The sequence below is a fragment of the Polyodon spathula genome, chromosome 24, assembly GCF_017654505.1.
Source record: "Polyodon spathula isolate WHYD16114869_AA chromosome 24, ASM1765450v1, whole genome shotgun sequence".
NCBI classification, from domain to species: Eukaryota; Metazoa; Chordata; class Actinopteri; order Acipenseriformes; family Polyodontidae; genus Polyodon; species Polyodon spathula.
Window position 1 is genome coordinate 4,082,852 of NC_054557.1, and position 71,968 is coordinate 4,154,819.

Consider the following 71,968-nt stretch of genomic DNA (forward strand, 5'->3'; position numbering starts at 1 on the left):
CGGGAGCATTTGCCAGGAGAATGATTTTTTTCTAGGGATTGTAGTGTGCCACCGTCCTTCCTATAACAATGCTGGTTTCCTGTTCCCACAGTGTGCCACTCATTGCAATCAAAGCACCTGCATTGTTGCAGGAGAGAGCATGGTCTGGATACACTGCGATGTTTAGAGAAAAAAAAACATATTCCCTAATGGATTTAACTACTGCATAATGTGTGAATAAAAGAATAGCAAAACAATATGTAATATGCTGGGGGAAAAGACATGCAGCAAATATGAAATTTAGACACCAGGCACAAAATGAAGATAATAACCTAAAACACTACAAGATGATAACATAACAGTACCAGAATGAGTACCTAGATTTCCTATCCATGCGTACCTCTATGCACTACAATGTGTTTGATTTTTAGGAAAGCATTAACAATAAACAGCATTGGATTTTATTCTTACAATCCAGTTGATTTTAACCACCATAGGAGCAATAGCAATTATAGTAAAATCTGAATTTTGCTCAGTTGCATTGCTTGTCTCCAGTTGTTAATAACAATGAAGTGAAGAACATAAGTCTCTTCTTTTCATACAATGGTGGTTTTGAAAGATGTCTATTTTCAATGCATTTTGGAATGGACCCCCTTCTGCGAAAAGTCATTCAGCACTTGCAGTAACGTCCACACTGATGGCAGCTGGTGTCCACATAAGGGGTCAGCCACTGTTCCCCATGTAAGCTGGGACAGTAATGTTGGCCCACTTGTAAATGACTGGGATAAACAGAAGCACAGACCCCAAGACTGAGACCAGAAGAAACGTCCACAGAAAAACACGATCCAGCACCTGAGCCACAAACTTCCAGTCTTCAACAACCTAGAATAATACAATTCAAAGTGTCAGATATCACTGGTTTAATAGTCAGCGAATGCAATAGTACAGTATAGAAAACTGAGACAGTCAATAGAGTATAGACTTTATACTAATTTAATAAAGTATTGAGAACCGCATTGAGGTCTTAAAAGTAAACACATCCACTGCAATACATAACTGAGTATCAGCATCTCGGAGCCACAGAATGTACTACAGCATAAAATATGTTGGCTGTTACTTTAAAAAGAAAAATAACTGCTTACTTAACTCCTAGTAAAAACAAATAACACAAAAATGCTTTTTTTTAATTCATTGATGGAAACGTCTGCTCTAATTTTAATGTTTTCAAACACTTGCACAATCCAGCGAGCACTGATTGGCTTCATCACTGCCATTCTCATATCCTCTTTGACACCTGGCACATTCTGTCCTTATAACCTGTTCTGCATACCAGTCTGGTTACACAGCCAGATGGCAGGATTGCTGTAACAAGCACTGTATGCAACTTTCTAACTGATGGAAATATTATTAACCATACAATCTAAACCGTCAACAAAGCCACAATAAATTCCCCACCAAAAGGTCACGCTATACGGTATTTAATTCCCATTTCTGAAAGAAGAGTGGAAACAGCTATCCAGATAAGCTGCATACTGGGTGTTTTACGCATTGAAAAAATAGGAATTACGTGTAAAGAATACACAGAAAATATTTGCTGGACAGCTTGAGTTTGTATGTTATCAAGCTTCTTGTACTTCATTGGTGCCCAGCGTCTCAATGGTCAGTTGTTAATATATTGCAAGCGTTTGCTAGATAATGGGTCTGCATGGAAATTGCCAGAAACACATGACCAAAAAGTCAGTTTTGTTTATGTAAAAAAAAAAAAAAAAAAAAAAAAAAAGTACAGTTATTCAATCATTTGCAATGCATGCTTCTTGATCTTCAGGATTTCCTGGTGCTGTCTTAGTCCCCCTCAACCTAACCTGTCAATTTACCTATCTGTCAACCACATTTTTGGAAGGTAAAACTATATAATAAATACAAGCTTCTGTGTTTGGAGAGAGTCGGTATGCTTTATTACTATAGCAAGGTGATCAATAAGCAATGCAATATTAGATTTTCTTTATTTGCATTAGTGCCCTATTGGTACCATTTTTTAAATAATAATCTTGGAGATTTGTGTTTTGTTTGTTTTTTAAATGTTTAGAGAGTGTGTCTGTCGACTTGGAAAGGTAGAGAACAAGAGATGTGAAAGGAAGATTTAGAGAAAACAAAGAAACTGTAATAGCCTAGTACGAGTGGGAAGAGACTCTGTGAATGCAGAGCTAACTACACCAAGAGTAATAATTTCTCGGATTATAACATTAATATTATTAAGGAAGGACTAATAGAAGACTAAATAAGACTCTGTACACTACTTCAAATTAACATTACAGTTAAAATGTAAGGCTAATGCATACCCCATACATTAGCATTAAAGTATGTAGTGTGTTATTGGAAGTACTCATGTCTTCAAGGTAATGTTCCATTTTACTCACCCAAAATACAGTTTACGAACATCTATCTATTCATAAAGAGTTAACAGCTATCGTAAGGGTAAAACAGGAGAACATCATAGGATTCTGACCACAGCCACTTATTTAGCGACCATTGCTACTCATAAGGAACAACTAACATGTGTTGTTAAGCCCCAAGGACATTAGTTCATGAAGGAATATTTTAAACTGATTGAGAAGAAGATTAACAAATAGCTCAGTAGTTTTAAGTTTTCATCAGTTCTAAATGTCAACTTGCTCATCATGAACCTGAACGACAGCAAAATGCGAGGTATGATTGAACATTGTGAGCAGTCAGGTCTAAAATAACCACAGCCTAATTTCAATTATACTTTTTTATATGTTTATAGCATTGTATGGTAGAATGATATGTTAAGGTGGTGTGATGAGGTGGCAGCCGGTCATCCACCATAGATTAATCTACCCTTTGTAGAATATTGATAGCCAATCAGAGTTCTCCCTCAAACCACGCAGTTGCATAATAGAGGTCATCCCTTGAATGAGCCAAAGAGCTAATAACCTACCGAGAGATTTCGTGTCAACAGGGTTATTTAAGAATCCAGAATAAGAATTCAGCACACGATGAAAAATGTATTGTGTACCATCTCATGCCATGATTAAGAAATGTCCTGCACATTTAAAATGTAAACTGTACCTTTATATTTGCAGTTTATGAGATTAATGCATAATTATAAATACAGAATGTCCACAATTCTAATTGTTGCGCAATGCATTGTGGGGAGAGATGATAACAGAATGTTATTTTGTTCATCGACTGTTTAAATTACAAATTTTGCTTCAAAATCAGACCATGTCTCACAGCCTAGCAGTTCATTGTACATTTACAGGTTATGATGAAACAGATGAAAGCAGTTTTGTTTTTTTCTTATGACACCTACTGTTAAACTGGAATTTCTCAATCCCCCCCCCCATCCATTGGGTAAGGAACAGGGTTGAAGACCAAGGTAAGATTAGACAGATCAATATACAGATTTCACATTCCTTGTGGATAAATAGTAATGGACTATTCTTGGTATCCAATGATGCCAAAGCCATGCAATAAATTGAAGATATACTTTTGTGACTACTGTTGTAATACAATGAAATGACAATGTCAATCTATAGGAGTGACTGCATTTTGACCTATCCCTCATCAATATTAACATGGAGTAAATAAGAATGTCCCTCAATTTCAATGTTGTAATGATGTATGTATTCATTTACTGAACAAGTATCTTCTATGGTGTCACCTACCTCGCGGACCTCGTTCTCCTTCATCACGTGCAGGGTGATGTAGCGGATAGAGTCCAGTGCCGCCTGCAGGTTGTTCCTAGAAGATGTTACATCAGCTCCCTTACTCTGGCCATTAGGGGGGACATATCGGTCAATATGCCTGCGCATGCACAGGAGCTTGGGCAGCTTGTGTAAGAAAATACGTCGGACCCATGGAGCCATACCATGGTGAGTGGAGGAAGAGCGATGATGGACATTGATGGCAAAGACAGTGATCACAATGGAGAGGGTAACGAAGATCATGGTGAAAACCAGGTACTCCCCTATCAGAGGGATCACCTTGGAGGAGGAGGGTATAATCTCCTCAATGACCAGGAGGAAGACAGTGAGGGACACCAGAACCGAGGTGCACAGGGAGATCTTCCCGCCATTGGAAGGGAGGTAGAAAACCAGGATGGTCAGGAAGGACAAGCCAATGCAGGGGATGATAAGGAACAGGGTGTAGAATAGGGGGAGCCGGCGGATGACGAATGAGTAGGTGACAAAGGGGAAGAAACAGTAGCCATCAGTCCTCACTCCCCTGCTACCAGTGGCTGTGACAATCTGCCACTCCCCATTATCGAAATAATCCTGCATGTCCACATGGAAGTCCTCCAGTGTGATGTCCACTTGCGAACCGTCATAGGTCCAGGAGCCAAATTTCATGGAGCAGTTCTGCAGGTCAAATGGAAAGAAGGTGACATCGATGGTGCACGAAGACTTGTAGTTGGCCGGGGGGATCCATGTAATCATGCCGTCGTACTTTACCACCGTCTTGGTGACTGATCCTTCAAACCTTCCATCGGCACTTTACAGAGATAAAGAAAACATACATTTTATCATTTGAGAATACAGCTGACCAAAACTATGTGTCTTGTAGTGGTTGACAGTCCCTATCAATGTAGCCTCATGAGAAAAAGATGACTTCTCCATGGTGTCACTAATTCAATAATTAAACATATGGTCTCCTACATTATCTGTCTTTGGCAGAGATGCCAACCATAGCTGCTTCTAAACTGGTGGTTCTGCTATCGAGCTATGCCAAAGGGGTATTATCTAGGTTTTTTTTATAAAAAAAAAAACAATTAAGGATACTCCATGAAGAGATATTTTTATACTGCATGTAGATTTTCTTGTTCATTTGCATTAGACTAAATATAAATTTCCACTGTTGACAGTTGGATTATGGCATTCTAAATATGCTCCCTAGAGCTTTTAGTTCTGACAGCTATATTAATTAGCAAACGGTTTAGGGGTCCTTCAGAACATACCATGCGTCTTGCATGTTGCTTAGTTTATCAGTTAATAAAATTGGAAGCAGAATCAGACTCCCCTCCCCCAAATAATTAAGATCCCAGTTGGCTTGTCAGAAATATGATGTGTCTGACAGATACTAGTGCTCATGTTTACTATGAATACATTTCTGTAAAATAAGCAAAGTGCAAGGTGTGTTGTTAATTGCATTGATTAATGAATAATAAAGCAAAACTGATTCTTGGAAGTTGTGCAAACAGTTTAAGTGTGACAGTCAGTGTTGCCATGTTCTTGCTACTCTACGCCCAAAGCTTGCATCACTTGAGCTGCCTCTGTAGTGCATTGCAAGCTTACCCCTCAACAGACTTTAGATTAATTTGCTTGCTGTTTGTCAATCCCAGACTGTATAGTGTTTTCATATGATTTTGCTTTTGATTATTTTAAAAAATATAGTTTGTTACCCTTTTTAACTAAGTTTTTGTATAGTTTTAACAATGTTTTTACTCATTTAGCAAAGGGGGGAAGGTTTGCTTCACTCAGCACATGCTACTGTTTTCTCCTTTGGTTGTCATTTCTGCTTTGGAAACTACCAACTATGCTGTCTATTGGAAAGGCAAGAAGCAAAATATGGTAGGGATTCTCTTCTAGGTTCATTATGAGATCCAATGTCACCTATTAGGACTCATTTGCTTATTTTAATAATTAGTGAAAACTAATTATGTAAACACGTTAGAGCATATGAAGCTCTTGCAATTTAACAGCTGACCATGGTGTTCCTAATTATATCTGTTAATTGAACTAGCCACTTGTGAATTGCTTCAAAGGGTACAGCTTTTTCATCCCTGGAGATATGACCTTGGATTTTATATTAGGTAGAATAAGCTTTGCAATGTACTAGCATAGCTCTGCATACAAAACCAATGCAAATTGTGATTTTTTAAATTATTATTATTATTATTATTATTATTATTATTATTATTATTATTATTATTATTATTATTATTATTATTTTCCAGAATTAAATATCTATAGAACACATATAAAACATGGTGTAAAAGAAACATTCAAAGCTCATCCCTTGTAAACAGTTGATTTTCATTTGTTGGGTAATATTCATTTAATGACATTTGATTTTCTGGAACCCTTAACAGATCCCTCCCAAATAAGGTTGTGAATATATCTTTTTTTTAATTGAAATATCTTTAGAACCATTCTTTTGCTACAGGTGTTCTTAAAAGTTGGGCAACCAAGATGCTGGAGATGTCTACAGAAAAAACGATTTGCGGTAAGAAATCCACTCTTTTTCAGGAGACTTCTCCAGCATCCGTAATGTAGACAGTGGCATACCCCCTCTGCCACTGCTGTAGAAATGAGATAACTGTAACAAGAACTATGCCACTATGATCTATATCCAACTTATATACAGTGTACATCTACAAATAGAAGTTTGTTATACAAATAGATGCCTCCATATACCCCCAGACTTTAAATGTCCTTTTAGTGCTTTTTATCACACTTCATATTTGGATAAGTGGTTGTGTAGATATATGTAGAAATCTGACAAACTGACGTGCAGTAACTTGTGCTAAAAAATGTCCTTAGCATGTTTCATAACACTTGAAAGAGTGGTTATGTAATTATATGCAGAGATGTAAGGGTGACAAAACAGACCAGTAGTTGGACAGACAATTTCCATATACCCCCTGACTGTAATACACTCTGCGGGCTGGTTTCACAGACCCCGATCAGGACATCCTAATGTTATTTTAGGTACAATATTCCAAGACTAGTGCTACTCAGGGTCTGTGAAACCAGCTTCATAGCTGTTAAAGGTCATTACCAAGTGATTCTTTAGAAATATATAAAAATGTAAGTATGACATATGTGCACAATTCTAATGGGTGACATGCCAGTGGGGGTAGTTAAAATGCCTTGGGTAGGACACACCACAGATAGGCTCTCTAGTTTGTGACAGAGTTCTGGCACTGTTAAACAGTAGGACACTTGCTGACAGTAAAGACGGAAGTCTTCTTTATCTTTATAAGTGTCATCTTCAAGTGAAAGTATGTTACTGGTAAAATAGTGGTATGTTATGGCATAAATGATATGATCTTTAAAACTACATGCTATGTAACTTCTGTGACACCTTGTCCCAATACAACCAATTATATTGAATGGCTTAGAATAACAAGAGAAGACACATTCTCAAAGCTCATATTTTTGCAGACTTCACCCATTCCAGGTTTTAATATATGCTTGATTAGCCCCAATGTATATATAACAAGCTCACTTGTGTCTCATTAAATCCATAGTAAAAAAAGGAACAAATCAAACTTCTCTGCAGTGGGAGTCTTATTTCCATCCCTGTTTTTGTCTGAAACAATTCTAAAAAGAATAAGGAACAACTTAGAATTAAATGTCTGAGTTAGGTAGAGCTGATTTGTAACTTTAATGGAAGTGTTTTGATTTTCTAAAAATATCTTACTAATGACCATTCAAGAAAATAGCTTTGAGAATCTAGCCCCGTGTTTACAGTTAATTGAACACCCAATTGTTTTGTACTGTATAGAGCACAGAGCTGTAGTCAAATCATTCAAGTTCCTTGCTCCTTTGTAAACCTCAGACTTGAAATATATTTTTCTTGGTCCAACTAATTGTACTGCACCAGAAAAAAAAAATTAAAAAGATGCGCTGACATTTGGTCTTGAACCACTAGGTGGAGCACTTGTTACTTACTTGTCATAGAGAACAATGTCTGGGATCCATATTGTGTCAGAGGGAACTCTGATAGATGTTATTCCCAGGTAGTCATCTGGATTCCATCTTAGCTTCACATCCACCCACACCTGAGCACCAGAAATAAGAAGAGAAACTCTCATTTAGGACTTAATATATCACTTCAGTTTTGTATTTCTGTTTCCATAGATGTGCTTTAAATAATGAAGGAGTAGTAACCACCCAGGGTTTTAAAAAAACTATTGTTTCTAGGAATGAAACAGTAATTACTTTTATATATATATATATATATATATATATATATATATATATATATATATATATATATATATATATATATATATATATATGTATGTATTCTCTGTGAAAAACAATAATGTGGCTAAATCCTCTCGTATCCAATTATCTCAAATTCCCCCAAAATCAATCATCCCTTTTTAAAGGGACTTAACAGAAAACAGATGCACAAATGTTTTTAAACAAGGCTTAGCAGAATAGCTGTTATTTCCTCTGTACAATACTGTGCAAGATGATGCATTTGAAGTTAATGTGTCTATAGATGGAAATAAAAAATAATCTTTCTGCCAAGCTTCATGGAAATACATGTATGTGCATGTAAACTAGCAAAATAGTTGTGATAAGAAAGTATATGAATAGTATATGATATTTTTTCTAAGGGTGGACTTAAATTAGGAGGTGACAGCTCTGTTCATGCCCAGGGGTTACTGTCTGCACCCAACACTGACAAGACCACAATAGTGAATAGCTACTGTGAACCACATGTATGTTCTACACACCAGCACTCCAGACCACCTCTCATTTTGATAAAGCATCCTATAACAGTAATTGTTTGCTTATATGTACCTCTGCTTAGTAAGTGTTCTTTTTAGGATTTGTATGCTAACATGTGTTGTACCATGTGTGCCTATACTTTACCATGCCTTCTCTATGCTTTTACTGTGTGCTATGCTTTTTATCATGGTGTACTCCAGTACACTTTTAACTTCAGCGCCCTTTAGTTTCAACAATGCTGCACATGTTACTGTAATACAATATAAGGAAAGCTTTCTATTAAATACATTTAAGGGATTTTTACCTTATATCCCAAGCGGTATATTTTCCTATTATGTGTGTTCTACAGCTACAGCCAAAAGATTTTCAGCACCCTATAGAATAAACACATTTTGCTTCATAAAGTTGAATGAAACCTGCTGAATAATGTTAACATATTGAATTACAGTACATGCCGTTTGTGGTTTTCCATATACTTAACAAATTTCAAATCTAACATGAAATACTGTACTAATAGTATGGCTTCTGGCGACATTTTGTATTTTGTAGTTTATTTGATTCCATGATGTTAAATAAAATCGGTTAATATGTTTTGCAATTTTAGGTGATATAAAGCTTTTGGCCATAGCTGTATACTTACAAACTACACCACCAATAATTGCTTCTGAAAACACCCCTCCAGTTTGACTGTGGGGATATAAGTTGTGGAAGCACATTGTATAGCACCTCTTATAATTATCAGACTCTCCAGAGAGTCAGGGGACACTGACAACCACTCTAATTCACATAGAAACACACTGAAAACTTACAGAAGAGCTGATCTAATCCCCTTCCTTAGCCACAGTCCAGCAAAGCATTATCCTCTTTGTCATGTGGGTAGTGAAGGCAGTAAAGCACGTTATACTATGAAATAGCAGAGCAGCATATAAACGGCCAGACTCACCATCACTTTAATGCATAATAAATTCTGTTGGATTTATGTAGATTCTGTTACAATGTAGATTGCAGAATCTACATTGCATGGATAGCTAAAAGATGAAGAAAAAATAAGCGGAATTAAACTGATTAATTTGCTTGGTTTCTGCTGGAATATCAACAGGAAGTCAGGGACATGGAAGCATATAGGGGGGTGTCTACATCAGAGTGGGCAGAGCTGAGATAGACAAGCGGCTGTGTGAATGTGCTGCTCTGAGAGTGCAGGTTGTGTTTTGTGTGGCCCAGGCTAACAGGGACCGGGAATAATCGCTCCAATAAACTGTGAATTTGAGTAACTGTAAATTGTGTTTGTCTCATTCCTTCATTTTCCTCCATACACTACAATGTTAATTTGGCATGTGGGCATTGTAAATCATTTTGGGAACAAAAATGCCAATATTCATTATAAGGCGAATCACTAATAACGCGGTTTCTAAATTATGGACCCCGACATCCGCATTATAATGGGGTAGCACTTTATCTGGTACTGCACCAGATTAAAGAAATCTAGTGCTTTCATATTGCCTTCCTGGGTCATTTCACCTGAAGCGTAAAGCTGTCCCCACCCTTTCAGGGCAGTAACAGACTTCCGGGAAGGCAAGGAAGGCAAACTGAGATCTTTCTTTAACCTAGTATAGTATCAGAGGTCATATTTTGAAATGAAAACACATGTTTGCTGTAACATCTGTTTCATAAAACTGCATATTTCAAACCTATATACTGAATGAAAGTGCACGACAGGTAATATTTATGACATATATGAAAGGACTGTCATTTCACATCTCTTTTAGTGAAGGCAAATGCCTCAGAACTGGTGCTCTATGTGTATTCAGAATCAGCTGGTGCATAATAGGGCAAGATGACAGCTGCAGGGGATTGTATTAAATAATAAACACAATAACTTATCTGTTTCCTTCAAACGGTAGTGACCAATGCTCCAGATAGGCTGTGTACCAGGTGCTTTACGCATTGAAAAAATATGAATTACGCATGATATTTAAATTGAATGCGTAAGAATATGTATAGCAATGTTGCTGCAAAGCTTGAGTTTGAATTAAAATATAATGAACTGTTGCAAAAATGACATCTGTGGTGGCTATAGTACTTTTGCAAAAGGTGTGTTAATATTTCAAGCTATATCAAAATGTAATTTTTTTTAATCAAAAAGCATACATTGCCCTTGACCCCCATACTCCCTGTGCACGTTTTGCATGCTTTTAGAAAATGTTGATACTTTTGTACGGCCCCTAAAAGGTCAATTCAGTCACCTTTTTAAATCTAGGTTACTTTATTTTCAATAACCAGAGTACATTATTTGCTCAGGACTGACAACATAATGGAGATGCGGCACTGGTTTATTAGCACAGATACACTGCTTTGACTATTTGTTCACTGATGGCAACTGGTTAGCTAAACTCAGGGCAGAAGGACAGATGGTCGTCACACCCCCCCCCCCCCCCCCCCCATGTGTGAAGCGCATATTTTTTGCTTTTTGAAGTTATTCGTGAAAAGCCTGATTTGATTCTGCAGCCCTGGAGCTGATGAACTTGTGACCCCAGGCGGGTGACAGGCAGCAGTGATTGCAGTGTGGGCCGGATCATGTGGGCAGAGCAAGTGTAGGGAGAACAGGGAGAGAGAGAAAAACAGCAGTGCGACACATGGGCCATGCCAGTCTGGCGCTTTGACATACTGTAGCACACAATGTATCTACTTTGCATGTGTGGGTTCAGACTGACTCTGACATCTGTCAATCCAGATCTTTTGCTCACTGATCAAGTCAGCGTGAACCTATAGCTCCATCTAGTTCATGCTGTGCAATATATAACATGGATTAAAAAAGGACGATATTGTCGAACAAATCTCTTTGATTATTTAAAGAAGTTACAGCAAGCATGGATACAATAAGTGGGTATGACATTCAGTGGGAAAACAAGGTAGTGTGTATATATATATATATATTTTTTTGTAGCTTACATTTTTTTTTCTCCCCAGATAAGAATGTTCACTTATGTTCCCTCACTGCTGCAACTACCAACAAAAACCAAAGAGGACTGAAGGTCTGATAGAGTCCTCCGACCCCCGAGCCAATCATCCCTTTAAACCCCATTAGCTTCACAGGGATCCTATTGGACGCAATGTGTGTGTGTGTGTGTGTGTGTGTGTGTGTGTGTGTGTGTGTGTGTGTGTGTGTGTGTGTGTGTATGTGGCTACAGAACTGGTTAAAGAGCAGGAAACAGAGTTCTTGCATCATTCTAGCTGGGAATATGCTGAGGTGCCACATAAATTGTTGCTTGGGCACTTGTAGATGAAAGCCGGAGGGAATGCCCAAAATGTTTTCAGCAACTCATGACATTCAAAGTGATTTAGACCGCATACAGCACTAGGATGAATTGTGACAAATTAAAATGTAATTGTTAATAAATGTAAAGTTTTACACTGTGTGACGGGGTGCAACGGGTCGGAGCTGTGGTCGATCCTCCTGATCGCTGGTGGCGTTGCATAAAACGGGACGAAACCGGCGAAAAGACAAAAGTCGAACCATCTGGAAATTCCAGAAAGATCGCTCGCTCCGCCCGAACGCAGAAGTCCGCGGCCACCGCATTACGTACCTCAGTCAGAGTTACTATGTACGCCGATTGGGTACAGCGGCGACCGGGGCCGAGGCTAAGGGCGGGGTCGAACAGTATTTAAAGGACGGTATGATATAAGCTCGGTTGCTCAGTCTTGGGACCAGCAAAAGGGAGTCGTGTTGCTGAATTGATAGTGTGTAATAGTGTGTTGTGTTTCAGAGACGAGTGTTTTCTGGAAGAACGACCAGGACCTCGCCGCTAAAATCCTACTCAGGACTTATATCTGTTTTGTTTTTACTCTGTCATTGTGTGCGGCACTTTGTTAGTTATATATTTTTTTTTTTATTTGCACCTCCTCCTTCATCATTGTTGATATTGGTGGGGGAATTTATTTTGATTATTTTTATTTCATCACTTTTTTTTTATTGTCTTTTGAATTGGAATACGGGTCGGTGGCCATCTACGGCCAGACAAATAAAAACCCTGCTGCGGGGAAAAACTATTCAAGCCTCCTGTGTGTTTTTGCCAGTCCCATCACCATCACCATTTTGACTCAGCCCACTAACCTCCTACAACTGCAATAATAACAAATAACAGATTGGTGGTATAGAACTAAAATAGGCCCATCACAAGAAAGGGTTATAATAGTGATGCATTGCTGTCTACTACCACACAGTGTGGAGAATCAGTTCAAACCGCTACAATTTTACAATATTCTGGTGAGACCACACTTAAGATATCGTGTTCAGATCTGGTCTCCACAATACAAGAAGGACATTGTGTTTTAGAGTCATAATCCCTAAAGACTATTCCCAGGATTTAAAATAATGAGAATACTTTTGAGAATTAAGTGGAGACAGATTAAAAAAGGATAGGAAACACTGTAGGGGTAAAATTAGGAGTGTTCCGAGTAAAGAGTAAAAAAAAAAAGCATCCATTAATGAATATGTTTTTTTTTTTTTTTGAGTACAATTAATACATAAATGCAAAGCTGTTCTACTGGTAAATGGAAACTGTAGATGTCTGAGTACGTGTATGAATACAAGTAATGGCTCTTCCACTCACCCCAAGATAAAACATAGTGTTTGAAAACTTCTGGGCAAAATTATGCATAAACATAGAAAAGATGTGGACATGATATTAAGTCCTAAGCTAGTCCATGGGTTTTAAAACAGACTTTTAGTACTGTAGTCTAAATGTATAGCTCTACAGTAGATGTCCGAGGTCACGCATAGAGGAGTCATGCGGTAAATCTTCCAGGAAACACTCCTCTTGCTAATGCTATCCAGTAGAGATTCTCCTGAAACTGACTTGTTTAAAGCACAGAAGCTGTCTAAATACTCAAAAGATCTGTTCTTTTTTTTTTTTTTTTTTTTTTTTCCGCTGCATTGGTTTTGTCTACCTTCTTAATAAATTTGATACATTTATGTTTGTATCTCTGGTTATCACTTTTCATTAGGGAATTCCTGCTCATTTTTCTGGCTACAATATCCCAGAATTTGAAGTAGCCATCGATGTTGTATATTAAATATGACTTTGTGGTTTAATCAGTGCTACAATCTCCTGAGCACATTGGGAGACTAACACGTTGCCAAGGATACAGACATCAAAGCATATCTGTGACACTGACGTTGAACCAGATTGAGAATGTACAGCTATTGCCAAAGGTTTTACATCATCTATAGACTTAACACATTTTGCTTCATAGAGTCGAATGAAACTTGTAAAATAATGTTACGTTAACATATTGAATTACATATGGCTTTGTAGTTTTTCATAATACTTAATGAAAAACTGACAAAAAATGTTAAATGTGACATTTTAAAATCTAACATGAAATATTGTAGATCTATTGTGGCTTCTGGCAAACTTTTGCAATATCGTTTTGTAGTTTATTTGATTAATAATGTAAATTAAAATATCCAAATTATGTTAATATAGCTTTTTTTTAATAATGTCTCAATCCTATAATTCTAGGTGTTGCAAAACTTTTGGCTGTAGCTGTACATTTTACTGCTGGTTTCTAATTTATATATCTTCTGAGATGTCATGTATTTATGAGTTTAAGCACAGAGATTACAATTAAACCATATTTGCAGATGCTAAATATAAAGGTTTTAATGATACTTTTTACCCTGCAATTAATCCCATCAGTTCCTCTAATTCAATTCTGACCATGTATCTTCTACATGTATTATGATCTAAATAAAGCACTTGAATGACAAGCAGACAAGCGTTTCAACTCATGCCTTGATCAGTGTTCTAAATGATTTAAATGTATGTTAGACAAACTAAAGTCACTCTTTATGGCGAGTCAGTGACTGGCTCCTGACATTGTGAGGTCACTCTCTATGGAGAGTCAGTGACTGGCTCCTGACATTGTGAGGTCACCCTGGATGGCGAGTCAGTGACTGGCTCCTGACATTGTGAGGTCACTCTCTATGGCGAGTCAGTGACTGGCTCTTGACATTGTGAGGTCACCCTGGATGGCGAATCAGTGACTGGCTCCTGACATTGTGAGGCACTGTGAGTGCTCCCGCCTCACATGTTCAGGCAGGGTTAGGAGCTGTTCATTAGCAGTGTCTGAGGACCCCAACAAGTGAGTTGTCAAACTGAAGGAGGGATTCATTTCTTCATCTGTTTGCTTGAAAGAACATTTGATGTACAGTGTGTACCAAGGCCTTCTGAGTGTTTAAAAGTATGAAATCTAAATGAAACAGATAAGTCTTGTGACTGGATTTAAAAACAGGCATACTGAATTTACACAACAGTGCTTCATGATTTGATAGTTAATATGTTCAGTTAATTCACGGCTATGCCATGTCGGTACTATATCTTACTTTACTGCTATCAATATTTTATGATTTTTATGTAAACCAGACAGTAAAATAAAGGGAGGTCACTGTATTCACTAGGTGCATAGCAACTAAAAGTAATGGCACTGCCGTAACATACATAAACTGCAAACACCTCATTGTTCATGAACTGTAGCTGACACATTTGAAGACTAGAAAGATAGATTACCAGTGATAACTAAATCCTCCATTTCTAAATTCAATCACATGCTGTAAGTCCTTTATTTTACAAGGAAGGACAAATTGACAGCCAGTTCCTGGGTAACAGGGAGATTTTTTTGAAGAGGAGCAAATATTACCTGGCCACAGGACAATACTATTAAGACTTGAGAATGGCGAACTATTTATTAAGGGTGATTTGCCTTCTCCCAAGCTAAAAGGTATATTCTCAATCCTCCCCACCCATTCTCTTCAGACTTCAGACAGCTGCATGTGGCTGAAAGTAAGACAACTTTTTGTTTACTGGGTATTTTATACAAGATGTAACTTCTTGTTCAATAAAAAGTAGAGAAACACACTCACCTGTTTCATCCACACATTAGTTGTCATCAGCTGGTTTTTCTCATCCTATAAGAAGTATAAAAGACTTCAGTGGTTCATAAAACTGGAATCCAGATGGCAAATATATCTAAGGATGTTGTTTAATTATTTCTGCCACAGCATGGCTGTGCATGTTCAATCTTTATTAATCATATACTATTATGGGTCTTATTTGCTTCCCATAGTGACCAAAATGTAATTATTTTTGAAAGGAAAAAAATCATCATTTTACTAGCCAGAAACAGACTGGAGCAGTTAATTTAATATTTGTCAATGAGTTTAACATACATCATTTCAATTACTAAGTATATGTTGACCTTAATATGTATCTACTAGGTATATATATATGAATAAAGTTGGGGAAGATATATACTACTCTAACAAGTCTTAAAACCCTTCTACATTGGTAATAAATGAATAATATTAGTGATACCACTACACTTGCTCAGACTCTTAGACATTAACTACCTAGTGTGGAATACCAAGATATTTAGAATGCATGGTGAAATGCCTGTGATAAATGCCTATGCCAGTCATGCAGCATTTATTAATCTCTGCCAGTGTATATTTTGTCTGGCTAGTTAATTTGGAGTCACTGCAACCAAGCAACTTGATTCATTCTAAAACATATCTATGCTTTAAATCTTATGATATTCTAACACAGACATGCAGTATCAACAAAACTGGGGACTTTTTAATTTTTTTTTATTTTATTAAAAGCATTAATAATAAAGAAAAAATGCCCAGAATGGACATAAAAGGATATTTTACATCATCTGCATTTCCATAATAGAGTATTCATTACCTGCTCAAAAAACTTTTATGTGCATTCTCTATCATCCTCTGTTGTTGTAGATAATTATTTATCATGCCCACTGTAGAATATTCATGCAAGCACACATTCCTACTAAATGTGTATCAATGGGCCACCGTACTTGTGGTGGTAGTTCCAGTGAGCAGGTCCTGCCTGGTCTCTGATTTAGTACTATAATGGCAATCACCAGTCAAGTCTGTTTGTAATTATTATTGAACCAAAATAATAATTGAACCAAAACTTCTCGTCTCCGGACATATCATTCAACACTTATTAACTACTCCAGCAAAAATGTCAAATTTTAATCTCAATTTCTGCCTCATGTGATTAGAAAAATCAACACTAGGGGTGTGCAGCTTTAATTTCCATCCCCTCAGAAACTGTGATTTGTTACATTTTCCATTTACTTAGTCACAGTTGCAGGAGGATAAAACATTGTCCTTAGTGTGCAGTTTTTAGAAATGGCTAGTAAATGGCAAGGTAAACAAAACAAAACAGTGAATGAAACACCATAGGGTTATTATTAAGAAAATGAATATACTGAAATGTAGCAGCATCATTTTAAAGCTTGAACTCAAAAGTACTAAACTAAAATGAATCTCTGCTATATACAGTTAAAATCTTCAGAAAGGTTTGAGATTTGGTTCAAGCAAAAACATCACAATTGATTATATTTCATCATATTTGCAAATGTGAAACAGAAAGCGATTGTATAGTTGTTTGAACGCTCCATGGTCTAACCAGTTGTGACTGACAGATCCTACCCTGCTGTCAGAGGAATGGTGAAGGAAGTTAATGTGATAATTCCAAGGACACGTCATTAGTGAAATGGTCTTAATACTGTCAATAGACTGGCAGGGGGAGGAGATTCACTCACACATATTCAACCCTCTATTTCTCTAGTAGTTTGCTCCAGGTTCTGGGTTATTCAGCCAGCCTCATTCGTAGCATTCTTAGCATGAGAGTTCCTATTGTAAGTGATTGCAGTAGCAGTTGTTATGCATAGTTCACCCCCAAGTCCCCAAGTTGCTTTGGATAAATGTGTCTGCTAAATGATACAACAATAATAATAATAATAATAATAATAATAATAATAATAATAATAATAATAATAATAATAAAGGTTTACCACAATACTTTTTCAAGGTAATCTAGCTTTCTCATGCTTTTCCTTGTGTTTATAGTTTATATGTATTTACCCTGGTTTACTTTCACCATGCTTTATTACACTTTGCTCTGCTTATACTATGGTAAACTTGTATAAGAGTAACTGCAATACTCAATAAACGTTCATGGTGAATCCTCTGTATTACTGGGTTTATTTTTGAAATGGTATTTAGGCAATAAAACCTATGGATATTGAGTTGAAACACAAACATTTTAAGAAAGACTGAATAATGTGATGCAAATGTATTGCAACACTGTAGACGCTGATTTTGCCCAATGAACATATACTAGTACCAGTGTGCTATTGCATAAAGACTATAATGTAGTCTGTTAATGGTTCTGGTAAGGTTTCTTGATGATAATATTATAAAGGTTTCCCATGTTTTCATTTTTCTATGAAGTGTCCCTGTGGTTTATAATGAAGAATGCTCACCACATCTACAAGCTGGGAGATAGCCAGTCCAAACTTGACCTTCACTGTCCCATTGAGGTGCTCCACAGGCCGAACCCACTTCTGATAATCCTTGAAGAGATGCTTAAAGAGGCGGTCCTCAGTCTTGGCAAAGGAGGTGAGCTCAGTCAGGCCTGGGGAGTCACATGGTAGACCACATCAACAACAGCTTATACTTTACTGTTCTAATGTGATTTGAATTGGGGTGCTGGAGGTATTGAAAACCACATCCCAACAGCCACTTTTACAATAGAGCTCAAATAAAACAATTACAAAATGTTACTAAAGGTAACTTTGGTTTGGAATGTAGCTATTAAAGAACCCTCCCAACATGTATGCATAACGAGGTGATAATATTTGTCATAGAGGGGACAGTGTTAATTGGTGAATAGCCATGATTCATATTTAGATCCAACTACTTGTTTAAAAATCAAAACAACTATATTCTGTTTAATTGTAAAACAGGAAAAGAACTGCAGTCTTTAAAAAATAGCTCTTTCTGTGGGGCAAAGTGTACAAATCGTTAGCCTCAGTGACACTGGAATGCAGCAGGATACACTATATTGCTTATGTATGGTGTCCTCCTGTTATGGCTGCATATATTAATTTGAATCCCTAGTAGCTAAATGGGGTCAGGAGTATCACTTTGCTGTTTGTTTTTTTAAACAAAGCACTGCACTGTATGCAATAGGTCCATTAATGCAGTACCCGCTTGACCGTCATGCCAATAAAAGGCAGCACTGAACTCAATTGAATTGAATAGGATTGGCGTGTGGTTTGGTTCAGTGAGGGAGGATCAGTTCAGCCCTTCATAATGTGGCCATGCAATTCCAGTTCCTGGTGTTTGACTGATCCTCAATCACCCAGCCATGAGGAGTTTTGGATCAATCCCTGAGTAGTGACAATTCACAATAAGGGGATAACAAAGCCAACCCAGGGAAGAAACACTGTTCCGGGCCTTGGGATGGCTGATAGAGCCCGGGTGTTAGTATAGGGGCTTCCCATGCCCAATGAGATAAATCGTCTAATCTTTATTCTCACTGTTTTATTATCTATAGGGGCATTCTCACAGAAATGTCTACAAGTTCTAAAGGACTGTGGAAGAACTGGTATTGGAAGTCATTTGGGTAACAGCGAGATTTAATTACTGAGGTTGAGACTGGAATAAAGATTATGCACCAGAGCTGTGTCCTGTGGGTGCCAGAGGCCCCCTAACTTTAAATGTTATAATCTCTTCAATTTGATACAAAAAAATCAAATGTAACATTTGTTCAATTGTTTTAACAGTAAATACGCTGTTTAAATTGTGATAAAAATAGGGGATGTTTGACAAAATCCACATCTTCAACAATGTGTCTCTATGATGTATTATTTAATCATCAACAGAAAGCACAATTACAAGCTTGGTCTCAAATGTGCAGTTTTGAAAAAAATACATGTTATAGCAGAAATGTATTTTATATGTAAAACATGGTATCTGATAATACAATAGGTTAAAGAAAGAAAGATTTTCTAGCATTTTCAGGAAGTCTGCAACACTTCCTACAAAACTTTACCTCGGCAGTGTCGCTGGGGTAAAATCATGTTTCTGGCTGCAAAGCATTGCAGTCAATGTTGAAAGCAGGTGTAATGACCAAGGAAGTGCAACACTGCCTAAAAGCACGACTGGAGATTTCTTGAACCTGGTGCAGTACTAGATATTAAAACACATGTTTGATAAAACACATACTGCTTTTCTTTCACAACTGCCCGTTTGAAATGGTATGTAGCAATGGAAAAATCAGTCTTTGTGTCAGTTTAAATTGAGAATACTACCCAATGTCTCAAACCTCTACTACACAGCAGACGGCTCAATGCAGGGACAACAAATCTTAACTTGTGTAAGTTGTTTCAGTGTGTTGATTTATATATACTCCTTTGAACAAATCTTTGTACTCTCAATCCACTCAATCCACACAGAGGAGCTTCAGCAAGCTATTATTTATTTATTGCCGTATCTGTTTTTAAAAAGCATTTGATGAAACATAATTACCGTAAAAACAGTATATAAGTTGTACTGGTGTATAAGTCGCCCCCCCTTTGAGACAACAATTTCAAGAAAAAGCCTATAGGTCATACCAGTGTATAAGTCACTCCCCTCTTTTTCTTTTTTTTTTTTAGGACCCCTAAAAATATCTAAAAAAATAGACTTATACAAAGGTTTTTACAATATTTGCAAGTGACCCAGAAAATATTGATTGAGAGCTGACAGGAATTTACTGCTCTTAATATAAATTAGGTCTTTCATTTATAAGCATTGATAAAGTAAACAGTATGGACCTACTAACCCCAGTCTTTACGTCAGGATGTAGGTTGAGATGTTAGAACACGGTAAGAGAAGCCAAGTCAGAGAGACACGCGTGTGAATGATCATGACAGGGGAACAAGCTGATCACTTGTGATCACAATAACTTCAAAAAAGCAATGTGTTGCTAGTTTTTATCATTTCAGATAGTTTTGGACCAGAACTAAAACTGGTACAGTTGGTCAAGTGGATTTTTCTTTTACAAACAAATTGTGCAAGTTACAGTTCAGTGTAAAGATCCTGATAGATCTGATCCTTTTGCTTTAACCTGCCATTATTTGTGCAAAGACAGCAATTGGACAGCTTTGTCCCACCAGGGGAATATCAATGCTGATAGAAATAGGTCTGTGTGTTACTAGATAATGTACATTTGTCATTTGATTTGTCTCTAATACATTGAAACTATCGCTATCAGGTGAAGTTCCTTTTTTTTGTGGTTGAGTAGCCTTTGCATTCAATAGCTGTACAGTAGACCTTTCTGTCTAGAAACAGCCTCTGAGACTACATACCCTGAACTGTGTTTTTTTTTGTTTATTTCCATGCATATTAGTTTTGCATTATTTAGGGGGAAATGCAATGTAATAATATCCAGCTAAATTATTTTGAAAAATATCCTTTTCTTGTTTTGTTTTTTCTATGAATCGGCTTCCCCTGTGTGAAAATAATATCCAGCTAAAGCTCAATTATAACCATCGCTTTCAGAAAGGCTGCAGCGGCGTTGCGCTAGGAAAATTCCCAGTTTGAGCTCTGAATGTGAAGTTGTGAGACACAGTTTCTAGGAGGTCCAGCAGGTTTTTCTAGGAATCTATAAGAATACTTATTTGATTTATTACATTTAAAGTAGATTTAAATTCTATTTTTCCTGTTCCTAATTCATAATAGTTGCAATTGTTCTGAGGACTCTGGAGTGTCCTTGCTGAATTGTCACTTATCAAAGTTAATTTTTCTTGCTCTTCCCCATATCGGATGTGGAAACCCATGGCTACCTGAATAATCCCTCGTACACTCAGTGATGTCTCTCTAAAATCCAAAAACACCCACAGAAGTTTTTACAAAAAAAAAAAAAAAGGCAGTTAAATTAATTCCAATGGTTGCAGCTTGAACCTTACAAAACTCAAGAAATGCCATACTACCCATAACTGGAACTATTCAGCTGCACCCAAGTTAGACTTATAGCATAGATACTGAGATGTGATGGGCAGGGTTGCATTCAGTGATAAGGGAAGCACTGAAAATGGCAGAGGTAAGAACATGAATTTCAAAACCTTGGGAGCAACTGAATAGTTCCACTAAACAATGATAACACCGTGTAACAATTTTCTTTAATTTGTATTATTTTGTATTACTTTATTATAAATACATGTTAATTTGGATTCTTATGTTGTTTTTTTCTGACTTTATGTGAACGAAAAGACACACATTTGCCTGTTTTCCCATTGGAAATAGTGATATTTTGAAATATCACTGTCCTGGTCACAAAAGCAAAGTTTGTGGGGAATAATAGCCATTTTCTATACTTTTGAGGCATAAGCAATTAAGAAATAACACTTACTACCCAGGAACAAAAATTGCATTACATAGTGTAATGGGAGCAGTGAAAACCTTTTTGAAATCTTTAGCAACACAATGCAAAGTTAAACTAAACTATAATGACCAGGTATCTCTATCAAGAATGTAAATAACATACTACAGGTATATGTTTAATAAGTAGGTCATCATGACCTACAACCACAGCATGAGAAAATATCAAAATACATGCCTAGGCAAAGTTCTGGCAAGCAGTTTCCAAGCCATAGGCTTCAATAGCTCTGAAGAACATGAAGGATGGACTTTGAGAAGCTGCACTAGATAGACAGTGGTTATTATAGAGTAAGGTTTAGATCGTGTTGCAAATGCCGGTGTGGAAGACTAAACTAATCACATTAGAACAATGACTGTAAGTGGGAAAGCAATGCAAAAGAGAAGTGGCCTGTTGCTTCCAGTAGCCATTTATAACAGGCCTTCATTTCCTTCAAGGCAAGCATCATCCTTCTCTAATGGTGTACACTGAAGACAAGATGTCCATTGCATTGATAGGTCTCTTACTGTAATGGACACAATTTAAATGGAACTTGTTTAAAACTCCTTCTGAGGATCATATACATTAACGTGGTGCTGTTTAGATAGAAGGTCTTTAAACCCAGGCTGCCAATGGAATATATATTTTGACAACAGTATACAATACATTGGGAATTCAACCAATCATTGTGAAGGGTTTGTCAGAATTCCAGTACATCATATCCTGTGTTCAGATGTCCTCCAGTGCATCCAGAACAAGGTGCCAAGTTAAAAAAAAAAAAAAAAAATACAGTAGATGCTGGTTATTAGCAATCCTGTTAAAAACAACTTTCTGTTATTAACAAAATTTTCCCAGAAACCAACCCCGCCCCATAGAATGCCAATCATGGTGATTACACAAAGAGGTTGAGCAAGGTTGTCTTACAGGGATTTTTTTCATTGGTTGGGGGCGGGTCTTTGGGGTGACAGTCAATCCCATGACACTTTCCTATTCTTGTGGTTAGTCTTTACAGGATACAACCCTGCAGAAGCTCTGGCAGGAGAACATGAATAAAGAAGGAGAAGGAAATTGTATGAGGGGAGCACAGAAAAAGGGTGCCTGTGCTATTTACAGCAGCAGGCGGCAGTGGAGAGAAAGAAAAGCAGTGGACGCGACTGGAAAAGACAGCCACTGTAAGTATTGTGCTTACGTTCCCATAAAGGGCAAGTACTAGTTCTATAGACTAGCTCAGGGGGAATCTGGGCAACCCCAGGACAGTGAGTAGTGAGGAGAGTCATTTGAACTCATACCTCTAGGACTAGCGGAGGTAGCGAGACCCTGCTTATAACAGCACTTTTATTTGTAGTTTTGTTTACATTGTTTTGGTTTTTTTATCATTTGGTTTTGACATTTATGTTCAACCTCTCCGGCACTTGCACATGCTTAATGAACTGTGACAAAAAATAACAAAAAAAAAAAAACTACCATTGCTGGTAAATAAATAAAACAAATAACATCTCTTGCTCTGTGCGAATCATTGACTCACCCACACACCCCCTCTCACAGCAGGTATTAAATAATGTAAAATTCCCAACCATTGTAATACAGTAAATATAGTTGGTGGAACCAGAGGGAGATGGGAAAGACAGACAGTCCTAGTTACTAACAGTATTACACTGAAACAAAGCCCTGATTTCCGAGTATTACATTGAACAGCCTTGGCCTTTCTAATTACATATTCATCTGTGTAATGGGGAAGCACTTTTACTGGTTTTCTGTTAGCTACCTACCCATTGAACAATCACGTATTCCAGTCATGACTGAACATGGACAACATCATCTGAAAACACATGTAACATTATTTTTTTGTAGCCTGAAAATCAAATTACAATATTCCCCTGGAAAAATTGAGGTAAACACTCTAAATACATATTAACATTATTGCATTAGATTAAAATTGTCATCTGTAAAATCTTTTTAATCCATTATTAATGGAACTTGATCCATCATTATCTACCAGGATGAGTCATCCATCTGGATGCACTCATAAATCTTTATTGGAAAAAGACATCTGGTCTGTGAACAGTGGTATTACGGGCAATGACAACACAACGATTCTGGTACAATGATGGCACCATAGTCCAGACAGTAGATTACCAGCACCTTCATACTGTTGTGATACCATATGCATGTCAAAATATAAAAATGTTACCAATGTGTAATTATTGTACCAATAACTCGTATCATTGAAATTGGCCTCAAGTTTCTAATGCATTGATTTGCCACTGATGACATCCAATTAAAAAGCCAATACAATTTTAAATCCAAACCCCCCCCCCCAAAAAAACAGTTGGTTTGCGTGGGGAAGATTGAATTCATTAGTGCCCCTAAATGTGATTTCTACCTGTATGTCAATATGCTTATTGCAACAACCAACCTTTTCAAATTGTCCTCTTAATCACAGCAAACAACCTTTTCAAGTGTCTACTTTTTTAAGTACTCATAATTACATGTCTACATTACTTGTATATTTAAATATTTTTTGTCTTTGCTGCCATTGCCATAGTGAACTTAAATGAAGTGGGACCATTTACACTATTTTGTAAAAGGAAAATCAAACTGTGTTTTATATAGAGGTAATAAACAGATGTTTGCTCTAGATGTTTGTTCAATTGTACAACATTATATATGTTTTTAAACAGTCATTCAGTTGTATGTATGGTATCAACAATGTGGGATAAAGGTGTCTGCAAATAATAATCAAATAATAAAAAAATAATAATTAATCTCCTGTGGTGAAAGAGCAGTAAAGCATATGTGTTCATTATGGTGCAGGCATAACCAACCCTGCTGTTCTCAGGACCAAGTCAGAGAAGTAGATAAAAGGTAAGCAGTACTCATTGGAAATCGACATGCAAAATGCTCATATTTGGCATAGAATGTCGATAAGAACTAACATATGTAGTAGATATCTTACTCTAGATAATCAAGGTAAGCATTACATTTCTATAATATTGTATCTCAACGGCCTTGTTTATGCCTAAAAACGTCTATGATCCCACATCATAAGTGTTTGGGAATTAATGGATTCTTCAAAAGCACTTAGGAAGCCTTGAATTACTAAAGTGCATTTTTGTTTGAACTAAGTCTGTAAGAACTCTGTGATTTTAAAAGTTTATTAATAGAGTGTAGAGGTCCAAACATAAACAAACTTTCTGCATTGGATTTACGTGTTTGTTCTTTACCCCTTGCGCTCAATTCACAGCAAGTTTCTTCATAAATCCAAAAGCCGGTGCGTTGACTTCACAACGATAAACAATATCTCCCTCATATCGGATATCCACACTCAAAGAAGCAAGTTCAAATAATTATTAGTTCATATTATTTTCTTTTTCTTTTTTCTAAATATATCTGTTTCTGTACCTTTTGATAAGATTGTTTAACCCTTAGCGGTCCATTTATTCAGCGCTTGTCAGGTCCAATTTATTTTCACACATGCTGTTTATTTTACACGCGCTATTTACATTTTTTTTTTCAGAGTAAAACAGAGTTAAAAGGCATTGAATCGCAAAAGAACACTCAGTACTGTACCCCCAGCCAAGCCCCACCCCTTGTTTACTGTATACCTCTTTGTAGACATGCAAACTGATAAATCCTCTCCTGATGACTCGTTTTATCACCAAACTCTGCAATAATGCAATCCAAGTCATTATTTTATTACTACAAGATCTCAAAAGCCTCTGCAAATGTCTGTGATATTCTTTGAGTGCTGGATGCAAAAGCAGCTATCTCCTTTGTTAATATCCTTGTTATCTCTGTGGTGCATGGTTCTATCAGATACACCCTTTTTCTCGGCTTCATTCGGCTCCTATCGGTCTCACTCGGCCAAAGGGTCTAACATCAGACTGGAAAGGGAAAATTGTAATGTCAGACCTGGTCCGACATAGGACCGCAAAGGGTTAATGTTTTGAGAAGCTTAACACCACTAGCTTAATGCGTAAAGCATGTTTCTCTCTTAGGCTTGTCTATAGCTTTCATTTTACTAGAGTACTGTAAAGGCATACTTCTCGATTACAGGCACATGTTTCACATGTAGTCATGTCCAGGGTGTTTATGAAGTATGAATACCAGTTGGAGTCCAATTTATCAAGCTCTGAACCCATAACATATATAATGTTATGAGCCAGTTAAATATTGCAATTGAGAGATGTCTTGTAAAAACAAGTTCAACATTGCATTTTATTAACAGCAGTCAGTTCCAATGGTTGACTTGCGCTCGTGTGTCATGCGGATTGATTTTTCATGAGGAAATGGACCTCTACTAACATCCAGAATGTCACTGTGTACTGCAAATAGCAGTTCACTTCTGACTCGTTGTGCTACAGTTGCTCTGACCCTGCAACTGACACTGGTAAACACAGACAAAGTTCAATGGAGTTTTCAACTTCTTTTTTAAAGTATCGTTTTACTGTATGCACTCGCGTCAAAGATATTCTATAGATGTGTACAAGTGTAACAAAGTTTAAAGTTAAACACCTGATAAACAAGCTCTAGGATTACAACCATCTAATCTATCTCCAGTATTAGGTCTGGGCATAAGACCCATTAATCTTACTTCGAGCCATCATAGTATTACTCAGTTCATACCAGTAACCTGACACTCAGATTTAGATTTTGAGAGCTGGAAGTGCACGAAAATAATAGAAATAAAATTGCTGTGCTTGTTGTAGAACTCATTGCCGATACAGAAATATATTCTTTACTTGGCACATCCCAATATACAACATTTTGAAAAGGTTTGTTATTAGTTGTATATGTCATGTCCATGCACCTTGAACACTTTAGGAACTTCACATGAGCACACCCTAAATGTGCTTGTGTGAAGTATGACAACCTGCATGGTTTTTGAGGACACTGGGATAAAACAAACGACCTCACATTGTGGCACACCATGCCAAGAGAAAAAGAACACAAAATTTCTATAAGAGATCAAACCAGGAACAATATATTTACCACTTTTTGGGACCCTTTACAACAATCACATGCATTAAAAATAACATAGGCTGTTGTTTGCTTGTAAAGCTGATGATTAGATCTATGCAATACAAAGAGTGCATTTCCAGCAATATCCATATCCCTCCGCCCACTCAGTCACCGCTGCTAGTGAGCATTACTAATCATTTTAATCACAGATTTGAATCTACAGTAACCTAATCTGCACTTGTTCAGTTAAAACTCCTTTACCTTCAATTCTACAAGTTTGTAGTTTAAAGCAGGGGTTTTCAACCAGGGGTAGGTGTACCCCTAGGGGTTTCTAAGGGTCATAGGCAGGACGATTCAGAAATGGAAAAATAAAAATGAAAGTAAAAGAAAATAATGGCCATCAATAGATTTTTTAAACAATATTTTATCACTAAAACCACTGTGCATAAATATTTTATTTTTGATACGTCACTCAAAGGTCACAGTCTGACTATACAGTAGTCTTACAATTATCATCCACCTTTATGCATCCATGATTTCGATGAGTTTGTTTCCACTCTCACATTAGGCGCAGTTGCATTTTATTAACATCCAGATTACTCTGTGCATTATTTCTAGAGTCATAAAATGAATACATTTCTTACTTGCAAAAGAAAAACGAAGGAAGAAAAAACAAAAGTCTACAGATGTCTACTTGCAGTTAGGATTTCCACATGTGGGCCACAAAGATAAACTCATACCCGAGTGTGCTGTTGGTTTAGAGGAGCTCTGCGATGATCGTGTGAAACCTGTGGCTCTGGAACCACTTTTATAGTGCGGGTGCTGAAAGCCATTGAACAAAACTGTAACCTCCAGTATATGATGAAAGCCATGTATTCAATTAATATTATGTTAAAACATGTTAATAAAATGAAGCAGCATTAGCACCTGTTTATCCATTTAAGTAAAAAAAAATGATTTAACCACAGTCCCTTCTACAATGTTTACAACATGCAAACATAAAACCTGTAGAGCAAACAAATGAAAAAGTAGCATATATAATGTTATGATCCAGTTAAATACTGCAATTGAGAGATCTATTGTTTACTTGTAAAGACCATTGTAAAGAACATTGTATTTTATTTACATAGTCATTGTAGACACTGCTCCGGTGTCATGCTGATTAGTTTTTCATGAGGAAATGGACATCTACTAACATGTCCAGAATGTCACTGTGTACTGCAAATAGCAGGTCACTTCTGGCTCGTTGTGCTACAATCTCTTTCACCTTGCAGCTGACACTGGGAAACACAGACAAAATTGGTATCATTCAGTAGAGAGAAACTTGTAAAGGGGTGTCACAAAGACGGTTGTAGTGGGTGACGTCAAACCAGAACCAGGAACCAACAAATAAACAACAGAGAGGTGGAGTTTGGTGAAGCTGAGCGATTGTTTCACTCAGCATTTAATAATTGAACAGACAGAAAATAAAAGCTTGTAAAGACAAACAAAAACACAGGACACGGCACTGGCAGCCAAAACAAAGAGAAAAAACAAAATGAACTATACAGATAAAAATGGTGAGAAGTTCTTACTTTAACTATTACTAAGATTATTACCTCTGTCTCCAATCCCGTTCTCCACTCACTGAGCACACAACCCAGAGTGAGTGCTAACATGCTGTTTTATGTAGCTGTATTGAGACTCGATTGCTAATCAATCATTCAATTGGAGTCTCGGTACAACTGAACGTGAATTAATAAGTGCAATTCCCCATGCTCACATATTACTACATTTTACCTGCATGTTAAATGCTGTGCAATCCTTGTGCCTAAATACAAATATACATTTTAAAAACTTGTGTGCATACCCCTGTGACAGGGTAGCCAAAGTGAGGAGACTCATAGACGGAAAGTGCAGCAAATGAAATAAAATAATGATTACCAAACAAAACACAAGGGCACGATGGCCAAATAAAGACACAAAACAGTCTAAACAATAGCTAATAAACAACTGGCAAAAAACACAGTTAACCCACTCTCACTCACCTCTACCAAACAGGTCCTCTCATTCTCACAACACTCATGCTAATTGGACAATTTGCACCTCATCAGCTGGAGCACCTTTCACACATTCCTCACACAAACTCATTCACTTAGCTTCACACAGCAGACTCACAGCCACTCTAAACAACCACAAAAACACAAAGTCAGGCTGCACCCTGTCACTAACATCCCCCCATGTGCGCAGCACAACTTGGCCTAAATGCCCCCCCCCCCCCCCAAATACCCAAAGTTTCTTCTCAAAGTCCAGGGAGAAAAACAGAGGCTTCACTTGGCCCAACTCAGCGACATCCCCGGGCAACGGCAGGCAGGCGTCATCCCCAGACGACGGCAGCCGCGGACCCTTGGGAGGCGACGGCAGCATCGGACCCTTGGGAGACGAACTCAGGAGGGGAGCCCCTGGTCATGAAGGAGGCAGTAGGAGCTCCACTTCTCCCTTGTACCCTGTAAATGGTGGCTCCCCAGGCGCTGCAGAGCAGAAGGCTACCCCAGGCGATGCAGAGCAGCAAGCAACCCCAGGCGATCCAAATGTGGCATCCCTGAGCAGATCGGCGTGGCATCCCTGAGTGGAGCGGCCATGGCATCCTTGGGCAGGGCAAGGCAGGCATCCTTTAGCGGTGCAAGGCAGGCATCCTTGGGCGGTGCGGGAGTGGCATGAGGTTGTTGCTGGTTCCTCCGACAGCAGGGCTGGTGGCGCTGCCGGTTCCTCCGACAGCATGGGTAGGGCAGGTGGCACTGCCGGCTCTTCCGACAGCAGAACTTGTGGTTGGCCTTTCTGCAGGGCTACCTTCAGCAGCAAATAAAGGGGCTGCTGTGCAGTACCAGCTTCTTGCCCTCGTCCCCCCCAAAAAAAAATCTGGGGGTTGGGCCTCCCGCTCCTCCCCCTCCAGCTCACAGGACTGTAGCTCCTCACCTTCCGACTTTTGAGATGGCAGTGACGGCTCCTCCCCTTCCAGCTCTTGGGATGGCAGCAAAGCCTCCTCCCCTTCCGGCTTTTGTGACAACAGCGTCGGCTCCTCCCCTTCTGGCTCTTGGGAAATCCCTGCACCCTTGCTCTGAGTCTCCAGGTGGCGCTGTCCCGCTCCTGCCACCAACTGTGACAGGGCAGCCAAAGTGAGGAGACTCAGAGATGGAAAGTGCAGCAAATGAAATACTTTTAATTAAATAATGATTACCAAACAAAACAAAAAAGATGGCCAAATAAAGACACAAAACAGTCTAAACAATAGCTAATAAACAACTGGCAAAAACATAGCTAACCCACTCTCACTCACCTCTACCAAACAGGTCCTCTCATTCTCACAAACACTCCCAATCACTCCCTTTTATACAGGTGCTGCAGCTAATTGGGCAATTCGCACCTCATCAGCTGCAGCACCTTTCACACAAACTCATTCAATAAGATCCACACAGCAGACTCACATCCAATCTAAACACCACAAAAACACAGACAGGCTGCACCCTGTCACAACCCCATATTTAATCCTGTGTACCAATGACTATACACTAACATTAACACACTACATGCAACATACAACACAAAGATACACTCAGGGGCGGGGCAACATTTCTCCTGCTGCTCTGCTCCTGCCGGTGGGGGTGGGAGCAGCGTGTAGTCTCCTGGCAATGGAGGTAGGAACAGCCTGTAGTCTCCTGGCGACGGAGGTGGGAGCGGAGTGTAGTCTCCTGGCAACGGAGGTGGGAGCGCCATGTAGTCTCCAGGCGATGGAGGTGGGAGCAGCATGTAGTCTACCCTTGTTACAGGGGACTGGTGCAGCTCTCCCTCACTTGCAGGGGACAGGTCCGGTTCTCCCTCCCTTGCAGGAAGCGAAAACACCAGGCATTTTCCTCTGCTGGCGGAGGTGGAGACAGCATGCATTCTTCCTCTGCTGGTGGAGGTGGAAACAGCAGGCACTTTCCTTTGCTGGTGGAGGTGGAAACAGCAGGCATTCTTCCTCTGCTGGTGGAGGTGGAAAGAGCAGGCATTCTTCCTCTGCTGGTGGCTTGGGGGCTAGGGCCGTGGGTTTCCCCTTCTCAGGCGGTAGATGCACTGACTCCCCCTTTTGGGCTATGGAAGCACAGACTCCCACCTCTTTGGGCTCTAGACGCACAGACTCCTCCCTCTTGGGCTGTGGATGCACTGACTCCTCCCTCTTGGGCTTAGGATGTTCAGGCTCCTCCCACTCAGGCGTAGGACATTCGGCTCCACCCACTCAGGCGTAGGATGACCGGCATCCTCCTCCTCCTCATAACTTTAGAAGGGACAGGAGGCAAAATAATGCTTACCCTCACAGAGGGGGCACAACGGTGATGGCAGCCGGTTGGGTCCTGGCTTCCTAGCCCTCCAGAGGAACCACTCCTCTGTGTCTTCCCCCTATCCCATCTTTCGGGACAATGCCAGCAGCTCTACTTGGATGGAGCAGAGCATGGTAGTGTGAAAGGTTTTGCCACAGGTGAAACACCATAGCCCTGCTTGCTCCTTTCCCCCTTTGCTCTGCTGGTGTTGCTGCTGCAGCTTTCTTCTCCCACTCCTTCTCCTCACCTTCCTCTCTTGGGCTGGTTCCTCCTCCTCCTCTTGGAAGGGGCAGACAGCCACCATGTGCCCGTACACCATCCAGGCAAGGCACCAGCCTTGGTCCTCCAGACCACTGAGGAGCTCCTCCAGCTCAGTACAGCCGTCTCTCCAGCCTTCCATTTTTGGTTATATTTTTTTTTCCCGCTCTGATCTGCATCTAGGAGGTGCTGGTAATCTCACGATGACTCCACGTGTCACAAAGACGGCTGTAGTGGGTGACGTTAGACCAGAACCAGGAACCAACAAATAAACAACAGAGAGTTGGAGTTTGGTGAAGCTGAGCGATTGTTTTCGCTCAGCATTTAATAATTGAGCAGACAGCAAATAAAAGGTTGTAAAGACAAACAAAACACAGGACATGGCACTGGCAGCCAAACAAAGAGACTTTATAATTAACTATACAGACAAACACGGTGAGAAGTTCTTATTTTAACCATTACAATGATTATTATCTCCGTCTCCAAGCCCGTTCTCCACTCACCGAACACACAACCCCGAGTGAGTGAAAACATTCCCTGTGCTCATATAATACTACATTTTACCTGCACGTGAAGTGCTGTGCAATCCTCATGCCTAAATACAATATACATTTTAAACACTTGTGCACATACCCCATATTACATCCCATGTACCAATGACTACACACCAACATTACTATATTATTACGACAACTACACGCAACATACAACACAAGGGGTACTTGAGCTAAAACCTCCATACAGAAGAAGGGGTACAGTTTTTAAAAAGGTTGAAAGCCATGAGTTTTAAATCATAGAAATGTTTTGTAACAGTATGACATCTTGGTTTGAAGCCCTATTTTTTCCAAATGGTCCTGAACTCACTGAGGTATTTAATATCAAAGCATTAAATGGTCAAAGAAATTACTTTGCCCCCCATCCCAATGATAAGCATGAAATTACAGAAAAGATAGAGAAATTACAGAAAGATACACAAAATGAAAGATTGATAGATATTCAGTATTGATAGAGAGGTGAGAGAGATAAATAGATACATATACATTATAGAGAGCAGGGAGATAGAAAAAATGGAAACAGATGTTCAAATAAAGACAATGTTATATATCTATTGAAAAGTTATACATGGATTTGTAATAATCTGCCCATTTGCCTGCCTCTCTATCTATTTATCATTCTTCTCTATCTTACTCTCCTGCTCTGTATCTGGAGTGTGGATAGAGGGATGGAGAGATGAAGGGAAGTGATGTGGTATGGTTACTCACCCAGGGAGAAGCGCAAGAAGCCAGAGTAACAGAGTAGCATCAGCAGTAAAACCATCATCCTGCTTCCACTCGCCGGCCTAGCAGCTCAGAAAACAGACAAGCAAGAGAGAATCCAGTAGCTTCATTAGACAAGCTCAAACAATCGAGCTGTGGTTGAGAAAGGGAGAACAAATGCAGTGCTCTGACAACAGCGAGAAATGCCCTGCCACTCCTCTCCACACTTGCATACAGATACACCCGCCTTTTCGGGGATGCAGCTGGGAGCCCGAGGAATAGTACTACTCTTACTGCCTAAATAACCATCAGTCAGCCAGCTTCCTCAGCAACCATTCCCTGCTGCTACAGCCCTAGTGCTATAGCTTTCTCTTTCAGTCACAGTCAGCCCTTCCTCCTCCTTTGCAAGGGCTTAGTCACAAGCACAGAGCCTGTCTCGCCGAATCAAGAACAAGCTTCCATCTGCATGGTGCCTAACTCCTTTGCATGCCCTTTGGGAAAAGAAAGCTTACCTTCTCTGAGTTCCCAAACCTACAATTCATTTATAAGGCTACTGTATGTCAGAGTTTGGTAACGCTTTATATTGCATGGCATAAATTCATATTTAACAGATATGCAGTTGATATTCAATTTTAGTTCAATTATTCCTTGTTACTTTCCATTAACATTTAAATCAGATTAACTGTATTTTCAATTAAAAACATGTAAACAATGGGAAATTATTACATATTTTCAAGGGTAACTAAACGTAATATAAATGGACGTGATATGCAACTACATTTTCCATCGATATTTGGTTAACATTTAGCAAGAAACCAGCTATTGCATATTTATTAAATATGAATGTAACATTAATTTAATATGCAATTGCATAGATAGTTAAGTTAACTAAGTTAATTTAGAAAGTTGCTTTTATTAAATATCCTTCCACCTAAAGCTGAGTTAAGAAAAAATGATCCCATATACAGTAACTTTAAAAAAAAAAAATGCATTCGTTAAAAAAAAAAAAAAAAAAGCGATTTATAGATGTTGATTCAGCCCAATTTCATCATGACACAGCACAAATTAGTCTTTAACTCATGCAGACCCTTCCTCACAAGGTCTGCAATAGTATCAGGTGAGAGTGCAAATTTTTTTTAGAAATACTAAAAGAAACAGAAATTTAATCACAAAAGTCTTTTTCAAATGCCATCAAATTTTAGTTTCTTCTAGTATTTGCAATCCCTTTGATAGGGGTGTCACAACACACTATTGTCACAATACAATATGTATTGTGATACATGTGATGGTCCTGAAGGGATACGTGTGATGCATAACAAGTATTGCGACTCATCGGTACATAATGAGTTGCACCCCTAATCTCTGACCCCTAACTAGTAATATTACCATCAACAGTAGATCAAGATCAAATCAATTTCAATTGGGAGCTGGGTTGGCAGAACTCAAGCTAGCCCCCCTACTGAAATCTGAAATATAACCCCTGTCCATGACACCAGCTATTCTAACATTAGAGGAAGGCGTAAAATAGAATTAACAGGAGCAGAGGGAGTTAAGAGCCTTGAACTGGGAACAGGGTACAGTGTGAGACTGAACAATCACCCCATATAGAGGATGACAGCAAAACATTTGGAAAGCTATAGCATATTGTAGAGTTCCTGAAAGGTGCGGATAGTGGAGAAAGGGGTGTTATTTGCAACACACAATCATCATGAAATTCTGAAAAACCATGGTGCACTTTTGCAAGTTTAACTTAGCAATCAGTATCACTGCCTGAGTCCTCTATCCCACACATTTGTGCCCTTACCATGACACTGCATCAGCATATATAAGAGAATCTTAGCTGTTTTCAATAAGTAAGTTCCAGGCTATGTTAGGTGTCGTGCCTATTCTTACGGGCCGAGGTTGGGTATACCAGTACACTGTTTGTAGAAGCCACCTTAAAAAATGTCCAAGTTCTTAATCAACGCCAGCTGTGAATGTGTTATTCTTAATCTCACAAACAGGAATAGAGAGAGTGAAAGGTGGTGATTGAAATTAATTATACATACAAGAAGCTTTAAAACTACAAGAAAGGGTAGAGTTAGAAGGGACATTGGAACAACTAATTGTGTTCCAAAATCTGTCAAATTGGATAGGTCATGGTTCCAATGCATGCATGATCCTAAAATCAAATATATATTGCTTTCAATCTGCTAAACCAGTGTAAGGTAAAAAGTAGATAAAGCCTTACACTTCTGGTGGTCAGACATATTGTTACATTTTGAATCAAATAGCTGTACCAAAATTTCTTCAGTTATAAAGTATTTAGGTAATTTGGAATTCTCAAGTTCGTTTATGATTTATTTCATATTCTAAAGGAGATGGCTTACAACAAGCACCATATCTCTTAACTGTTTCTTTTATCATTCTTATTAGAATCCTGTATCAACTGACCCACAGCATAAAATTAATTAGCCATCAATAACTCTTCTTTGATTAATCCTACATTGACACAGACTAGGGTCTTCTACTTTAGAAAATAGATAGTATTGAAACATAGCTGGATGTATTTCCACAGCATACTGTAGATATCATCCCTGTTTCAGATGTTCATTCCAGAAACCAACTGTACCTGTTATAAAAGCAATAATACAATTTACTTTTCTGGTTCTTAAAACTTGTCTCTTGCATATCATAACAATACCGTCTAGAATGCTATCTCAGAAACTCTTGAACTATAAGCAGTAGAGTCTTTGCATGTGGTCATTGTGTTATACAGATCCACCTTAAAAGATTAACCAGGACAGGTATGTGCAGGTATGTTCAGACCACTGGCTGGTATTTGTTTGTGTTTAGAGCAATTGCTGGTGTCATCACGTGCCTCTGTTGTATGTCTAGGTGAAGGTGAAGTGGGTACTGTAGCTGCAGGAATGTCCATAGAATTGTTGACAGGGCATTTTCAGTAAATAAACTTACACAGTTCACTTAAGTTTGGCTTGAAACCACTTGTGTACACCCTTTTTTCTGTCTGTGTTACTAACGTTATATACACAGGAGCTGAGCTTATCTGTTATATAGAACAGGCCTCCCATCTGTTTCATAAATTATGTTTTGGAGAAGTATATTCTAGTATAATAAGTATATATCCTGTTTGTTTGACCTTTATGTTTGTTTTACATGTTGTACTGTTTTTCTGTGCCAAACCACTAGCTAACAAGTGTTAGTTGCTCACCAATCCTGGTCATACATTTGCACCCCCAGAATGCTGGTGGGAGACTGGGATCCAGATAGCATTAGTGAGGGCGGATGGAGGGCACGGTTTAGGGAAAGAGATAAATAGGAGTGCATGCCTCAGCGTGGATAGGAGAGTTGGAAAGTGAGTGAGTGGCAGTCAGACAGAGCGTAAGACAGAACCGGAGGTTACTTGAGTGAGCGTGACAAGGAGATTTTATTATTTTATTTTACTTTGGTGTGGTCCACGGCAGACAGTGGTCAGTATACCATGTTAAATAAACAACTTGTTGAATCATCCTGCCTTTGTGGAGTCTGCTTTTATTTCACATGGAACGCTACAATATTTTCTGAACATTGTTTAAATTTGCTCATTTGCTCTTTCACTTTGCCCGGACTCCTGTGTGTGATATGGAATGTGAAATTGCCGTTTTATCCCTAACATTCTTAGGTATGGTTACATTATTTTGGGACCTTTAGCGGATTGAATACAAAGAGGTAGGCCCCGTCCTGTCAATAATGTACTTGCTCAGTTAATATCTTAGTCGTATTTAGAACTATGTTATTTTTTATAAGGAAGCACTTCTATCCTTTTTGAAAAGAGATCTGTCACAGTCAAAATGTATACTTGTTACCTTAGCTTGTATTTGATTAGGGTCCAACAAACTCAATTTGTAAAACATTCCACGGACCTGTTAGTTTCTGCAGGAACTGGGGTTTGTGCGCATACTTATACAGTTATCAAAGTAATTGTGTATTTGCTTTCGCATTTCCGGCCACCAGCCTGCAGCTTTTAATCTTTGCATTGTTTTATCGGTACTTAAGTACCACCCAGGCTGGCTCTGCTTTCAGTTCTTTTTGTTATAACACGATGTTCAGATTTGGAGCATGAGATTATGTGTGAATTTAGACAGTGGGTTCTAATTTTCAAATTCACATTTATTCTCTTTTGCGGTTTCAATTGCCTGCTTAAAGTGTTCATCTTCAGGCTTCTATGTCTAGTCTGGTGGTGTCCGATGTCATACCTTCAGAAACCGCCACTCCAGGGACGGTTAAAATGGAGAGCCGATGGAATGTCCACGCGTCCCCTCCTCGAGGACCCTGTTTCATAAGGAGATCAGCAGTAGCGTTAGAGGAAGCTAACAGAGAGGATTTGGAGGGAGCTTTGACTTTCAGGACATAGTGTGGAAAGGGGAAGGTTAAAGCAAGGAGTGTAGTACAGTTGAGGTGGTCAGTATGCTTAAACAGGAGCCATCTGAAGAGGTGAAATACTGAAAGAGTCAGAAGGGAAGAGATGCAGTGAGGGAATTACACACCCATGAGGAGGAGTCAGATAAGAGGACACAGGCATGTTGGGGAGAAAGGAACATTTCTAAAGCATGCGCTACAACAGCCAGCTCAGCTTATTGTGATGATTTAACATAGCAAGAACGTGACATGGAGGTGCATTCAGAAAAAAGAGTGTGGATGTACAGGCCGAAAACCACAAAGGGATGCTATCCTTGTAGATGCAAGGCCCATCTGTGAAAACCTGTATGCACTCAGAAATGTCTATGTGAGTGCCAGGGAAAGAGAGGAAAAGGGGGGTGGATTATGAACAAGGATGTCAGCAGAACAGTCATGTAAAGGTCCATTATATTACAGACTGTGGGCTGCTGGAGACCGGGAGGATGCAGGCTTAACCGTGACTTAAAAGTTTCTGTATTAGATATCTTTAAGTTAAACCTGATTAATAAATTTTTTTTTGTTGTTTTAAATCTAAAAATACATGTGACCACCCTAATTTTTAACATTGCTTAGCAACGGTGAGAACTAAGTTTTATCTGTAGTCGCTTGATTTTCAGAAAGAGTGGGTCAAGCCAGAGAGGTATTTACAAGCTCACAACTCCACCTTCAGGAATGTTTATAAAATTGAAGCTGTTATTCTGTATAGTTAAGTTTGTTGCCAATGTTAAAAAAAAAATATATATATATATATATATATATATATATATATATATATATATATATATATATATAATATATATATATATATATTATGGATTCTGCAGTACATCAATATTTCTGTAGGGTGCAATTTGCAGCCTGATATCGTAGGGTGCAATTTGCAGCCTGATATCGGATCATTTTTGTCATACAGTGAATGATGCATTTTTGTTGCACTGTATCAACAGTTTTGTGTCTAATGCTTATTTTGCCAGACGATTACAAAACTCCTGATAAAAAAAGAACTCTGTTGCTAGTTTTGTTACTAAGAAAATGCAACTATAAAAATACAATGCATCTTGTTTTCTTGAATGTGATCCTCTAAATTGAGCATCAATAGACACATAGTTTTGTCCTTCGTGGAAATGTCTGTGCAGGTGCTCCCTCTAGTGGGTAGCAGCTTCAGATTAAATCTAAAATATGTGTCTTTCTTTTTTATTCTATTTATTTTACTATTTTAGAAAAATAACCACCTGAGAACAACATCTGTGTCTCAAAATCTTTTTTTTAACACTAAGTAACTTAACAGAAAGACTACCCTAGAATAGCCAATTATATAGTTGCAATGACTATGACATATTTATATAGCTGGGCTTTATAACAGTATGACTCATTTCTATTTGATTCAGTCTGTATTCACTTACAGTTTGCACAAGGGTGTTCATATTTATAAAAACAAAATAGACATTTTTGTATCTTGTTACCAAGCTTATTGTTTTTATGTAAAGCAAGCAAATACAAATAAGTTAAAATATTGCATAATACAGGTTACATGCTTTCTAACAAAGGATTTAACTATTTTCACATCTCAGACATACATACATAACCTAACAGACTGCATTGTAAGGTGGAGTATACAGATAATATGCTTGTCATACATTGTTAGAAATACTGTAATCTATGCTATAGAGTTATATGACTGTTATATATATTTTAAATCATACCAAAAACACCTTTATCTGAAACAGTTCAGTGCTGAAATGCAAGTTCTCCAATTATGATTCTTATAGTGCATAAGTCAAATTCTTGGACAGCATTTGGTGATGAAGTAAAACATTGGAAATAAGAATGGGAATAGCTCAAAGACACAGGTGAGTTATGGTTAGCACTCATGGCATTTTGCCCTGGAATTTAAGGATAGTCTTAGCTAACTCTTGTCCGTCTAGGTGTGAAACGTGTAGTCATTCCCCCATTTGAAAAAGTTAAAAACTGTCCTTTTCTCATCTTCTTGTGATAGCTTTCTTTGCTTGGTCAGATGTCTGAACACAATGCCTGTTCAATTCTGGCATGACCACAGTTAAAACTTGTACTTATTAGAAATGTTCATATGGTGGACACAATGCAAAATCTTAATATAGAAATGCCCCCTGCTATCCTTAATAGCTTGACATATTTAAATATTACCAACAGATGGCAGTACAGTCCTAAAATTCAGTACCAGGAAACCAAAAACACAGTAATTGACTCCCTCTGGTTTAACTTGAGGAGAGGTGTTTACTGGGAAGTATTTGGGGGATTTACATTATTTTACAGAAGACAGCTACTTAAATGTACAGAACAAAACAACTTGTACAAAAGAGAAGTTAATAGACACCACCCTCAAACAAGGAGGAGGATGCATCATACTATTAATAAAGGCAAGACATAGTTATTAAATCTGAGATTGACAAGAGTTATTAAGTGACATTTATCAACAACTGAAAAACCCAGTTCATAAAAAACATAATCATGATTCTACCACAAAAATACATGAAAGAATCAGACATGTTGTGGGTTAATTGTTGACCAAAAAATCTGATGATCGCAGACTTCATGCATAATCCCTAGATTCTGTATTCTTCAACAAAAGTGTCCCTGGTTGTGGAGTCCCACAGAAAGATGTAGCTCATATTTTACAGCCATTAGTTCCTTTCATGTGTCCGGCTTACGATTTGGCAGAGCAGTATTCCGTACCTGAAATATACTTTAACAGCGTAAGTGTGCCTTTGTTAGTACATATTATAGAGTGCACAAGGTTATCTCTATTGTGGGTATACAGTGTTCAGAGATTTAAGTTGCAGCCCATCTGAATGTAATGAGTTCCCCCAACTGGATAACTGTACACTGGTGACCAGTAATGGAATCGTTGTTTTTTTTAGCAATCTGTTTTATTTTTAATTTAGTGCTAAATTATTTTACCCACAATATTAGCCCCCTTTTAGAATGTCCAATTAAGTTCCCCCATTGCAGAAAATCCCCACAACAGCTCAGGAGAGAAGGTCAGCTGGCCCTGACTATGACTTACTTTACTCACCACATGGCCATGCTTTTACCAGGAGAGCCAGGAAACATTTTCAAGCAATACCTGCTTTTTGTAAATGGTCTTTCTGCATACTTAAGAAAATTATGGAGTTTACCAGCTATCCATATCATGTACTTGCGTATTCATAGACCAATGAGTCACATTCTTAAATAATCTCTGAATAAGTACTTACCAATTCCTATAAGAACTCAATTTACTTTGTCCTAGGTGTAAAGAGATATTACAGGAAGTCCTGCCTTTAATGTACAGGTAGACTTTGTAATAGTTTAAAAGCTGTGTCAGGCAACTACTGCGAGGTGCAAAAGCAGAAAAACAGCAAGTTTACATACCAAATACATTTAAAACAAACCTTTAATGAAAAAAAAAGGTTTACAGAAGCAGACACAGCAGTGTTGAAGTCATCAAACAAACATAAGTGTTTTAAGAAGCATTTCCCTCTAGGAGGCAAAAAGTTAAAACCCTATGGGAATATGTTCCTGTACTAAACTAGATGTATATAGGAAGAGCAATTAAAACTCAATTTCTCAAGGAAATCTTCCTGCAAATGAACAATAACATACCCTTTTCTCAGCTCTCCAGCACGGTGACTTTGCACGTTAATAATAATGACTAAAACCACCTATTCTCAGCTTTCCAGTTCAGCTACCCTGCATCGTTATAAGAAGCTTTAATACAATCAACTTCTACTCGCCTGTGCGGTCACCTAGACTTCAGCACAGCCTGAATTCCTAAGAATGGACAGAAGATATATATGATATACTTCTGTGCAAATCAGTATTTACAGAGAAAAACAAGCAAAAAAGAAGCCTCGCTGTCAGCCTAAATGTCGTCTCCCAGCAGTAAGGGTTGAAGGAAGAGGCCTGCTGTCCCCAGGATACAAACCAGGATGAAAACCCACAAGAAGATGCGGTCAATCACCATGGCAACATACTTCCAGTCATCCTGGATCTACAATGCACAAGACACAGGCAAATATGTTAGACATTGTTGCAAGTTTTTCAAATACATTTTCCACCTCTCAATAACTTGAGGACCACCATCAATGATAAACAATATCCTTCCTGATTTTCACAGACATAGTGCTCTCTATCTACCTGAATTGTAAGTTCTGTTGTGAGGTTTATCGTGTCTGTTCCTTGCAAAGAGCAACCAGACTATCCCAGGGCTTAAAACAATGAGCTATAAAGACAGGTTGAACGAACTAAATCTATTTAGCCTGGAAGAAAAAAAAAATTAGGGGGGACTTGATAGAAGTCTTTAAAATCAAGATGACATAGAGTGGTGAGGGTATGTAATGGGTGTTGATGCTGAATCACAGGGATGCTTTAAGACCCAACTTGACAAGGAGTTCAGTCAGCTACTAGGAAACAGATGAGCATAGATGGGTCTGGCCTTCTCTCATTAGAACATGTTCTTACTGTACATTAATATGTTTTTAAAACTCATGCAAAATATTGTGTACTGGATTAATGTTTATCTCACTAGTATGAACCTAACTGAAATCAATAAGAAAAAAAGTAAGACTACATCTTTTTTCTGCATGTTACTAACACCTTTTATAGAAGGTAAATCAACTCACGCCCCCCCAATCTGCTCACCTCCTTGGCCTCGTTCTGTAACCTCATGTTCTCAGCGATATACTTGACACTCTCTAAGGCCTCATGCACCTCAGGCGATAGAGCAGAGAAGGATAACAGGGCATCCAGAGACTCTGAGCTGGAGCTTGGGCTGTCTGTGCACCGGCTACTAGCCCCCACTCCATTGTCTGCAGGCAGCTTGGTGCTGCGTTGCCTCCCACAGCAGTTACAGCACCCATCTTGGCAGGGGAAGCCTTCCTTGGAGCAGCACTTGCTGTCACCCCCGCTGTTAGTGGACAAGCTGTTGAAGTTGGGTAGCTCAGAGTGAACAACGAGTCTCTTCCTCTGGAGTGTGGCTGTGTTCTGCTGTTGCTGGTTTTGGTGGTGGTGAGTCGTGGGCTGGTAGTAATGGTGGTGAAGATGTTGGCCGGTGTTTCCTGCTTCTCGCTTTGGCCTGGTCATGAACATCACCCTGGGGAGCAAGCTGAGGAAAACAGATCTCACCCAGCGTGGCATGGTGTGAGTCTTAGGAGTACGGTAGTGAACATTGAGCACAAACACAGTGATGACAATGGAGAGGGTAACAAAGATCATGGTAAAGAGAAGGTACTCTCCAATCAGAGGGATAACCAGAGAGGTGGAAGGGATGGTCTCAGTAATAACCAGGAGGAAGACAGTGAGGGAAAGGAGCACAGAAATGCACAGAGTAATCTTCTCCCCGCAGTCTGAGGGCAGGTAGAACACCAGGACAGTCAGGAAAGAGATGAGAAGGCAGGGGATGATCATGTTGATGGTATAGAAGAGAGGGAGCCGTCGGATGTAGAGGGAATAGGTAATATCTGGGTAGATCTCCTCACAACAGTTATACTTAATGTCATGCTTGTATCCCGGGGCATCAATGATCACCCATTCCCCGCTCTCCCAGAAGTCTTTGAGATTGATGGTGGACCCAATGAGGACTAGGTCAATCTTGGCCTTATCGTAAGTCCAAGAACCAAACTTCATGGTGCAGTTCTGATAGTCAAAAGGGAAGTAGGTGACATCGATCTTACAAGAGCTCTTGAAGATAGCTGGTGGGATCCAGGTGACATCCCCATTGTAGTGCAGCAAGGCTTTGGTCTTGTCATCTACTTGGAAGTCTCCTACAGCGCTGGGAGGTTAAAACCAAAAATGGTGACAGTAAGTACAGAAAAACTACAGAACTCAAATGGTATTTTAATGCCCCCTGGGACATAGTATAAGGGCAACAGCATCTCTGATGGAATAGTTTGTAAACATGAATGTGTTCATTCAAAGAGTTTACTTTTCTTTTGTTTACCTGTGTTTTTCTTATTCTGTGATGAATTGATTTAGTTTTGCAGTGTAGTAAAACTTGTGACATAATTTTCTAGTGTACCAAGAAAGTGCACTCTCTAGAAACAGTGAATGTGGTGCTACCCAGATGACAGCACATTCTGCTCAGACTAGGCAGACTTGCCCAGCTCTTGCAACTGCACTACAAACCGACTCTGCTGAACGATTCCACTTGGATAAAAAATGCAAGCACTGATTTGGTTTACGTCACTTTTGTGGAATAATTTGTTTTAAGATTTTTATTTTAAACAGGATTTTCATATAATGACCTCCCCTCACCAGTCTGATGTTAGCATCACCATTTGACAACATACAATATTTGTAAATTACAGTACTTTCATATAGAAGCAATTATATAGATTTTATCTTAAACACTGTTTGATTATTTATTTAATATACACAAACTAAATATTGATACATGTTTAAGAATGTAGGTAACCTACTAACACTTCAAATAATAAACAAGGTAGGGTATCATGAATATAACAACAGCAAACAATTAAACTATAAATGAGATTAACAAAATTGTGCTTTTAGTTAGATGTCCCTGCTTCTAATATGTATTGCATACTGTAGTTATTAGAAACAGACTATGCTTTACCACACCTTGCTGGACTTTACAATGCTCACCTATGCTATACCATGCTTTCATTGTATTTTATTACACTTATCTATGCGTATACTATGGCAGTAATGATAATGATAAGTAAGGGGCAGATGGGCATATTCAAAAACGTCAGCCAAATACAGTATGGAGCCAAACGGCTCAAACAGCTGTAAGTCAACTACCTGTATGCATAGAAGATATTTACTATTACTCACAAAATACTCAAATATGTAAACACAAGGTGGTTGTATTAGGAACTGGCTTGCAACCCAGTTTGAATAGTGGCAACCTCAGGAATATTTCAAGCAAGAAGTCAGAAAAATTAATGTATGCCAGGAAAAAAAAAAGCCCCAAACCCACCTGCACCCAAAGCAAGGGTCAAGAAAGAAAAAAACAAACTGAAATGATGAGCAAAAAATTACAATCCGTCAGCAGACAGTTCCGTAAGGAGGCCTAATCAATACAAAAACCTAACCTGACACAAAGTGAAGGTTTACTTCTTATCGTACTGTCCTCCAGAGAGAGTGTGAGTGTAAGTGCAGAAGCTAATGTGGCTTGCAATTCCTGAATGAAATGTGCAGTACATCTTTAGGCCTGCTGACCCCCACCCCCTCCCCATTGACCACCAATTCATGGAGATGTACATTGTAGAGCCTCTGTCAGGCAGGCAATGTTTGAGATGAATCAATGTGGGGTTGCCTTTACAGCAGTGCCAACTGTCCCTCTTTAGGAGCAACTGTCCTTCCTCGGGAATAATAATTCAAGGATTCAGTTGAGACAAGACCTGCAACAGTACTTGTATTTTTGAGGTTTCAAAGCACAATTTCAACTGTCAAGATACCTGTTGGTATGTCATGTCAGAAGTGCAATGGACTCACATGGCTGTAGCTTTGTAACGACTGAACCGGAATGCTCTAAAGAATACAATGGAAAATGGGAAGATTCATATTATTTGGACCCCACTGATCACGGATTGCAATAATAAAACATTGTAACTGTCTACATTGCTTTCCATTCTGGTCTGTTTGATTTTTTCTCCTGTCCATCTTTATTTGCCAATGTTTGGCTCCCCAGTGAAAAAATGAATTGAATCAGCCCTTAGATATTATAAATGGCCTTCAATATGTTTTGCTTGTTTTGCTAATACAAGTCATTTTTATTACATATTGTTTTTGCCGTAACACTAACATTTTTTCTTAATCATAAGCAAATGTCAGAAAGAAGCTTCAGATAACACACATTACACTGTAGGCTTTTAAAAAATCATTCAATAACAAATTATGACAAATCCTTTAATACGTACATTTAGACAACACTAGTTACTCCTGAACAGTTAGAAAAATGGCCACAATTGTTTGCCCCTCCCCCCTCTTTACTCGTATTTATAGTAGTTCTTGTTGTAAAACAATCAGGGAGAATGTGTGGTAATAATTGTCTTACCGCATGGCTATGAGACCAACTTACTTACCTGATCTATTAATATTACTATGCCATAATAGTAACAATTATCTAAACAGTGTTTCTGTAGGTAAAAATATCAACATACCACTGAAACAACATTTAAATCACTCAATAATCTGTTTGGTTTTTTTCATCTCTGTTACTAAGAATTACAGATTGGCATATATACTGTGGTATTTATTTAGTCAGAGAACAGTACAAAGAAAACTCCGAGGCAAGCAGTAGCAGTAACCCTATTCAAAAGCAATCTGAGAAATCACCACGCAAGTCTCACTCAGCATGTGTAATTATTTTCAATTTTTTTTTTTTGCCATTTTACAAGCGAAATAGCCCTCTCCAGGGTGTGCGGTAAGACAGTTCTTACCACACTTCCGGGGTGGTTGAAGGCACTTGTGCCTCACAACGCACCCAGGGCATGTCGTAAGAATTGTCTTAATGCACACCCTGTCATGGGTTATTTCTTACTAATCTAATACACCTACATCAGCATCTGTGCAAAATGCAATTTCTGTTTTCTGTCTTACTTACATTTACAGGGCACATAAATTATTGAGGTGTGCAGACTGAAATATCACATGGGAGGGCAGGGCAGAAACCGTGTAGCTGCTTCTTTTTTTTTTTTTTTTAAAGCACATACAGTTTTCCTTCCTAGTCTTTCTAAAAACTACAAACAGTCTGTCTTTTTGAAAATGTCCATAGAAAGCAAAATAAACATTGGCATATTACAGCATTATTGTTTTGTATCGTATTTCTCACCATGGAAAACTCCAGAACTTCATGTAAAGCAATTACACGGTAGTTATCATTTGGCACACACAAATGAACACTCATTCAGGGGTGTTTTTTTTTTTTTTTTCAAGATAGTATAACATTGGAAACACTTACTTGAAAGTAAATCAAATCATGATTCACATTTTCAAATCAATGTGTAAAATAAACACATCCACTCATGTAACTTAGTGTCACTTACACCCAACTGTTGGATTCTGCAGCCTCATGGACGTAGAATCATTTCAGGTACCAGATTAGCATGTGAATGTTTATACAGACCGCTGATCACACTCTGACAGGCTTCTCTTACTTGTTGTACAGGACAATGTCTGGCTTCCAAATCCTGTTTGACGGCACTCTGATAAATTCAACCCCTCCAAACTCATGGGGGTCCCATTTCAGTTTGTAGTCATTCCAGGTCTATGGAGAGAAGGCACAAAGTAAGGAGGATTTAGGGCACAACATGTTTTAATTGTAGACACGAAAAACAAATAAGCATTTTGAAAAATTATGCGCACACACTTGATTACACATCATTTTTAAAAAAAAAATCCAGGATGCATCTTATTCATTTTTTTGTTTGAGATTTGAGGATTAGAGAGATAAATGTTATAATTTGTTGTGTACAGAGACTAAACCACAGCCATGTATCCACCCTAGGACACATAGCTCAGACGTGAAAGGGATATTCTATTCAAGGACATCACTTAAAATGGGGTATTTTCTCCAAAAACTCAAAAAAAAAAATTCATAGGGCCTTTTATATAATGAATGGATGTCCAAAAGCAATAACGGATGAAGAGAATTTATGGAACAACTTTATTATCTATTACATTAAAGTAGTTGTATTGCTCTTAAAAATGTACTTTAGTCTTTGCATTTGTTAATGATAGGATTACTGTTGTTCACAACACAATTGATGGCTGTTATCTAAACACCTATACAATACAGTACAGTTCAACACTTGAAAGAAACCATCTCAAACTGCAAATAACAGCAACCAGCATTTTCATTTAGAAAGTAGCACTGGGGATAGAGAAGGATAGATTGTTTCACGATCTAGGACCAACGGAAGAACTACTACTGTTGATTTGCACTCCATTGTACCCGCAGTGTGTGGAAAATGCTTTGATCCTGTGCAAAGGAAAGGCATACTGTATACTATAATATATATATATATATATATATATATATATATATATATATATATATATATATATAATTAATTTCCATTTCATATAACATTTCCTTATTTAATAATCCTGGCTACCCCATTACTCTACAGTTGCAATAGAATGGTTTTCATGGGCAGACCAGGGGATAAGTCACTGTTGTCAGGAGTGGAATTGAAAAGGAGCTCAATCTCTCTGGGATTCCCCTGAGAGGCTCCATCAACGCAACAGGACAAGGAGCCAGAAACAATCAGCTTGTGTGTAAATGAAATGACCAGCCATAAATCATTAGCCCCAGTCGGACAGATTGGAAAGAGTTGACATTTTTATTCAGTGCTGACATTCCCCTCAACTGAGCTGTTTATTACTTTGACCTTATGTCATCTCCACACAGAAGCAAGGAGCTATTCTATTAAATGTGAAGGAGTGAATGGAGGGATCAGAGGGCATAAGGGCATACTGGAGGCTTATGAACATAAACCGTCAGATCACCGTGTGGCTCTCCATTACATTGGTTGCAACTGATAGTGAATTGGCAATCTGTATTCATTCTGCTGAGGATCTCTTGTGTCTGTCTGTCTATCTCACTGTGAACAAAAACTGAACTTTCTTCTTTTCCAAGTCTTTTTTTAGCTGGTTTGGTCAGCCACCACACATTATCTATTGCTTAAAAGCAGTAAGGTTTACAATGTCTAGATCTTGAAGCACAAACTGGATTAAGAGTACAGGTATAGAACCTTTTTTTTACAACAACTCCAACCCACACAGAGAGCACTGATTTAAGTAGACACCTACTTATATTCAGTCAGTTGGATTACTGCATTGATTCTGCACTTGGTTTAAATCACACCATGTTTTCTTATTAAAATATATATTTTTTTCATTCTGATTATGCGGCTCTGGAAAACAAACACCTTATCATTAGATGAATTGGCCAGTGGGTGTGTCCTGCTCATTGGTAGTAGAGAGACAGCCCTGTGGCCTCCAGCATTGCTTGGCTGTCACCCAATGGGACATTGCCAGTCATAATGTCAGTCAATGATAGTAATTTGCAAACTGTGAAGTATGCATTACGAAAATAAATATTTATACCTGTTAACACTAGCAAATTGCTGTTTCCCGCATTCTAAATACCGCCATGTTCTTGAGAGAATAATGTGATTGTGGGTGGGGGTAAGCTCTGACCGTCATCTCGTTACACACTATAACATTACATCAAAACAGTCAATAATATATGTTTTGTTTTGTTTTTTTTAATATAGAACATTGCTACTGTGCTGCATTGAAATATATATATATATATATATATATATATATATATATATATATATATATATATATATAAAAATACAAAACATCTCCTACAAATCAGGAATTACTGTATATCCTTGTAGCTCTTCTATTCTGACTACAGGCTATCGTTCCATAAAAAAAGGCAATATGCCACATTTTAGGCCTGCTTTTCAATCACATATGTGAACGTGCAAAGGCACTTGTGGCAGGCTGGCGAGTGGATAGAGGCCCAGAGACAGACTGCAGTTCAAAAAAATAACTATTTTATTATAAATAAACAAAAATAAAGTGCACAAGGGCAAAATAACAGATACTCAAACACAAATAAAGCAAAAACAAAAACTCACAAAAATAAAGTTTCCAGGCTGGGCAATGCCTTCACTGGATTTAGAAAATTCAAAAAACCCACAAAACAAACACCAACCTGCTTCCTCAGCTCCCTTCTCCCCAAATGAGAAGCAGAGGCCTCCTTTTATATCAGGTGGCTGGGCGCTGATTGATCGTTAATCAACCTAATCAACTAATCAACCCCAGCCACCTGAACATAATAAACCCAGGCAGGTAGGGGAAGTTAACCCCATCCCTGCCAATTTAAAAAGGGCAGAGCTTTGCTCTGCCACACACCTCCCCCCATGTACAACGTACACCGGCCGCAATCGGCCAACTCCCCCCTTCCCCCCACCCTCCCCACCCCCCTCCCCCCAAGAGTCCAATTATGTCCCTTGGGTGGGCTGTTATGGTGGGTGGTGGTGGGCGGGGTTGATGTCGGAGCCCCCAAGCCTTCTTTGGTTGAGGGGGCCCCGAATCTCCAAGGTAGCACGGCGACGGCGGCCCGGCTCCCTCTGGTGGCGGAGGCGGCGACGGCGGCCCGGCTCCCTCTGGTGGCGGAGGCGGCGACGGCGGCCCGGCTCCCTCTGGTGGCGGAGGCGGCGACGGCGGCCCGGCTCCCTCTGGTGGCGGAGGCGGCGACGGCGGCCCGGCTCCCTCTGGTGGCGGAGGCGGCGACGGCGGCCCGGCTCCCTCTGGTGGCGGAGGCGGCGGCCCGGCTCCCTCTGGTGGCGGAGGCGCGGCGGCCCGGCTCCCTCTGGTGGCGGAGGCGGCGGCCCGGCTCCCTCTGGTGGCGGAGGCGGCGGCCCGGCTCCCTCTGGTGGCGGAGGCGGCGGCCCGGCTCCCTCTGGTGGCGGAGGCGGCGGCCCGGCTCCCTCTGGTGGCGGAGGCGGCGACTGCGGCCCGGCTCCCTCTGGTGGCGGAGGCGGCCCCTCCCTCTCGGGCTCTGAGAGCGGCGGCGGCGGCTCCTCCTCCCTCTCTGGCTCTGAGAGCGGCGGCTCCTCCCTCTCGGGCTCTGAGAGCGGCGGCGGCTCCTCCCTCTCGGGCTCTGAGAGCGGCGGCGGCTCCTCCCTCTCGGGCTCTGAGAGCGGCGGCGGCTCCTCCCTCTCGGGCTCTGAGAGCGGCGGCGGCTCCTCCTCCCTCTCGGGCTCTGAGAGCGGCGGCGGCTCCTCCCCCTCTCTGGCTCTGGGAGCGGCGGCGGCTCCTCACCCCTCTCTGGCTCTGGGAGCGACGGCAGAGCCTCCTCCCTCTCTGGCTCTGGGAGTGACGGCAGCTCCTCACTCCTCTCTGGCTCTGGGAGTGACGGAGGCTCCTCCTCCCTCTCTGGCTCTGGGAGCGACAGCAGATCCTCCTCCCTCTCTGGCTCTGGGAGCGACAGCAGATCCTCCTCCCTCTCTCTCTCTGGGAGCGACAGCAGATCCTCCTCCCTCTCTGGCTCTGGGAGCGACGGCTGCTCCTCACCCCTCTCTGGCTCTGGGAGCGACGGCAGCTCCTCACCCCTCTCTGGCTCTGGGAGCGACGGCAGCTCCTCACCCCTCTCTGGCTCTGGGAGCGACGGCAGCTCCTCACCCCTCTCTGGCTCTGGGAGCGACGGCAGCTCCTCACCCCTCTCTGGCTCTGGGAGCGACGGCAGCTCCTCACCCCTCTCTGGCTCTGGGAGCGACGGCAGCTCCTCACCCCTCTCTGGCTCTGGGAGCGACGGCAGCTCCTCACCCCTCTCTGGCTCTGGGAGCGACGGCAGCTCCTCACCCCTCTCTGGCTCTGGGAGCGACGGCAGCTCCTCACCCCTCTCTGGCTCTGGGGACGACGGCAGCTCCTCACCCCTCTCTGGCTCTGGGGACGACGGCAGCTCCTCACCCCTCTCTGGCTCTGGGGACGACGGCAGCTCCTCACCCCTCTCTGGCTCTGGGGACGACGGCAGCTCCTCACCCCTCTCTGGCTCTGGGAGCGACGGCAGCTCCTCACCCCTCTCTGGCTCTGGGAGCGACGGCAGCTCCTCACCCCTCTCTGGCTCTGGGAGCGACGGCAGCTCCTCACCCCTCTCTGGCTCTGGGAGCGACGGCAGCTCCTCGCCCCTCTCTGGCTCTGGGAGCGACGGCAGCTCCTCGCCCCTCTCTGGCTCTGGGAGCGACGGCAGCTCCTCGCCCCTCTCTGGCTCTGGGAGCGACGGCAGCTCCTCGCCCCTCTCTGGCTCTGGGAGCGACGGCAGCTCCTCGCCCCTCTCTGGCTCCCGGGAAGGCGGCTCACCCCCCCTCTCTGGCTCTCGGGAAGGCGGCTCACCTCTCTTTATTGGAGTGACCGGTGGATCTCCCATGTCTACCGCCAGGTAATTAACCACCATGAGGGCAACCTCTGGGAAGGAGGCCGGGTGGTGTTGTTCCTCCCACTGTTCCCACCTCTCCCCATCTCGACGCCACAGCGTGTTGATAACTATGGGGAGATCGTGGACGAGGTCTGCCTCAGGGTGCATCAACCAGTCCCAGATCTCCTGGGACGGTGGTGAAGGTGGTGGTGCTGGAGGTAGTGGGGTGGCCCCTGATGCCCGGGGTGAACACTGCACCTCTTCCTGGGCCTGGTTGTAGGGGCATCCTGCCCAGTTGTGGCCGTCCTCCTCACACCGGCCACACCAGTTTGCCGGTGGCACGTCTGGGCAGGACCGCCAACGATGGTCCTCCTTCCCACACCAGGAACACCAGGGGAAGAGGCTGGCCGGGTCCTCCAGCGGTGGCTGCAGCAGCTTACATTTCTTCAGCTGCTGCTTGTCCTGCCTTTTCCACTGTCTGCTCTTCTTTCCCATTTTTTTTTTTCTCAAAAAAAAAAAATAAATACTGCTCTGAGCCTCTAGGTGGCGCTATCCCACTTCTGACACCAAATGTGGCAGGCTGGCGAGTGGATAGAGGCCCAGAGACAGACTGCAGTTCAAAAAAAATAACTATTTTATTATAAATAAACAAAAATAAAGTGCACAAGGGCAAAATAACAGATACTCAAACACAAATAAAGCAAAAACAAAACTCACAAAAATAAAGTTTCCAGGCTGGGCAATGCCTTCACTGGATTTAGAAAATTCAAAAACCCACAAAACAAACACCAACCTGCTTCCTCAGCTCCCTCCTCCCCAAATGAGAAGCAGAGGCCTCCTTTTATATCAGGTGGCTGGGCGCTGATTGATCGTTAATCAACCTAATCAACTAATCAACCCCAGCCACCTGAACATAATAAACCCAGGCAGGTAGGGGAAGTTAACCCCATCCCTGCCAATTTAAAGGGCAGAGCTTTGCTCTGCCACAGCGCCATAAACCGCAAATCTGAACTGACGTGGCCCTGGGCCAGGACAGTAGTATGAACGGGGTCAAAGAGATCTGAGGTTGATTTTGAAATTTGTGTGTAAAAGAGTACTGTCCCTATCGGAAGCTTGGGGAAATTCAATGTAACTCAAGCAGAAAAGCAGATTAAATTATGTTCATGACTGAGAAGACATGATTTGTGAGGTCCCATGTGTTCAAGGACTCTTAAAAACAAAAAAAAGACTAGAATAACACAATTTACTTACATGTCTCAGCCACAAGTTTGTTTCCATGATCTGGTTTACTTCATCCTGGAAAAAAAAACAAAACAATAAACACTTAAGAATTCACCTGATTTATCAAGTTGTATTGCATTGTTGGGGTTTTTATCTGAACAGCAGCAGATCAATTGAACACCGCACTGTAAGTTTCCCCTGTATTATGTGTTATCACCACAGGCAACATGAATTTCCTGAAATCCAGTCTTGTCATGTAAGACAGGTTGAAAAGATCACATATATAGCTTAAAATAGCAGGTAAAACCAAAAATTTTAACAGGATGGAATTAAAATATTAAATTTGAGAGAAAACAGAAGAATGTTAGAAAATATGAAGTCCATATTTCAGGATCACTACATGGAGAACAATGATCCAAGCACCCCACCACAAGGGTGGGCATTACATTCTCATTTATCACGCACTACCCCACTGTTGTGAGGAAAATCTGAATTTAAACTGTTAATGACCCAACTTCGATATGGCAGTGGAACAGTAAGTTTTTCTTTCCAGTTGTAGATTTTTGCTTGCCATTGTAACTGTGTCTGTTTGGGTGTTTTTATTATCAGACAAACTGACACCTTGGGGTATACAGAAATAACAGAAACCCAAACAGACAGAGTTACAATGGCAAGCAAAAATCTACACGTTCCACTGCCACAAGCTGCTGGGATTTACAGGGTGAATTGGAACCAAAAACGTTATTATAATGGAACCTTACGCCATATAGTAAATTATGCATCTCTGCACTTTCATTGTTAAATATCGAAGTTGTGTTATTAACAGTTTAAATTCAAATTTTCCTCAGCAACACAGTGTGACTGTACACAGGGAACGTCCGAAATAATACCAGAAAATATTTCAACAGATTGTTCAGAAACTGATAGGGAGATGGAATTTGTGGCCGAATCTGACCTTACCACTCAGCTGTGTGTAGATGATTGTGCATGTGCTGTGTCAGGAAATGCAAATGAATATCAAATACGAAGGATGAAAAAATGCAATATATATATATATTTTTTTTTAGGTCGGATCATCCTCAAACACCTCATTCCAAAAGGGAATATATTGTTTCCAAATCTCATTTGCTAATTTATTTGATAAGTGTCCATTCTGCAAACATTCCGAACCAGCTGGAGCTATATCTAAGACTTTGGGGACGTATATTGAAATAACACAGTGCTGCTATAATTATGGGTAGGTCCCTTCATTAGTTGGAAATGATAACAACTCCATCTTGGTTTTCTTTTCCCCACATCCACTTACACAGCACAGACATTTTTTCTTTTCTTTTTACTGAATGCAACATTAATCATAATAATATATCAAAATACAACATTCAAAGGAAACATGTACAATATGAAAGATGTCTACTACACAAAAAGAAAGCAGGTACAAATTCCTTCCATATGGAAAATTAGATGGACGATATCTGTCACACAGACTAGTGTGTTTCCACACTGAAGTAATATAACTAATACAATGCTTCATTGGGCATGCACGTTTCAGAGCACATGTAAGGGTGCATGCAGAAATCATGTCTTTTGGCTCAGAAGAGATGCTCAAGAACAGTGAATTTGGACATCAGCAGTGTGGCATTACGCAGATATTTGGGCACACACAGATTGTTATACAAGACCAAATACAAAGGAACAGCAAGATGGGATAGTTTATGTTTGATTTTTCAAGCAGTGCTGATGTACCCTTTAATGCTCTTAAATTGAGTCCTTGGGGTATGAAACAGAGACATTACAAAAATGTCAATTTAAAAGCATTATAATTATGGAAACAAAGCTTGAAGATGCCTATTTGGATCACTGAGTGATGCTGTGGGAGAGAAACCATCTGTTTTTAAAACCTTAAAACATCTTTTGGAGACTATCCAAGCTTCTAATAAACAATATACTTTTTAAATTGCAAATTAATATTTAAGCATTACATAGATAAGAACAAATGTATTCAGTAGCATATTACTGATAAACTAAAACCAAAAAAACAAGATTCTGAACTTATAATATAGGCTAGTTCATGTAAAAATGCAACATACAATGATGCTGTATTCAACAAATATATTGTGTCATTAAGAAAATGTATGCACTGCAAAAAACACCCAGTGCTACCTACACAGTATTATCTTTATGAAAAGGAAAAGCTGGGTTAGTCATATAATCAGGAGCACCCTGGTTGGAATCCTGGTTATTCTACGTTGCCTAGGGTCCCGCAGGGATCGCTGCCTGCCACTGCGCTACCATGGGTTGGGGAGGAAAGCTTGATTGTGCAGAGTTCACCTCATTGCCCTTCAGCAACTCCTACTGGTCAGGAGCCCATGAGTCCAGGTAGAGACTTCACAGGCTGGGCCCTCACCTCCTTGGTTCAGTAGCTTGGTAACAGGCATTGCTTTGGTGATTGTCTTGACAATGATCGTCACTCCAACTGATTGACAAGTGGGTTGTGTTGGAAAAATTATACATAAGATATATAAGAACATAATACAAATTACAAACAAGAGGAGGCTATTCAGCCAATCTTTTCTTGTCAGGTACCTAGTAGCTGATTGACGTCAGAATCTAAAAGTCAACGATCCCAATTATTCAGCACCAACAACATGGCTAGGTAACCCATTTCATACCCTCACAAATTTGTGTGAAGAAGTATCTCCTTCTTTCTGTCTTATATTAGCATACATGTTCTTGTTACTTGTAGAGTTTATATATTTTACACATACAGACAGAAAGAAAGCCATGTTTACATTTTGGTTTGAATAGGCACCATAACTAAGTTTTTGCTGATGTGATTAAACAGAATAGAAAACCCCTGATTAAGCAGGAAAGCAGGAATTATCAGAGTATATGTCAAAAAGCTTTGCAGACATATCAGAGCTTTTAATCTGAGACTTAAGTGGTGCTACTTCAATTCCAGTAACTAGCAAAATACAGTAGATTTACTGTTATGTAGCTTAATTGACCGGAACAATCAAATCCTCTTTCAATGCAGGTATCAATACAAAGAAAGCATGAAACTGGATGCTGCCATATCACTCTGATGTGATGTCCCACTTCAGAAGCTAAGAGAGTTTAAACTGTACATGAAGCCCCAGTGAATATCAGGTGCTGCAGTGTGTGGAGTGACGTTGGTATGATGCAGTGTTAGTTGGCACTGTGCTGAATTTTTACCCCAATGTGGCCATTAAAAACACGCGATTTGTAAAACTACGGCCTAGTTATTTTACCGGCCAGTAACAGTTTCAGATGTGATTTACCGTCACGGATTGTAACCGAGATTTTTTCTGATCAATTGTCAGAAGTATGCAAATGAGCTGTGCCCCCTACTTAAGATGCCAGTGGCGTACACCGTCTGCTTACTGCGTCATGTTATGGCTACTGAAAAGGTGCTGGAGGTGAGTGAGAGGTTAGGTCTGGGGCAGTATATGCTTTTTTGATAAAAAAAAGGAGCAATTTTTATATACCTTGAAATATTCACATGTTGTCTTGAAAAAGAGCTGTAACCACCAGAATTATTATTATTATTATTTTATTTTATTTTTTTGTTGTAGTTCATGATATTTTGCTTTTGGTTAAGAAAAAGGATCCTCTAATGTTAGCACACATTTCCCTTCCAGCGCACAAGAAAGTACTGAAGACACTGGAACGTCATTAAGCTCCAGTTCTTTTTCTTAGGTTTAAAACTGTTGTTTGAATGGCAAATTGCAATTAGACAGATAAAACACATCTTACTCTCCGCTGGGTCTGACATAAGTGGTAATTATGCAGTGGCATGCCATCAGGGCCTTCAAGGTATTCTCTGCTAACCAATCGGTAGTGAGCAAAGGTGTGACATAAATATGCTATCGTAAGCGGTGTCAGAATAGCTGAATTTCGCATGGTATTGCTTATTATAGAGGCCATTATTAAGAATTACATTAAGAACACCAAAGTAATATTTCAAATTGCTTTTTACACAATAAAAAAAAAAAATCATCAGACAACGGAGGCATCATAGTTGATTTAGTTTTGAATCAATTTTCTAGAACATTCTCAGAAAAATTGGAGATTGTAAAAAAAGGGAGGAATACACCACAAATATCCGAACTAACACAAGGGAAGGGATATACTCGCCACTTCCAACATTCAAATTATGGAAGGTATCCATGGCTTACCAGTAGCTGTCAATTAAAAAAGTTATACTGCTGGAACTGTCTTTTGTTCAGTACTGAAAAGGTGATATGGAACAGCACTGGCTACAGCAATCTAGGATGTCAAATAAAGTCAGCACAAAAACATGAGCGTTCCCAAAGTCAGCGTTCCCACTGTAACATTCAAAACTTTTGGACAGACCCAGATTGATGTTCAACTGGATGAGCAGAAGAGTAGGGATATAATACATCACAATGAGCAAGTAAAAAAAAAAATGGGAGGTTCTTAAATGCTTGATTGATTCTGTTGTTTAGCTTGGCAAGCAAGAACTGGCATTCAGAGGGCACAATGAAGGCACCAATCAAATAGAGGTAATTATGTGGAATTATTTTCTCTGATTTCTGACTACGACAGCATGTTAAGCAATAACTTGTCTCAGTCACAGTATTCTCAAGTACCTCTAACTAGGTTCAGAACTATTTAATCTCTTTGGTGCCTCAGGTTCTGCTAGATGCAATAAAAGCAGAAGTATAGGAAGCCAAGTATGATACAGCTCAACTGTCTTGTGTTTTCAGGTATTTGACTGACAGTGGTACCAAGGAAAAAACTCTGCTCCTCACCTTGTCTTTTCCCTTCCCATTTCTCCCACACTACTCTGCTGCTCGCCTTGTCTTTTCCCTTCCCATTTCTACCACGCTACTCTGCTGCTCGCCTTGTCTTTTCCCTTCCCATTTCTCCCACACTACTCTGCTGCTCGCCTTGTCTTTTCCCTTCCCATTTCTACCACGCTACTCTGCTGCTCGCCTTGTCTTTTCCCTTCCCATTTCTACCACGCTACTCTGCTGCTCGCCTTGTCTTTTCCCTTCCCATTTCTACCACGCTACTCTGCTGCTCGCCTTGTCTTTTCCCTTCCCATTTCTCCCACACTACTCTGCTGCTCGCCTTGTCTTTTCCCTTCCCATTTCTACCACGCTACTCTGCTGCTCGCCTTGTCTTTTCCCTTCCCATTTCTACCACGCTACTCTGCTGCTCGCCTTGTCTTTTCCCTTCCCATTTCTCCCACACTACTCTGCTGCTCGCCTTGTCTTTTCCCTTCCCATTTCTACCACGCTACTCTGCTGCTCTGCTCCTTCCACTGGCTCCCAGTTGCCGCTTGCATCTAATTAAAAACTTTTTTACTTGTCTATCGCTGTCTCGACCTTCTGCCCCATAACTCAAGATTATTATTTCTCCCTACACCCCCTCTCGTCCCCTCCACTCCTCTGCCACCGGCAGATTAGTCGTACCCCCCCCCTCCACTCCCCTGCCTCCAGAGCCTGCTCCTTCTCCACCCTTGCTTCTCAGTGGTGGAATGACCTACCCACAGATATCAGGACTGCTCAATCCCGACCCCCCTTTCGGCGCCTCCTCAAGGTACACCTTTTCAGACAGAATCTGTAAACCTCACAACTCTCGACTATACTGGATTATATGGCACCCAATTGTATCAGTACCACTACTCTCAATCATAATTATATTTTATGTATCTTGTACTTGGTTTTAGTCTTAAAGGTAACCGTATTCACGTTTTCTCTAACCCTTGCTCTTAATGGAACTTAACCAAATATTTTCAAGTATAACTGCTTAGTTGTAATCGCTCTCAAGCATAATTAATTACTGTATTTTTTATTTTCTCTCATTTGAATTTGCTCTTACTACTGATTTTAATGTATTTTATAACTGCTATTATCTGCAATGTGATATTTTGTATTGTGATATTTTGGAATGGATAAGGGTGTCTGCTAATAAATAAATAAATAAATAAACAAACAAACATTTAAAAATAAATGTGCATCTGACATATCAGATTTAGTGCGTCACTTTCTGAAGGAGTTTGACTGTTCCAACAAATTAGTTGCCCAGTGCTATGATGGGGCTTCATTTATGGCATCTGAGCTTAATGGCGTGCAGGCCTGTGTGAAACAGGCTATACCACAAGTACTTTTTGTTCATTGTTATGCCCATGCATTTCATTTGGTGGATCTTGCAGGACTGGCAGCATTTTTCCCAAGGGTCATAAAGCGCACACAATTATTGGATGAAATCTGCCAAAGGCGCCTTCCATGGGAAGCACCTACACACTGGAATGTCACATTTTGGAGAATCAAGAAAAGTTTGAATGTGATGCTGTACATTCTGCTAGTGCGGTTAATAAACAAACGTGTTATCATGTGTTCAATGACAGACTTCCAAGGAAAGCTTGCAGGTGACCTGCTCCAATTTCTCCACATCAATGGACAAAAAGACAGCATGCCAGAATTGCATGCCCTGACCTGCCTAATATTGGCCATTCCTGTTTCTGTGGCTTCGGTAAAAAGTACTTTTCTGCCCTCAAACAGATCAGGAGTTATCCAGTAATACCACTGAACAAGATTGGTTGTTATCCATGATGATTATTTCAATTGAACATGATCTTCTTCTGCGGCTGAAGTCGAAAGACAAATTTACAATGACATGATCGACCATTTTGTGAAGAAAGAATGCAGAATTGTTTTTGTGTACAAGTAGTCTGGTGAGTTACTTTTTAATTTACATTTGCTTATTCATAAAGCTCCAAATCCTTGCATTATACAAATAGCACAAATCAAAGAAAAAGCTACCCAATGCATTTATCTATTCAGCTTACTCACAAAGAAACCTAGCTCAGTTTATTTTTGTGTATTCAGAATGTTTATATGTTTGAATGTTTGTGGTCAGCTTTTTATATGAAAGCACTATACATAAATACAATGTTTCAAAACAAAACGAAAAGTAAATGAAACGTAGTAATTATATTACATTAAATAAACTTTAGCTATCCCTCCCAAATTCCAGTATAAACTGAAGCGCAATGATGGGTTACTGGGGGTGGAGGGGCCAGTGTTGACTCTGCTACCTCTGTTACCCCTGCTACCCCTAATGCTCGGTGCACACGGTATGCTCGGTGCTCTGTAGCTAGCATTGTATGGTACTCGGTACACGGTTCCATGGGTCAACCGGGAGCTTTGCTCAGACGAAGATGCTCTCTCCATTGCCGCGTCGTGGGGTGAGTCCGCTTTTCCAGCGGAGATGGAGGTCAAGGCGGAGCCTGAGTGCCCTACGGACGCGGTCCCTAGTTCTGAGGTTTTCTCGATTACTAGCACACTGCCGCTGTCAGGTCGGTGCCCATACTCATTGGGTGTGTGGCAGCGTACCTGCAGGTCCCCTGGACAGCAGAGGGACAGCCACGTCACGCCGTCTTTCGGTCCCGACCCCAACCCTTCCCCCGTTTATGAGCGCTCCATTTCACTCACATGCTTTGATTAAAACCTATGAATGTAATAAAAAGTATATGCAAAAAGTAAAGTGCAGAAATGTACAGTACAAGTAGGCTACATTACTGCAAATTGTTTCCAATGAAAAACTGTGATACTCATCTAGACAATCTTTTTTTGCAAGCATGGACGTCAAACTTTCAGCGTTTTCTAAAAAATCCCAATTCAGGCTCTCTATCCGGATGCTGCTCCATAGCACACCACAGTGTTACAAGCGCAGCACGCATGCTTACGTCACCATTGTCTGTTTCAGGCAGAGCGTCTTGGTCGCCAAGGTAACACAGCTGAGAATTTTTCCTCTGACATCCTCTCCGGTGTTGTCAGAGTTTCAGTTTCAGTTGTATTTTCAACTACAGAAACCCCAGCTTTTCTGAAGCGATGTTACATCCCCCCCCCAATTCCCCCCCCCCCCCCCCCCCCCCCCACTCAGCTCCTCCCCCCCCAACCACTAGAACACACTTAGCTCTTGAAACAAGGACACTGCTTCAAAGTTCCCCAACTCTAAACACTTGACCACACTGATTTCTAGTCTTCAAGTATAACTACTGGAACACAAATAGTGGTGTAATAAGTAGGTTGAAACTTACCACTTTGACAAGCTGTGACATAGACACTTCAAACTGCACAATGACGGGGTCTGACACATTCTCCACTGGCCGAATATACTGGTTATACTTGGTAAAGATAACAGAAAATAGCCTGTGTTCTGCTTCTGAGCATGTGCCACCTGCAAAAGAAACAGAGAATCCACTACAATTTGCTATCTGGTTGTTTTTCTACAGAAAGCACTGTGATCCCAAGCACACTCCACCAAACACCCCTGTAGCAGTTTGCTGATGTTTTTCAGCAACTTGCAATCTATCTCTTAGTCAGCAGTATCCTGTCCTTTTCCAAGTAACTTTCTAAATACAAGGGCATCTGCTCTTAACAGAGCCCTGTTATGTTTAAAACCCTTACAGATCAAATTAGAAGGAGGTTCTTGACACAACAGGGGTTCCAGCGAGATAATCTGTTTGTTTCACTTAACAAACATTTACACGACTAAACGTTTTGCTTCACTTAGATTTTTAAGATTGAGATATCTGTTTTTTTGTATATTTTATTTATTTAATTATTTTACATAATTTTATTTAACATCATGTAATAAAAAAAAAAAAAAAAACTACAAAAAGATATCTCAAAAGTGTACTGAAAGCCATAATAGTAGTACAGCATTTCATGTTTGATTTCCAAATGCACATTAAAATATCACATATTCAAATATTTTTGCATTAGTACATTTTAGAAAGCTGTGTTAGGCCCAGTAAATAAATCAGGTTGCTTTTATGCATAACAGACAAATACAGTATGCTTATACTTGTTCATTTGGCTCAGACAGGCTACTGAATATAGTTATAGTTTATTCAGTCCACTTAATGCTTATTATTTCAAAACTGTGGCATATACAGTCAAATACAAATAATAATAGAAAATATACGCTAAGGTCTAAAGGGAATTTTTTTTTTACAGTCAGGTCAGCATAATTAATTGGTTAGAATAAACTAACAATTAAAAAATAATAATGTTGGCCATATTTTAAACTCCAGTCTTAACTTTTTTAAAGGAGAAAATGCAACTTCAATGTTACAGAATTGAAAAACAAACAAATTGTTTAGCGATCTTGGATTATATTTTTAATTTTTTATGTTTATTTTCCCCTTTTATTTTTAATTTTGAGCGATAAGTAAGTACTGCTCTGGAGTTTTCATGTGTGGAGTAATATTGTAAACGGCTCCAATGAAATAACAGCACAGATGGGCAGTGCGCTGTACCTCAACGCTTACACTAAACTGCAACATAAGACTGGGGAAGTGAACACAAAATGAGAAGTCTTGTGTTGTTTTTAGGATAAACATGCGTTTAAATCTCAAAATCTAGAACTACTAATTATATTACTGATTTTGGTCTATATTATTTGTGTTTACCACATTTGAAAAAAAAAAAAAAAGTGAAGTTACGAGAGTTTCAACCACTTATAAAGACTACAAAGATTATTCAGAAAAATCCACTAAAATTCACAATGGACGCATGTTTTGCGTTGACATTTCACAACTGTAAAATTAAACCAATCTCATATTAAAGTATACATGACCCTAGTCTTTATCCAGCGTCTAAATGAAATGCAAAAGAAGTCAAGTATATTTGGAACAAAGATATTATTTGTTCTAAATCTATATTTTTTAAAGGGTGCAAGTATAAGCAAACTAAATCTAGTGATAAACGCAGTTTACTCTAAACTAGCTGATGTTCGCTGCTTTGAAAAAATGTACTTCGCTTTATGTATGGCACAAAAAAATATAAGCAAATATGTTGCTTTACTCACCAGAAAGAAGTGATATGAGAAAGGATATGGTTAGCAAACCCATAAAACACTGGGTTTGCATTGTAATTTCTGTAAAGGACCTCAAATCCAATCCTCAAACGCAGGAGAAAGTGAATGCTGGAGATTTACTCATCAGGTAAACTGAGAGCGAGCGAGAGAGAGAGACAGAGAGAGAGAGAGAGAGAGAGAGAGAGAGAGAGAGAGAGATATCTGGGTATTTAGTCAAACGAAAGAGAAAGGTAATCGATACTTGTCTTTAGATTAACATATGGGTATGCGTGGCTCACAGGGGTTTATTTAAAAGTCCCAGCAAATTCAAGAAATGTCATAAAGGGACATCTGGGGTAATTTCAAATGGGACCTAACTCATCCATGCCACAGACAATCTCTAGGCACACAGAGACAATTACACTTTAGAATATCAGTAATCAATAGACTCAATCAAATGATCACATATGGAAAAATAATTATATACCTGTATATACAAAAAAATAACCAGTAACCAAACAGGTACTTTAATGATAACATATGGTAGCTATATAAAGAATATAATCAATAATAATAATACTAATGCAGTAATACAAATCCCAATAAAAGCAATAACAACATGTATTATTATTATTATTTATTATTATTATTATTATTATTATTATTATTATTATTATTATTAATATGCAGATTGTTTAATGAGTGGTTAAAATCCAGGAAGCTTGAGTGTGCTTGTAATGTTAGAGACTTCCGGCCTTACAATCAGTGGGAGGCATTCTTTCTAGATAGGGGGGATAATCAGCACTTCTGTACAAACTGAAAACTACACAAAGTACCATGTTCATGGAGATGGGTTCATTTTGTCTTTATATTTGTGTTTATATATTTAGCTTATTAACACACTACCCTTTCCCCAATATTTTCCCAAATATTTTTTTTTTTTTTTTTTCAATTTACCAGTCTGGTTTCTCCAGTTTTAAGATTAGGTTAAAATCTCAGCACTGAATTGGTTGAGAGTTACAGACTTTAAGAGACAGAACATAGTTTAATATGCCGTATATAATTGCATTGGAATGTGTGACTTGTGTCACTTTTATAACTACGGTATTCATATTATGTATAATTTGAACAGGAAATGTGTTAATGTACAGAAATCACTATAATTCATATGTTTTATTGCTAGAGAAGGAACATTTGTATTGTTTCAGCCTAGATATTTCTACAAAGTTCAATGTTACTCTCCTTGTAAACAACTGCATTTCTTCAGCCAAGAGAACTGTGCAATAAGCTACAGTTTACTTACAGTAAAACAAAAATACTGTAGTAAAAAGACCAGCAAGTTTTAAATAAAGCTGCTTAAGAATAATAAATAACTATAATGTACAAGAAAAAAAATGCTCAGATCATTTCTAAAACAAAATGGTGTAAAAAAAGGTAAAAACAAACTGCTCTTGTAGATTTAGCAAGTAACATAACTTTGTTGTAGGAACTCTTCAATTAACACCCTGAGTCAGTTGTTTGAAGCTTTATCAATGCATCAATGTTTTGTTCTTTTTAGAAAAGAAAGTGGTCTGGTGGTAATGCTTTGTGATATAGAGTATACCCTGGATCTTTTGATTACTGCGAGGTTGTCTTATTGGAATGATTAAATATATTACTTGAATAAACATGTTCCATTTGCCTCCTTTTAAACTTGTATCTCTTCAGTAGAACTGTAATATTGATTCAATATTGATTGTTCTCCCAATTTATTTTAGATTGGTGTTCTAGTATAAAGATGTGGACATGAGATAAGCAATTGATCTAGGAAAGGCAGTCATCAATAAACAACAGAGTTAACAACAAATTGTTCATTTTAGTCAAGACTACACTAACAGTATATACAAGCCTTACAGTTTATAAACTGTGGTTTTATTTGTATTATATTAGGTGTTGTTAATAAGCAGGATAATGAACTATGGAACAAAACAATTGTTGAACTACAACATTATTTAAATCTGTCACTGTTTATATCATTAAAATAGACTTCATAGAGTACGATAAAAAACAAAATCCTGGGGTCCCCTGCGTGGGGTGCAGGGTGAGTCATATAGTCAGGGGAGCACAGGTTCATGTACTGACTGTGCGAAGTTGCTGGTATTTACTAGGGACTTTTAGAGGAAGTATCGCATTGGATCTGGTGTTACCTACCAAACCGTCAGGGGCTGTTTCTCCTCATCATTCTACAGCACACCCTACTGGTGCCCTGTGATCTCATGCAACCTTTGTCCTCCAGGGGGCAGTAGCTTACTGAAATCCACTCTCAAGTTCCTCAGTGTTAAGAGGCAGTCGGCTGGAGTTTGTGTATTAACACTATATCTTGTCTTAATTCCTCCTCTAACAAATATTTCAGACATACAAAGGTGGCTGTGCAAAACATTATATGGTACTAGACTTGGTTAAAGAATCTCAGTTCTCAGATCATATATATTTAATGAGTGCCAAACAAAACCATTTCCCATAGTCATTTCAAGGTTATTTGACACTAGGAAGTCATTCCTAAATCAATGGCACGTGTCTAATGAATGACTAATGTTATTTAAACAATGTTCTTTCTATTGTAATGTGGCTGATTAGTTAATAATATCGACATTAGTGTAATAATAATAATAATATCTTTATATAGCACCTTTCATAGCGGACCACCATCACAAAGCACTGTACAGAGGTAGCCTGTGAACTGTGCATTATATGCAGAGTCACTTACAATAGCACATTGATTTAACATCTCATCTGCAGCATGGAGCACAAGGAGATAAGTGACTGGCTTAGGGTCACACATTGAGTCAGTCAGTAGCAGTGATAGGATTTGAACCAGTGACCTTCTGGTTACAAGCCCAGGACCACAGTGCCTCCTGAAGACACGTACCTACCTCTCAATTATAGAGCTTGTTCTTTAATTGACTGGTAAGACATTTGTCTTCGAACCATGTGGTTTACAGTTCGTATCCAGCCCTTGCCTTTCCACTGAATTCAACAGGCTGAGATTTTTATAAAAAAATATATTAAATATTAAACACTCCATAGAAACCCACAGAAATATGGTGAAAACGTATTTGGACTGTGACCCACTTCCAACAACAAAAAATACTTAATCTTCGTTGGATTGTGCCGGTACCTCCCCATACACCACACACCGAGGCTGTGATTCTTCTTACTTGCCAGTCCAGGTAAAACCGCACTGCAAACATTCCAGATCGTATTTCCCAGACCTTGGCTTTTAGCTGCTGCTGCTGCTCGTTGCCTCAATACCTGTCATAGCACCTCTCTTACCTGAACCTGAACCCTATGAATAATAATAATAATAATAATAATAATAATAATAATAATAATAATAATAATAATACCTGTCATAGCACCTCTCTTACCTGAACCTGAACCCTATGAATAATAATTCTGAGTTTAAAATAAACTTTTCTAAAAGAAGACCTGCTGCAAAACACTTGTAGCCATGACATGTACTCTGATTTTGAGGTAGTCAGCTTGCAGCCAACCTCCTCCAAACATTTGTATAGTTCATCTTTAACTAGTCAAAACCAGCTATTTACCTGTTGTGATACTGTTGCAGTGCAATACTGTAAAAATGTTGCAGCTTTGCCAAGAGAACCCTCCATCTCTCTCAACACCATTGTAAGTGGATCCGCTCTCCATTTACAGGACCATTCTGGAGAATAGACTTTGCTGCAATTTTCTTGGCCAAACTTCTTCGCTGGAATTTGTTAATCATTGAGGAATGGTCATATATGTCTCCAGGATATATCAAAAAACAACCTTGCAGATTTGTTATTGTAATCATTTTATTACACCAGACAGCACCAAACAGCTACTCTGACATTCAATGCAAGTTTGATGATTATTGCTGCAGATGTAAGCATCTAATGTAACTTGCTTGGGACAGAATGGAAGAGATTTAATTTTGTCATAAACATAAATCATTTTTTAAAAAGTGGTATACAATTTATGCAATTTTTCTTTTAATATATGCATATATAAAAGTCAGCAATACATTTTAGTAAGAAGCATTTATACAAACCTTCAATGACTTATAATGGAAATAATGAGTAATCCAAGTAGCAATAGAAGTGGTTGAAATAGCAGTAATAACTGTGCTTTTAAACCACCCCCTGCCCCATCTATTGTCTTTGTGTCACCCATTCTTATAAGGAATGAAAGTGCTGCTCTCATGCTTGTCTCATTTTGCACTTCCAATTGCTACATATGTCTCAAATGTGATTTTAAAGAAATGCATGTCATAGCAAACCTAAACAGACATCTGGTACTACACTAATTCCAGGAAGCATGTTACTGCTTTACTTCCTTGGTCATTCCACCCAGCAGTATCTTCTGGGTCAAAGCATGTTATTGGCTGAAAGCATGTCACTCAATGGGGGAAGCAGCTGATTGGTTATTAACAGGAACAAAGCCAATGATCAGGTGGAGACAATTTTACCCTCCAGGTGAAATGACCCATGAACTATAAGACTATAAGACTATAAGACTAAAAGCATCTGTCTAAAAGCATCTGTTTGTTGATACTGAAATGAGTTTTAAATGAGACTCCCTAATATATACAGTACATAAAGTGAGGTGTGTACTCTACATGCATACACATCTTTATAGTACATTCCTAAATTGCTATTATAACATGGATTACAGAAGTTTTTTCTTTTGAAAATGCTCTTTAGTAAGACCAGTGGATACAACAGTAATCCAGGCTAATTCCCACTGGATGAAAGCTACTAACTAGGGACTAACTAATCTCAACTTTTAGATGCTGCGGTGGTGACCTGCTCTAGTACGTTGTCCAAAATGGTGGCTTTATGATTTTAAATTGGAGAAATGAAAAACTGAGCACTGTCATGAGCAGCATGAATTGTCATTGAAACTACTGTGAAACACTTTTGCCTTCAATAAATAATTTGCCCTGTGTGATCCATTCTTTCTGAAATCAGTTTTTTTAGTGTGCAATATACCACTGTACACCATAGTAGGGACACAATTAAATAACATGCAGTCTGTGCTTAATCATGAATGTTTTTAAGGCTCCCTATTTCGAGTGAGCAAAATGAGTTGCTCTGTCATCCAAAGAGTGCAAGAGAAGTACACTCTCAGCAGGTACCAAGCACTTACTGAGTGCAAAAAATACACTCTGCAAAGTTATCAGTGTAGTTGCTACTTGGGCACACTTTTAACTTTTAATGGGCACACAAATGTATAAGCAGCTCACAAATGTGAAGTATCCACAAATGCTATTTCAATTTTATACATTTATAACATATACATATAGACATACAATGTATATGTTTGAAGCTAAACATTAATTAAAGCAGATTTATTTATTTTTTTTATGAAAGGAGCCTTTTACTGCTGCTGCAAAATCCACACCAAGTTAGGATGTTTCCATGATGTAGTGACACATCCAAACCACAATGTAGTAAATACATAAAGAAGCCTGAAGTATTGTTAGTGTTCTACAGACCACTTTTCATTTGACAATAGAGAGATGGCATCTACAGCTGTGGGCAAATATTGAATTCCCTTTTTTTATATTACAACAACAGTAGTTCTTTAATCTGTTACAGACTCAATTTATTGTTACAAAGTATGTTGTCTTGTGCACCAGCTTGACATGCTGTTTGACCAGAACACTGTGGGAGTCTTAAGTAGGTATTACACCAATTATGATGGTTGTCATATGTTAAATAAAAACAGTGGTGTTGCTGTGAAAGTTGTTTGTGGGGTTATCAAAAACAAATCCTTTTTTCTCACCTGAATTCTCACCTGAAAACATAATAAATTAAATTTGCAGAACCTTTACACGTGGATAACAAGAAAGTACATCTCAACATTAAACTGTTAAAATAAAGTTACCCAATTGATCAACATCAAATGAGATCTTGCATTATAAATTGGAATGAATGTGCTACTGCTGCTTAAAACAGCAAGATTCCATTAAGACTCTCCTTCGTATCACACCACACTGAGACTGCATCACACTATGGGAACCATCCCAATGCAGTTACAGCTCCACTCACAGCCCCTCCAAACAATGGCACAGTAACATTATACAAACTAATTAGGACCAGGGTAATCACATCGTCACTGTGACATTGTTTATACGACAAAATCAAGAAAGCTCCTAAAATGAGAGCAATCAATCCCTTTACCTGTAAATATATAACTGTGACAGAAATAAAATGTTCTTTTTTGTAAATCTCCCTCCCAGTGAGAACAGAGTTCTTTAGACTGGTCTCACAGTTCATTTCCAGGGTCGGGAAGTCAGCCAGTCTGGAAGAAGGCGAGACTCTGTTGCAAGAATGCATTGACCCGGAAGGGAAACAACATGGCAGCCGCAGATTGGAGAGGCGGTTGCACTCGTTTACCAAGGGGTCATGTGTGACAGCATAAAAGGGGACGGAGAATCGTAAGCTGTTTCTTCGCTTTGGTTTATGCCTATGAACTGAGAAGGATGGCGAGAGACCCCTTATACGAGAAAGCTATTTTGTGAGTGTTTTGCTTGTTTGTTTATCTGGGTGTAATTGTCTTGTTTGTTACACCACATTGGACGGCTAACATAATTCCGGAGCTGTCGCTGAGGGCCAGCACTAAAGCTGGAATAGCACCAATACTTCAACCTGTATCACCCACCACGAGCACTACTGCACTCACCCAGGACTGGTGACCGTGTGTCCATACAGTAATTGTGGGGCGGCTACGTTGTTGGATTATTATTATTGCTTGGGTCTGCAAACCCATTGTTGTTTATTATTGTTGTTATCGGTCACCAGACCTAGATACAAACACCAAAACAATTTAAAAAATCCAGTATAAATACAGTATAATCGTAAATCTCGAAAAACTATTCACTTCTAAATCTTTTGTAGTCATTTTTGTATTACTTTAGTATAAATACATGTTAATTTGGATTCATATGTTGTTTTTTTCTGACTTTATGCAATGAAAAGATACACATTTGCCCATTTTCCCATTGGAAATAGTGATATTTCAAAATATCACTGTCCTGGTCACAAAAGCAAAGTTTGTGGGGAATAATAAACATTTTCTATACTTTTGAGGCATAAGCAATTAGGAAATAATACTTACTACCCAGGAACAAAAATTGTGTTACATAGTGTAATCAGGGGTTTACTGTGTTTGTATAGCCTGTTTGAAACACTTTAAATGCAGGTCGATAGCACTACTTGAAAAACTAACAACAACACCTACTTGAACAACTAACTAACTTGAAATCAAGCCTTCAATAGTTGCAAAATGGCTTCATAAACCTGATCACACAAAATGATTGTTTAAGAACAGTATCAAACTTTTTATTTATTGAAAAATTAAAATAAAGCAAATAATAAATGGTTTCTATTTGCATTATTTTATCCTGTTAAATACTACATGTTGACAATGAGCAGGTCCCAAATGAGGTAGCTGGGCTGCTCTTTCTTATTCTCAGTGTACTAATAAAGGCCATTTCTGAAAGGAATTAGGTACATGGATTTAATGAAGTCATTCATTACCAGAGAGATGTATAGTATGTACTTCGATGACTTGACAAAATATATATATTAATATATATATATATTATATAATATATATATATATATATATATATATATATACATTCATATCTTTATGATAACATGTTAATTCAGTATAAAGTTATAATATTAAGGATAACTTTTGATTATGCACCAATAGGATGGCTTCTGACCAGAACACCATAGCCAACTCCCCATAGCTATTAAATGTGGGCTATTACCAGAATGGTTGGACACATCTTGTTATTGAAAGCGCTGTGTAAATAAAGAGGGCTGTCAGGTTTTGGGGTTTTTTTTTTTAAGGGTGGCTGATCGTCACAGTGTGATTCTGAAAGAGAGGTTGGAGGAAAAGTCCAAGAGTTCCCACCACACAGACAAAGACAAAGATCCACAGAAACATCCGATCCACCACCATTGCCACATATTTCCAGTCTTCAATCACCTGGAAAACAGAAACATCAGTGAATTTACCTCTGTAACCTCAGTGCTGAAACAATAACCACAAGCCATACTATCTCCAAGTCCTTAGCTCTAACTATGAGGCCAGGCTGATTTTACAAAATGTTTTTTAGTAAAGTTATTGAAATTACAGTCCATTACGGTTACATACATAGTTAAATAGATGTGAGTTCATGAACGACTTATATAATATCAAATATTGACATGCAGATAATTAAAAAAAATACATATAAAACAATGATGTCACATCGCTTCATCACAGACCAATACGGTAGACTATTATATTAGTTAATATGCCCTACACTTTGACCTGTTGAGTTAGAATGCCCAACACTTGGAATTAGCCTCCCAGGGAGACTTACACTTTGATCATCATCGTCTCCCCTCATATGATCTGCAACAAACCGGACCCCTTCGACAGCCTCCAGGACTTCAGGACCATAGCGTGCTGAACCACATTGACGGAAGTCCTGCTGGCCCGAAAAGCTATCTGGCATATCTGCTTTCCTGGCAGGGTTGACAAAGTAAGTGGCATTTTTGTAGAAGTGTCCAGGAGAGGAAGAACAGATGGAAGTGAAGGCAATGTGAGGGGGGGTGGCCAGTGAAACCTTGCGAAGCCTCATCTGTTGCTGACGAAGCCTCTGTCTGGCTGAGCTGTTCTCGGGGCGCTTCATGAATAGCAGGGCAGGCAGCTTCACCATGAAGACTACTTTGACCCAGGATGGCATAGTGTGGGTGCTGGGGGAGCGGTGATGGACATTGAGGACACAAACACTGGTGATGATGGAGAAGGTCACCAAGACCATTGCGAACATCAAGTATTTTCCGATCAAGGGGACATCCAAGGAAGTGGGCGGTACAATCTTAGAGATCAGAAGCAGGAAGACAGTGAGGGCCAGAAGGACTGAGATGCACAGGGTCATCTTCTCACCACAGTCTGAGGGGAGGTAGAAGACAAGGATGGCCAAAGAGGTGATGAGCACACAAGGGATGATAAGGTTGATGGTGTAAAACAAGGGCTTCCTCTTAATAATGAAGTCATATGTGACGTCTACATAGGTAGGATCCAGAGGATTGACGATTCTCCGTCCAGGAAGTGCTACGATGTCCCACTCCCCACTTGGGGTGAAGTCATCCATGCTGGCCACCCCATTCTTCAGCACAAGGTCAATCTCTGTATGGTCGTAAGTCCAAGAGCGAAACTTGAGGGTGCAGTTTTGCTGGTCAAATGGGAAGTGTTTGACCTCAATCTTGCAGGCGCTCTTGTAAATGGCAGGAGGGAGCCAGAAAATACTGCCATTGAACTGCACCACTGCATTCGTGAAGAGGGACACCTCATATGTGCCGTCCGCACTGCAGAGATAGGGAGAAGTGTTTTATATATATATATATATATATATATATATATATATATATATATATATATATATATATATATATAATTTAATTTATTTTTATTACAAAAGTGAAGATTAGTCCTTATGAGAGAAAAAAAACAACTTTGCTTTGAAGGGGGACCTAGGGCAACAGCTGGTAATTACTGTCTCTACACAGGCACAAAGTATTAATTTTTTATTGGTTTGGAGATCATTTGAGCTAATACCTACATCCTAATGTTATTTTCCCTCTTTTTAGGTGGGACTACTAAAGGATTATCAGCTTATGAAATAACCCTATACTCAGGGGTTCACATAACTTGTTAAATTAGGTTCTCATGTTAGTACCAGCAGAAATGGTTTAATACTCACCAAAATTAGCTGATGAGCAGTACTCATCCGTATTGTTGGTTATTATAATTTTTAACAAATCACCCGCATTCTCTATTTATTTCCATAGCTTAACACCATATTCCCACCCTGGGGATTCAAAAGTAAAAACCAAAGGACTTTGTCACTTTATTAGTGTTGTTGAACATGTTAGCTTGACGGCAC

General features: G+C 39.3%; 3 protein-coding genes across 3 annotated transcripts in view; all 3 read right to left on the reverse strand.

Moving 5' to 3' along the window:
* Nucleotides 1–535: 535 nt before the first annotated feature.
* LOC121298795 (neuronal acetylcholine receptor subunit alpha-5-like) lies at nucleotides 536–32,894 on the reverse strand. The gene is made up of 6 exons (XM_041226012.1): nucleotides 32,562–32,894; nucleotides 17,823–17,974; nucleotides 15,391–15,435; nucleotides 7,677–7,786; nucleotides 3,669–4,494; nucleotides 536–861 (listed from the first exon to the last, which is right to left on the reverse strand). Exons 1-6 carry the CDS (start codon nucleotides 32,617–32,619, stop codon nucleotides 703–705), a joined length of 1,350 nt encoding a protein of 449 aa, XP_041081946.1. The 5' UTR covers nucleotides 32,620–32,894; the 3' UTR covers nucleotides 536–702.
* A 7,726-nt stretch (nucleotides 32,895–40,620) lies between these two features.
* LOC121298872 (neuronal acetylcholine receptor subunit alpha-3-like) lies at nucleotides 40,621–62,113 on the reverse strand. The gene is made up of 6 exons (XM_041226135.1): nucleotides 62,005–62,113; nucleotides 60,230–60,369; nucleotides 52,168–52,212; nucleotides 46,133–46,242; nucleotides 41,652–42,780; nucleotides 40,621–41,001 (listed from the first exon to the last, which is right to left on the reverse strand). The coding sequence occupies exons 1-6, from the start codon at nucleotides 62,063–62,065 to the stop codon at nucleotides 40,873–40,875; spliced, it is 1,614 nt and encodes a 537-aa protein (XP_041082069.1). The 5' UTR covers nucleotides 62,066–62,113; the 3' UTR covers nucleotides 40,621–40,872.
* Nucleotides 62,114–69,818: 7,705 nt separating this feature from the next.
* The window catches only part of LOC121299370 (neuronal acetylcholine receptor subunit beta-4-like), a 3,251-nt gene continuing 1,101 nt past the window's right edge, over nucleotides 69,819–71,968 (reverse strand). The window contains exons 2-3 of the mRNA XM_041227092.1: nucleotides 70,400–71,390; nucleotides 69,819–70,020 (exon numbers count right to left, since the gene is read on the reverse strand). Coding sequence (XP_041083026.1) covers nucleotides 69,877–70,020; nucleotides 70,400–71,390 — 1,135 coding nt within the window. The 3' untranslated portion in view covers nucleotides 69,819–69,876. The remainder of the gene's footprint in view (nucleotides 70,021–70,399; nucleotides 71,391–71,968) is intronic.

Coding starts and splice junctions, on each gene's coding strand:
- LOC121298872 (XM_041226135.1), bottom strand. CDS start 62,065: ATGCAAACCCAGTGTTTTATGGGTTTGCTAACCATATCCTTTCTCATA. Junction 46,243..52,167: donor CAAACTTGTGGCTGAGACAT/GTAAGTAAATTG, acceptor TTCTCTCCATAG/ACCTGGAATGACTACAAACT. Junction 41,002..41,651: donor TACAGAACGAGGCCAAGGAG/GTGAGCAGATTG, acceptor TGTGCATTGTAG/ATCCAGGATGACTGGAAGTA.
- LOC121298795 (XM_041226012.1), bottom strand. CDS start 32,619: ATGATGGTTTTACTGCTGATGCTACTCTGTTACTCTGGCTTCTTGCGC. Junction 17,975..32,561: donor CTTCTTGCGCTTCTCCCTGG/GTGAGTAACCAT, acceptor GTGACTCCCCAG/GCCTGACTGAGCTCACCTCC. Junction 15,436..17,822: donor TCTCCCAGCTTGTAGATGTG/GTGAGCATTCTT, acceptor TACTTCTTATAG/GATGAGAAAAACCAGCTGAT.